The following is a 72089-nucleotide window of genomic DNA, read 5'->3' as shown; positions in this document are numbered from 1 at the left end:
ACTATTTAAAAAATATACAGTGATTTTCTTGGGACTTTGAAAGAACTGCAAATTATGGAACAAAAATTAATTTTCTTCATATTTAAAGTTTAGCACATTAGATAGAAATATCATCTTGAGCAGAAATGGATATATTTTATGAATGCCAAATCTACTACTAAGCATTATTTAACTTTCTAAGTATTTTTCCCTTTATTTATAAAATGAATATGATAATGACTTGCAGCCTAGGGTAATTTTGAGAATTTATTAAAAGTAATGTTAAGCACTTAGAACAATGGCTGTTAATGATAAATATGTATTTATTGATCTCTTTTATAATTGATCATCATATTTTTCTGCTACAATAGTTAAAAGACAATTTACTTTGAAAACCATTTCCATAAATTAGAAAATTCTGTTTGGCCATTGACTGTCTTCTGATGAACCAAAGCTAAGGATTAGGAACAACAACAACAGCAAAAAACCTGAACGTGATAGATTAAATTGATCTGAATTCTAAAATCAAGTATAATTTTTACAAGAGGTAAATTCATATTGCTTCATTTAGTTTTTATTGTTTCATCGGCTTTGGCAGAATTAAGCTACTTTGCCCTATTGTGTGTGTGTGTGTGCCAGTCATGTCTAATTTTTTGCAACCCCATGGACTGTGGCCTGCCAGGCTCCTCTGTCCATGGGAATTCTCAGGCAAGAGTAGTGAAGTGGGTTGCCATTTCCTTCTCCACGTGATCTTCCCACCCAGGGACTGAACCTTCATCTCTTGAACTTGCATCTCTTTGCCAGGTGTATTCTTTACCACTGTGCCACCCGGGAAGCCTTTTACTCTGTTGTAAATAACTAGTTATAGTAATTAACCTAACTATAGCAACATATAAATTGAAAAATCAACATATAAGTAGCTTTCAACTTTCCTCTAAATCCTTAAATTTCAAAGTGACAAAAACATCCCTCTTAGCTTGATAGAGCAATTTGGATCATTTCTGAATAAAAATCACTGCAGAATTATAAAACTGAAACAGAGAGTTGAGAACTAGGATAAAGCACATTGCAAGTCTGCATTTGATCTTAATTAGTAACTGAAATATCAAAACTGAGTTGTATATATTTTCTCTTTTATTTTTCCATTTACTTTTTCTTCTGTTCTCTTTTATTCTATTTATGTTTTCAATACAAGTTGTTTTTTTTTTTTTCCTCCAAGAGGTTATAGTCTTTCCATAGAGTATACAGTAGAAATAATTTTGGAGATATGACTGTGTTAGAATAGAGAAAACGACTTCCTTCAGAAGGAAGTCAGAGGCTATTAATAGATGCCTCTGACTTTCTTATGAAGTAATCCCTCAGCAGTAACTTAATTTGTGAGATCTGGGCTATCCAAGAAGGCAATAACCTTCTTTCAGTCACTTACTCCAAAGCTGTGCTCTGTCCCCTCTGAGGCCTGGGGAAGATAATTTTACTGTGTATACAATGTCTTGCATCTCACTTTCAATTACTTCACTCCTCCAGGGAGGTTTGCAAACTTGAACAACATGACTATTAGGTGCCTCGTTGAAATCTGTGGAGGGCTGCAGGGACTTTTACTAGTTAAAAGAAGTAGAGAAGGAAGATTGTAGAATAATGTGCCATTATAAGAAGCCCAAATTGAAAACACACCAATGTGAAGAATCAGAGGACAACATAACACCAAGCTGAATAAAAATATATATATATATTGTTGAGACTGAAGGTGATTCCTGAAAACTCTGGAGAAATTCTGTATCAGGAAAAGAGATGTCTGTATTTTAGGATTAGGAGGAAGAGAGTTTTAAAGTGAGACTTCTGATTATTTCACTGATTTCTTTTATTGCTAGTAGAAAAAGTAAGTGATAAGGGAACTGCAAATTTTGGGAAGTAAAAAGAATGAATTCACATTTACATGGCTCCCCAGTAAGGCAGTTTCAGGGAAAGTTTGTGTTACTTGCTGTTCACCTACTTTGGTTCTATAAAGTGATATGATTCTTCTTTGAAAAAGTATTTGCGAGTGTCATGTTTACAATCTCTTCCTTCATGTGCAGTCTTCTGTGGTTTTGCTCTTTGCCTGACACCATCTTTACTTTGAAAGAGAAAATACAGCAGGGGCTCCTTAGAACTGGAAGGGTAAAAATATTGACAAATGGAGAATCTCAGCAAGAATTCTTGCTTTTGGGAAAACTAGGATTTTTATAATACTGTCATGATTTATTCGAGTGAGAGCAGAGACTAAAATAGAAGTCTGACTTCAGAAAATGTAGAAAAATAAGATGTAACTTGTATCATTTACAGTCCAGATGGGAGACATGTGTCATAGTAATTTTTTTTTTTTAATGAGTGGAGTTTAATAAAGGAATTATTTATGAAGGTGTGGCTAGGATTAATGGGAAATATCAAGAGTTGACCTCAACCTTACCCAGAGCTTTGGCTACCCTTACGCTTCAAATGCAACTGGAGGGAACAGTCCCTGAAGCTGATAAAGAAGTGCTGTGACTTGAACATATGCACTGCCTTCCCTGAAAGAAGCCATGGCCTTTGGTAGAAAGACATGGCTAAATTCTGATGAACCTTCAGGGAGGGAGGATGTGGGAATACATTTTTTCCTGTTCTCCCATCTCTAGCAAATGACACCCCGCAGTTGAACCAAATTGGAAACCAGAGGGCAAAAGAGCTTTTTGGTGAAGTCCCTGGAATTAGGTCCACATGGCACAGAGTCTACTCGTCAACAGATGCAAATACATCTCAAGGGCCCACAGAAAATATCCAGGATATACAAACTAAATATCTAGAATATACAGCCAGGATATGCAATTGTCTCAGAAATATTTTTCCATATAGATATCTTTACAGACATTGAGAACACAAAGGTGAGAAAGTAGGCACAGTCTTTGCTCTTTTCAGAGCTCATATTCTAGTGTATATTTTTAATATAACGTATGGGCTTCCTTGATGGCTCAGACAGTAAAAGTCTGCCTGCCATGCAGGAGACACGGGTTTGATCTTTGGGTTGGGAAGATTCCCCGGAGAAGGGAATGGCTGCCCATTCCAGTATTCTTGCCTGGAGAATTCCATAGCCAGAGGAGCCTGGCGGGCTATGGTCCATGTGGTCGTAAAGAGTCAGACATGACTGAGTGACTAACAAAACACAACAGTACACCATGACTATTTATGTGTCTGTGCACATCTGTATCATTGATAGATACATGTGCATGAAGCTTCATAAAATCTTAGAATATGTCCTCTCTTGTTTTACTTTTCACCCCAAATATTCTTCTGGAGACAGAAAAACTCATATTTTCTAGATGCAAATTGGGAGTATTCTAGCTAGAATATAATTAGGAAATTCATGTTCAATTTGTTTTTATTTAATTTGTTTTATTCTAAACTTGCAAGCAAAACTTTTGTAATCTAAAAGGGAAGACACTGAGGGGAGAGGAATTTTCAGATTATGCCATCACAAGATTGAAAACAAAACAGGTTATGGAGGCAACTTTACTCTGGCCTCTACTGTCAAGATAAATATGCTCAGGGCTCCAAGGGGAGCCACATGGTAATTGGAGCTGATTACTAAGGAGAGGTAGAAAGAGCAGATAAAAGGACTGCTGAGCACATTTTGGCCAGAACCAAGGTTCTGCCTGTGGCCCATTCTTTGTTTCAAGTGAACATGTGATGTTCTCCTTGTGTAATAGAGAAGTCATTTTATAGTTGCTGGACGAGGATTTTGGTCACTTCACTGGGAGCATACTGCCTATGGGACTTGACTAGCAGAAAAATAATCTCATGCCCTCTGAACTTTTGCTTGACACCAATCAACTCTAACCCATGTTAACAGCCCAGAACATTTCTCAGCCTCTTCTCAATTTTCTAAAACTTCAGTTGAGGTTCTTGAAGTACTTATAGAGTAGACAGTACAAGAAAAGTTTTAGCTGGACATTGCACGCAGATATATGAGACAGGTATGTAAGAAGTTAGACAGGTTTGTTAGGGGATATAAGTGTTGGTCAAATATCTGCCGATGTTGATTACCTAGGACACCTAAACTTCTGAAATTGCAACCGTATTTATAATTCAGTTACTTGAACTTGTTTGAAATTTTCCTTTTTTAATAGTTTTCATATTACTTGAAATGGACTCATTATTCTCTTCATATGAATAATTTGATATTAACTAAAAAATAATAGTTATCTCTTTATGTACATATTTTTTAGGATTTATTGAAAACAAATCCTTAAGATTCCAGTTGCTATGTGGAAAGAGTTTTTTGGAGAAGTCAAGAGTAAATTCATACTCTGACTTTGATCACTGCTACCTTTGCAAGTTTATGTAAGTTACTTCACTTTCAGAACTTTACTTTTTTTTTTATGTTTGATCACTTTACCCATTTTATTTATTTATTTTTTAATTGATGGATAATTGCTTTACAGAATTTTTTTGTCTTCTGTCAAACCTCAATATGAATCCGTCATGGGCATACATATATCCCCTCTGTTTCAAAACTCCCTCCCAACTCCTTCCCCATCCCACCCCTCTAGATTCATACAGAGCCCCTGTTTGAGTTTCCTGAGCAATACAGGAAATTCCCATTGGCCATCTATTTTACATATGGTAATGTGTTTCTATGTTACTCTTTCAATACAACTCAACCTCTCCTCCCCTTTCCCCATGTCCATAAGTCTATTCTCTATGTTTCTCCATTGCTGCCCTGCAAGTAAATTCTTCAGTAACATTTTTTTCTAGATTATGTATATATTCATTAGTATATGATATTTATCTTTCTCTTTCTGACTTACTTCACTCTGCATAATAGGCTCTAGGTTCACCCACAGCATTAGAACTGACTCAAATGTGTCCCTTTTAATGACTGAGTGATACTCTATTGTGTATATGTACACAACTTCTTTATCCATTCATCTGTCAATGGACATCGAGGTGGGGTCCATGGTCTAGCTATTGTAAATTGTGCTGAAATGAACAATGGGACACATGTGTCTTTTTCAATTTTGGTTTCCTCAGGTATATGCCTAGGAGTGGGATTGCTGGGTCATATGGTGGTTTTATTCCTAGTTTTTTAAGGAATCTCCATATCCTCTTCCATAGTGGCTATATCAATTTACATTCCCACCAACAGTGCAAGAGCTTTCCTTTTCTTGCTTTCTTTTCTTTTTCTTTTCCCTTTTCTCCACACCCTCTCCAGCATTTATTGTTTGTAGACTTTTTGATGATGGCCATTCTGACTGGTGTGTGGTGATATCTCATTGTAGTTTTGATTTGCATTTCTCTAATAATGAATGATGTTGAACATCTTTTCATGTGTTTATTAGCCATCTGTATGTCTTTGGAGAAATGTCTGTTTAGGTCTTTTTCCTACTCTTTGATTGGGTTGTTTGTTTTCTTGGTATTGAGTTGTATGAGCAGCTTGTATATTTTGGAAATTAATCCTCTGTCAGCTGTTTCATTTACTATTGTTTTCTCCCATTCTGAGGGTTGTCTTTTCACCTTGCTTATAGTTTCCTTTGCTGTGCAAAAGCTTTTAAGTTTAATCAGGTCCCACTTGTTTACTTTTGTTTTTATTTCCATTACTCTAGGAGGTGGGTCATAAAGGATCTTGCTTTGATTTATGTCATCGAGTGTTCTGCCTATATTTTCCTCCAAGAGTTTTATAGTTTCTGGCCTTACATTTAGGTCTTTAATCCATTTTGAGCTTATCTTTGTGTATGGTGTTAGGAAGTGTTCTAATTTCATTCTTTTACATGTAGCTGTCAAGTTTTCCCAGCACTGTTTATTGAAGAGTCTGTCTTTGCCCCATTGCATATTCTTGCCTCCTTTGTGAAAAATAAGGTACCCATAGATGCATGGGTTTATTTCTGGGCTTTCTATCTTGTTCCATTGGTCTATATTTCTGTTTTTGTGCCAGTAATATATTGTCCTGATGACTGTAGCTTTGTGCTATAATCTGAAGTCAAGAAGATTGATTTCTCCAGCTTCACTCTTCTTTCTCAAGACTGCTTTGGCTACTTGGGGTCTTTTGTGTTTCCATATGAATTGTGAAGCATTCGTTCTAGTTCTGTGAAAAATGCCATTGGTAATTTGATAGGGATTGCACTGAATCTGTAGATTGCATTTGGTAGTATAGTCATTTTCACAATATTGATTCTTGCTACCCAGGAGCATGAAATATCTCTCCATCTGTTTATGCCGTCTTGATTTCTTTCATTATTGTCTTATAATTTTGTGTGTACAATTCTTTTGTCACCTTAGGTAAGTTTACCCCTAGATATTTTATTCTTTTTTTGCAATGATTAATGGAATTGATTCCTTAATTTCTCTTTCTGATTTTTTATTGTTAGTATATAGAAATTCAAGGGATTTATGTGTATTGATTTTGTATTTTTAAATTAAAGGTAATATTGACAAAAGAGTGATAATGTTTCTAAGGGATATTAGAAGCATTAACATGTACATGAAAATCTCTTAATCCTGATCAAATACTGCTCTTCTTCCTTTTTATTTACCATCACCAATTTGATAATATTGTCTTGAGCTCCGTCAGAAAAAGTGATCAATGGTATAATTTTCAGTATTTACCCAGTTTCAGACTGCCAGTAAATGTATTCTGTCATGCTTAAAGACCTCAGCGAGTTAGACATATTACAGCTTGAATGGAAACAGTGTGTCCCCCATACCGTGCTGCTCTTGCCTTGGTTCACATCTTTAAAATAGAAAATATCACCTACATTCCAATGTGACCATTTTTCTTTAAGATTCCTTTGAGACACTAAAGATGCCCAGACTCTTTCCACTCATTGTTAGATTAATGATGCTTTTTAACAGGCAGTTTTGAAGAAAGTCAAAACCTAAAATGAAATTTGTGCCTCCTCACTCATGTGAATAGGGGGATGCAAATGTAAAATATAGCAAAGAGGACTTCAAATCTAAAATGACTTAAACAGATAAATAGAAGGGAAAAACACAGAATCTTTGCTTTGTCATTAATTTTCCATCAATATGATAGATAATTTATTCCACAAAAACTGGATTGTGAAACCTAGTTGTACCATTGTCATGAGAATTGTGACATTAATGGTGCAAAAAATTACCTTATAAACACTGTCATGTAAGGATATTGGTAACTAGTGCTGGAAATGACAATGAAGCATTAAACTCTAAGTTAAATTATAAGAGAAAGCTATGTAACATGTTATTAAATAGTATTGATTTCCTGAAAACTTATGAGGCACTTACTTCAGATTCTTCAAAAGCAAACAAATCCCTAATTTGTCCTCCCAGTGCAATATTTCTGAGGGTATTTTTCGATAGCTGAGGCTATTAAATTCATTATATTATATTAAATCTAGATGAAGAATGCTTATTATTCAGTTAATTATTGACAAGCCTACCTTTAGAAGAACTAAGACAGGGGAAAAAAAGATGATTATAAATGTAATATGATTAAGATATTTAGATTAGAATGCTATTTTAAACAGTAGAGCTGATAAAGTTAATGTTTAAATTATATGAAAGAAAAAGGGATGAGAGAGCTAATTTTCAGATACTTAACATACAGTAATTTATACACATATTCATTTATGCACACTTACTGACCCAGGCACACACACTTATACCTATGTATGTAAAGGTATATCTAAGTAAAACTTAAATGGTTTAAAGAAAAGTCATTAATTCATTTAGCTCATCAAAAAGAACAGACAAATAATGTGCATCTGGTTTGAATGTACTTTAATCTTGCAAGATGTTATCATTGGGACAGGCTGCAGGAAGCCTGCACAGGATCTTCCTGTACGTTTCTTTGCAATTTACAGTTAATCTATGATTGTGTCAAAAAAAAAAAAAAGTTTTCTAAAATAGGACAATGTTGTGCTAATTTTTTTTTTTTTTTTAGTGTAAAGGGCATTTTGAGGGAAATTGTGCTATCGTTTTTAAGATATGTATGTGAAAGTCGCTCAGTCGTGTCTGACTTTTTGCAACCCCATGGACCATAGAGTCCATGGAATTCTCCAGGCCAAAATACTGCAATAGGTAGCCTTTCCCTTCTTCAGGGGATCTTCCCAACCCAGGGATCGAACCCAGGTCTCCGGCATTGTGGGAGGATTCTTTACCAGCTGAGACACAAGGGAAGCCCAAGAATACTGGAGTGGGTAGCCTATCCCTTCTCCGGGGTGTCTTCTTGACCCAGGAATTGAATCGGGTCTTCTAGAATGCAGGTGCATTCTTTACTAACTAAGCTACCAGGGAAGCCCAGTTTTTAAGGTGAGCTGTACTAAATATGAGTTTAAAATGTGTAGGTGATTACAGAAACTAAATTTTACCATAGGATTTAAAATGGGAAATAAAAGATCAATGGGAATTTAAAAATCCCTTCTTCTTCTGTAGAAATTGAAAATCATTTTTATTCATTTACCTGGAACTTATCATTATAATCATCTTGAATCTTAGGTGGGAAGCAATGTAGAAAGAAATGAGGCTGTTTTATTTCTGAAGCCACAGGTGAAACATTTTTTTAGAGAAAATTTAAAATGGGGTTATGAATCACTTGTTCAAAGTTTCCTCTTTGAAAAGAAAGTCCATTTTGATTATGTGAAAATTAAAGTTTCCTTTTGACTTCATTAAGCATTTTAATTATAGATGTGAACTTAAAATATATCAATACCCTCATCAGAAATTCAGGGCCACAATGAACTATTCCAAATGTTATTTTCATATGCTTTAGCAATATGTAATATTAGTTATAATTAGTTTATATATTAATAGAAACAGTGAAATATCCCTTCAAATGATCTGATAAAGGATATGGCACATGACAGAGATATACATTAATATTATTAAAGAATGTAATATGATATTTAAAAAAGAATGAATTGAATTTGCAAAGATTCAACATACTCATTTTCTAAATAAAATTTGACAAACTAAAATCTTTTCAATGTACAAACACAGGTGTCATTTATGGAAGTCAATGTGGTCTGTTCATATAAAGTAGAGATTGTAAGCCATGTGAATTAATAATTTTTCAATCTGTACCTGAAAGTAGCAGGGCTTCCATGATATGCTATAAGAATAACTTAAGTAGTTATTTAATAATTAGGCTTCCTTGGTAGCTCAACTGGTAAAGTGTCTGCCTGCAATGCAGGAGACCCCAGTTGAATTTCTGGGTTGGGAAGATGTGCTGGAGAAGGAATAAGCTACCCACTCCAGTATTCTTGGGATTCTCTGGTGGCTCAGCTGGTAAAGAATCCACTTACAAATTGAAACCTGGTAGAAATTGTTCAGTTCAGTTCAGTTCAGTTCGGTTTAGTCATTCAGTTGTGTCCAACACCTTGCGACCCCATGGGCTGCATCATGCCAGGTTTTCCTGTCCATCACCAACTCCCAGAGTTTGCTCAAACTCATGTCCATCGAGTTGATGATGCCATCCAAACATCTCATCCTCTGTCATCCCTTTCTCACCCTGCCTTCAATCTTTCCCAGCATCAGGGTCTTTTCCAATGAGTCAGTTCTTCGCAACAGGTGGCCAAAACGTTGGAGTTTCAGCTTCCACCATGAGTCCTTCCAATGAATATTCAGGACTGGTTTCCTTTAGAATTGACTGGTTTGATCTCCTTTTGGTCCAAGGGACTCTCAAGGGTCTCCTCCAACACTACAGTTCAAAAGCACCAATTCTTCAGTGCTCAGCTTTCTTTATGGTCCAACTAATTATTCTGGTTAAAATAGAAATTTTAGCTTTTAAATTTGATTGTTGTTGTTGTTATTCGGTTGCTAAGTCGTGTTTGACTCTCTGTGATATCATGGGCTGCAGCACACCTGGCTCCTCTGCCCTCCACTATTGCCTGGAGTTTGCTTAAATTAATGACCACTGAATCTGTGATGCCATCCAACCATCTTATCCTATGTCAACCTCTTCTCCTTCTGCCTTCAATCTTTCCAAGCATCAGGGTTTTCTCCAATGACTTGAATCTTTGCATCATGTGGCCAAAGTATTAAAGCTTCAGCTTTGGTATCAGTCCTTTCAATGTGTGTTCAGGGTTCCTTTCCCTTAAGATTGACTGGTTTGATCTCCTTTCTGTCTAAGGGACTCTCAAGAGTCTTCTCCAACACCACAATTTGAAAGCATCAATTCTTTGGTGCTCAGTCTTCTTTATGGTCCAGCTATCACATCCATATGTTACTACTGGAAAAACAATAGCTTTAACTACATGAACCTTTGCTGGCAAAATGATGTCTCTGCTTTTTTAAATATGTTATTTAAGTTTGTCATAGCTTTTCTTCAAGGAGCAAGTGTCTTTTAATTTCATGGCTGCAGTCCCCATGCACTTCATGGCTGCAGTCACCATATCCAGTGATTTTGGAGCCCAAGAAAATAAAATCTGTCACTTCTGCTTTTTCCCCTTCTGTTGTCCGTGAAATGATAGGATCGGATGCCAAGATTTTAGTTTTTTGAATGTTGAGTTCCCAGCCAGACTTTTCACTCTCCTTTTCACCCTCATCAAGAGACTTTTTAGTTCATTTTAGCTTTCTGCCATTAGAATGGTATCATCTGCATATATGAGGTTGTTAGTATCTCTCCCAGCAATCTTGATTCCAGCTTATAATTCATCCAGCCTGGTATTTCACATGATGTACTATGCATATAGATTAAATAAGCAGGGTGATAATATGCATCCTTGATGTACTCCTTTTCTTATTTTGAACTAGTCACTTGTTCCATGTCCAGTTCTAATTGTTGCTTCTTGACCCACATACAAATTTCTCAGGAGGCAAGTAAGGAGGTTGTCTGGTATTCCCATCTCTTTAAGAATTTTCCACAGTTTGTTGTGATCTGCACAGCCAAAGGCTTTAGTGTAGTCAATGAAGCAGAAGTAGATGTTATTCTAGAACTCCCTTGCTTTTTCTTTAATCCAGCAGTTATTGGCAATTTGATCTCTGGTTCCTCTGCCCTTTCTAATCCCAGCTGGAAATTTTCAGTTCATGCACTACTTAAGTCTAGCTTGAATGATTTTGAGCATAACCTTGGTAGTTTGTAAAATGAGCATAATTTTACAATAGTTTGAAAATTCTTTGTCATTGTCATTCTTTGAAATTGGAATTAAAACTGAACTTTTTCAGTACTGTGGCCACTGCTATTTTCCCATTTTGCTGACGTATTGAGTGCAGCATTTGAACAGCATCATCTTTTAGAATTTTAATAGCTCAGCTGGAATTCTGCTTCTTTCACTAGCTTTGTTCCTAAAATTTGATTGAGTCACTTACACTTTCTCTTAGTTTCTCTGTGGGATTTTCAGTCTACTCTGCCTTAAAAAGGAAGAGCATTTCTGCACATAAATGATATTTGGGCAACTTTGGGAACTTATGTAGACATTGATATGGAAGAAGAGTTGGAAAGAAAAGCAATTGAACTGCTGAGATAATTCCTGTCAGCTGCAGTGCTCAGAACTGGCTTGTGTCCCTCGGAAGCCTTCTGGTCGTGTGGTCTCACTGAAGGCAGAATTCTGTGTATTATCTTTGATCAAGTTACGCTTCAGTGATTTTGGTCAAAGACGGAACATTTTTCTACTTCAGAACTTTATTGTTACACTTGCAACATTAAATAAATAATACATGGAGTTATTTCTTTTCCCTTTAACTATGAGTTAGTTCTGACTTACAGTTATGGGTTTAAAGATCACAGTATAAATTTTTCATTTATAAGATGGTAAAAGTCTATATAGTATCTAGACATAAAAACTCAATTCAGTTCTAGTTTTGTTTTTGTTTTTAAAATACAAACATTGAAATAAATAGGCATTATAACATATTCTACTGTCTTAGTCTGCTAGGGCTGCCTTCTTAACAAAAGTATATATATATATATATTTTTATATACATAACTTTATTTTCTCACAGTTCTGAAGTCTGGCTATATGATATCAGGGTGCCAACATGGTCAGTTTCTCATGATGGCTATCTTTCTGGCTCACAGATGGCCACCTTCTCTCTGTATTCTATATAGTAGAGAAAAAAAGCAAACCATCTGGTGTGTTTTCTTATAAGGACACTAGGGCCAAAAGCTTTTTTATGAATGTATTTGAGTTCCTGGGCTTCCCTGCTGGCTCAGATGGTAATGAATCTGCCTGAAATACAGGAGACCTTGGTTCTATCCTTGGGTCAGGATGATCCCCTGAAGAAGGGAATGGCTACCTACTCCAGTATTCTTGCCTGGAGAATCCCATGGACAGAGGGCCCTGGTGGGCTACTGTCCATGGAATCACAAAGACTTGGATACAACTTAGTGACCTATACACACTAACCAATCACAAAAGCCCCATGACCCTCCAGACTTTATCTAATCTTAATTGCCTCTCAAATATCCTCTCTCCAAATACTGTTTCACTGGGGGTTAGAGCTTCAACATATGAATTTAGAGTGAACACAAATATTCAGCCCATAACATCTACCAACACAGGAGTTTTTTTTAAGACATATTTTTAACACAAAGATTGACAGTTTAAAGAGACCTATGGTAAAATGCAGAGTGTTTATTGCATTTGACATCCTTCTTAACTGCACAAAGAGAATGCACTCGTCATAGCAAATACCCTCTTCCAACAACACAAGAGAAGACTCTACATGTGGACATCACCAGATGGTCAACACCAAAATCAGACTGATTTTATTCTTTGCAGTCAAAGATGGAGAAGCTCTATATACTCAGCAAAAGCAAGACCAGGAGCTGACTGTGGCTCAGATCATGAACTCCTTATTGCCAAATTCAGACTTAAATAGAAGAAACTGGGCAAAACCACTAGACCATTCATGTATGACCTAGATTGAATCCCTCATGATTATAGTGTGGAAGTGAGAAATAGATTTAAGGGACTAGATCTGATAAAGAGAGTGCCTGATGAACACTGGATAGATGTTCCTGACATTGTACAGGAAGCAGGGATCAAGACCATCCCCAAGAAAAAGAAATGCAAAAAAGCAAAATGGCTGTCTGAGGAGGCCTTAGAAATAGCTGTGAAAAGAAGAGAGGTGAAAAGCAAAGGAGAGAAGTAAAGATATACCCATTTGAATGGAGAGTTCCAAGGAACAGCAAGGAGAGATAAGGAAGTATACCTCAGTGATCAGTGCAAAGAAATAGAGGAAAATAATAGAATGGGAAAGACTAGAGATCTCTTCAAGAAGATTAGAGATACCAAGGGAAGGTTTCGTGCAAAGATGGGCTCAATAAAGGACAGAAATGCTGTGGACTTAACAGAAGCAGAGGATATTAAGAAGAGGTTGCACGAATACACAGAAGAACTATACAAAAAAGATCTTCATGACTCAGATAACCACGATGGTGTGATCACTCACCTAGAGCAAGACATCCTGGAACATGAAGTCAGGTGGGCCTTAGGAAGCATCATTAAAAACAAAGCTAGTGGAGGTGATGGGATTCCAGCTGAGATATTTCAAATCCTGAAAGATGATGCTGTGAAAGTGCTGCACTCAATAAATGCCAGTACATTTGGAAAACTCAGCAGTGGCCACAGGACTGGAAAAGGTCAGTTTTGATTACAATCCCAAAGAAAAGCAATGCCAAAGAATGCTCAAAATACCACACAGTTGAACTCATCTCACACACTAGTAAAGTAATGCTCAAAATTCTCCAAGCCAGGCTTCAACAACACATGAACCGTGAACTTCAGGATGTTCAAACTGGTTTTAGAAAAGGCAGAGGAACCAGAGATCAAATTGCCAACATCCACTGGATCATCAAAAAAGCAAGAGAGTTCCACAAAAACATCTATTTCTGCTTTATTGACTATGCCAAAGCCTTTGACAGTGTGGATCACAATAAACTGTGGAAAATTCTGAAAGAGATGGGAATACCAGACCACCTGACCTGCCTCTTGAGAAACATGTATGCAGGTCAGGAAGCAACAGTTAGAACTGGACATGGAACAATGACTGGTTTCAAATAAGAAAAGGAGTATGTCAAGGCTGTGTATTGTCACCCTGCTTATTTAACTTATATGCAGAGTACATCATGAGAAACGCTGGGCTGGAGGAAGCACAAGCTGGAATCAAGATTGCCGGGAGAAATATCAATAACCTCAAATATGCAGATGACCCCACCCTTATGGCAGAAAGTGAAGAGGAACTAAAAAGCCTCTTGATGAAAGTGAAAGAGGAAAGTGAAAATGTTGGCTGAAAGCTCAACATTCAGAAAACTAAGATTATGGCATCTGGTCCCATGACATCTGGTCCCATGACTTCATGGCAAACAGACGGAGAAACAGTGGAAACAGTGGCTGACTTTATTTTTCTGGGCGCAAAATCACTGCAGATGGTGATTGCAGCCATGAAATTAAAAGACACTTACTCCTTGGAAGGAAAGTTATGACCAACCTAGACAGCATATTGAAAAGCAGAGACATTACTTTGTCAACAAAGGTCCGTCTAGTCAAGGCTACGGTTTTTCCAGTGGTCATGTATGGATATGAGAGTTGGACTATAAAGCAAGCTGAGCACAGAAGAATTGATGCTTTTGAACTTTGGTGTTGGAGAAGACTCTTGAGAGTTTCTTGAACTACAAGGAGATCCAATCAGTTCATCCTAAAAGAGATCAGTCCTTGGTGTCCATTGGAAGGATTGATGTTGAAGATGAAACTCCAATACTTTGGCCACCTGATGCGAAGGGTTGACTCATTGGAAAAGACCCTAATGCTGGGAGGGATTGGGAGCAGGAGGAGAAGTGGACCACAGAGGATGAGATGTTTGAATCGCATCAACGACTCAATGGGCATCAGTTTGGGTGGCCTTTGGGAGTTGGTGATGGACAGGGAGGCCTGGCGTGCTGCGGTTCATGGGGTCGCAAAGAGTCGGACACGACTAAGTGACTGACCTGAACTAAGCAGTACATCATTTTGTATTGAAAATAAATGTGGTGGAGCTTATAAAAGCATTATATAAGAAACTATGTTTGCTTCTAGGAAATACTAGGCGAGAGGTAAATTTTATATGTACCCTAAAATTGATGAAAATAAGACTCAGAGAGGTACCACAATTTGGCTACCATATTTCAAAGACAGAAACTCTAATTTTAATGCTGGCTTCTTGAAGACCCTGATATTCCTGAATGATGTTTTAGTCTTTTACATAAAAAAAAAAATGTTCAGCAATATTTATATTATTTTCTCTCAAATTTTTCTTTTATTTTGAGTAGTGGAACAACATTTTTGACTAAACATTAATACTGTAAATTTTCCTATATTTTACTTCTCCTTTATTGATTGGATAGTTTGTATAGTATTTTGGGAGTGATAATCATCTACCTAAATATTTCAGGATTACAGCTTTCTTGAAGGCTACCATGAGTAGATAGCTATTTTCTCTAACATATTATACCAGAACATCTTCTGTGGGTAGAAACAGTGGGAAAATTTTTACTAGTCTGCAAAAGTGTTTTTAAACAGGCAAACATAAAGAACCCGAGTTTTGATTTTACATATTTTCCTATTTCTTGCTTCAGTACTCTCTGAAATCCTTTCAGATTTATGTTTATCTCAATATCCAAGACCTCATACTGAACAAACACACTTCAGTAGAAATCTAGTTCAGTTCACAGTATATCTGGAATGGGCACTGACTTAGGAAGCAGATAACTATTGGTTTGATATCTGAATTCATATTTTAAATTGTGTAGAAGCAATTATTATTAAACTCAAGTTTTTATCTAAAAAGGTTAATTATTACTCTAATATTTCTTATGTAGAATTATAGCAAAGATTAAATGGTTTAAATTATACAGTATATCTCATTATAGTATTCCATACATATGGTAAGACAATTAACTGATAATCTGTCTTCATTAAAATTTTGGTACTAGTTTACTTGTTTTGTATGACATTCCTTTAAAGCCATACTGTTTTCAGTTTTGAAAAGACTTAAGATTCAGAAATTTGGAGTTACAATCTAAAAATATTATTGCAGGTAAATAAGTGATGAGTATTCAGAACATTTAAACATTCATTTAAATATATACAGTTTATGAATAAAAATAGGGATGAGAGCCAGTGCTAATGTAAACATCTACTTCAATGAAGTCTTAAGCATCTTAGAAAATTACTATTTCTAGGCTAGTGCTCATAATTATTAACACCCATATTGAATGACTCTCTGGTTGTATAACCTATACATTTAAAATTGTATGTTGTTGAAATCACAGGCTATCATCAGGAAGATTTCTGATCCGTTTATATACCAGAGAATAGACTAGTGAATAAACCTTCCCAGCACGAGTTATCAGAAATTATTGAGTAAGAATTCATCTGAAGTAAACATTTTTATATTAATATTTTATACTGACATACACAAACTGATAGGTAAGGGCACCCAAAGATAAACCTACCTGTGTTTTTCTTTTTTATGTAAGCACTTCTCATAAATAGTGGCATCAAAGGCTATATTTAATATCTGCTCTGATTGCAGCTTTCTTTAAGTCTGACAGTGGTTCTTTAAATATAAGAAGATTCTCTTTAATATGGAGCTTAGTTCCTCATTTCTCAGACATTTCAAGTTTTTATGTCTTAGCCCCAGAATTTAGGAGTATGCTGTGTGAAGTGTGAAATGTGTTTAATTTGAAATTGATCAAAGTGGACTTATGATATAGCATGATGGTAACTAATTTGGAATGAGTTGAATGGGATGAAACATTCAGATATATGAGTAACTCATAAATTTTATTCACATCCTTCCAAGCTTATTTATAAGCATTTGAATAAATTGATTAGCATTATTATTACAGTATGGTTGTCCCTACTGAATTTTGGTTTGTAGTACATCTGAAGTAAAAATAATTGATCTTCTACAAACAAAGCTAGTGGAGGTGATGGGATTCCAGCTGAGATATTTCAAATCCTGAAAGATGATGCTGTGAAAGTGCTGCACTCAATAGGCCAGCAAATTTGGAAAACTCAGCAGTGGTTACAGGACTGGAAAAGGCCAGTTTTCATTCCAATCCCAAAGCAAGGTAATGCCAAAGAATGCCCAAACTACCACACAATACACTCATTTCACACACTAGTAAAGTAATGCTCAAAATTCTCCAAGCCAGGCTTCAACAACACATGAACCGTGAACTTCCATATGTTCAAGGTGGTTTTAGAAAAGGCAGAGGAGCCAGAGATCAAATTACCAACACCCGCTGGATCATTGAAAAATCAAAAGGTTTCCAGAAAAACATCTATTTCTGCTTTATTGACTATGCCAAAGCCTTTGACAGTGTGGATCACAATAAACTATGGAAAATTCTGAAAGAGATGGGAATACCAGACCACCTGACCTGCCTCTTGAGAAACATGTATGCAGGTCAGGAAGCAACGGTTAGAACTGGACATGGAACAACAGACTGGTTTCAAATAGGAAAAGGATTATATCAAGGCTATATATTGTCACCCTGCTTATTTAACTTATATGCAGAGTACATCATGAGAAACGCTAGGCTGGAGGAAGCACAAGCTGGATTCAAGATTGCCAGGAGAAATATCAATAACCTCAGATATGCAGATGACACCACCCTTATGGCAGAAAGTGAAGAGGAACTAAAAAGCCTCTTAATGAAAGTGAAAGAGGAGAGTGAAAATGTTGGCTTAAAGCTCAACATTCAGAAAACTAAGATCATGGCATCTGGTCCCATGACTTCATGGCAAACAGATGGGGAAACAGTGGAAACAGTGTCAGACTTTAATTTTTGGGGTCTCCAAAATCGTTGTAGATGGTGATTGCAGCCATGAAATTAAAAGACGCTTACTCTTTGAAAGGAAAGTTATGACCAACCTAGATAGCATGTTAAAAAGCAAAGACATCACTTTGCCAACAAATGTTCGTCTAGTCAAGGCTGTGGTGTTTCCAGTGGTCATGTACGGATGTGAGAGTTGGACTGTAAAGAAAGCTGAGCACCGAAGAATTGATGCTTTTGGACTGTGGTGTTGGAGAAGACTCCTGAGAGTCCCTTGGACTGCAAGGAGATCCAACCAGTCCATCCTAAAGGAGATCAGTCCTGGTTGTTCATTGGACGGACTGATGCTGAAGTTGAAACTCCACTACTTTGGCAACCTCATGAGAGCAGCTGACTCATTGGAAAAGACCCTGATGCTGGGAGGGATTGGGAGCAGGAGGAGAAGGGGATGACAGAGGATGAGATGGCTGGATGGCATCACCGACTCGATGGACATGAGTTTCAGTAACTCTGGGAGTTGGCAATGGACAGGGAGACCTGGCGGACTTCGATTGATGGGGTCGCAAAGAGTCAGACACGACTGAGCGACTGAACTGAATTGAACTGAAAAACCTAGTGACTGATGTTATACATAAAATAGATTTATTTCTTCTATTACTTTCTTTGGACATATAATTCCTTTTCATTTAACATAAAATTTATTCTCAAAAAGTTTAAAGGCATTTGTCTAAACATTTTTTGTAATTACATTGGTGCGATTTGAGTGTTTTTAAAACTTAATTCCTTAGTTTATAGTATATGCTATATATCAAGCTTTGTTGCATCTGAAAGATTAGGCTTATATATAGTTCTTTAACAGGTATATTCTTGTTGAAGTGTTGGGTTTGAACATATAAAGTATGATCAGGATCAAAATTTTAAACTACAAATTATAGGAAAGAGCAAAGTTGGATGAAAGTAGGTTATTTTTGATAAATGGGTGAAGGCAGTAAAAAATACATAATATGTATTAAATTATTGCATACTGCTTACTAAACTATATTATGTAAATGTGTTTTGTTCATTATGAGTAGCAATTGAGGCCTCTGAATTTTTAATGATTCATTCATTTGGCAAATGTTTTTGACACAGTTCCTACCAGGCCAGGCACTGTTCTTAGCACATGGAATCATAGGTGAACAGTAAAGACATATAGTTTTCATGACTAGTATATGGTAACTTACAAAATTTTAGTTCAACAACAAAAAAATGTGTAAAATACAATGAATTTTCCATGGAATACCAATTATAAATCAGATTTTTTTTTAGTATATGTTGTATTTCTTCCTGATAATTACTCTATTAAATTTCTCTGTTCTCTGTCTCTTCTGTCTTTCTCCATATGCGATAGATAAGGTCATGCTATATTTATGTTTCTATAGTCTTTTATTTGAACATACTATAATATTGTGACCATATTTTTATACTCACATAATTTTAAAATGTATGTTTTTAATAATAGATGTGTGACATTTTATTAACCACTATACAATCATGTGCACTACCTTTGACTAGATCAAAGCATGGATAAAATGCCCTTAAAATTTTTATACTTCTCTTCATTTAACCCACAGAGTAAAAGATTTCCCATGTTACCATAGTCCTACTAAAGCTTGGCAGTTATTTTAAGCTTTGACAGTTTGATAATACAAAAATAGTGTAACTTTATTTTTTTTTATTATTAGAGATATTTTAATGACTTTCTTAAGTATTTAACTACTTGTGTTTCTTTTTTTGAATCGCCTTTTATTATACCTTGTCATTTTGTAATCCCATTTCTTAATCATTTATGTATTTTATAGTAGTGTAACATACATAGTATTAAGAATTTCAAAATATTATCAGTTAATTTGGACATTTTATTTTCCAGTGTGTTTGTTTAATTGTGAAGGAATTCCCCTCGGATGGAGAAGGATAAGAGACTTATAGAAGTTTCCTGATAGGATAGACTGACTGAGGGGGAAACTGGGTCTTCTTCTGATGCACAGGGCCATAATCAGTAAATCTTTAATCCAATTTTGTATTGATGAGTGGAGCTGTGTTCCCTCCCTGCTGTTTAGTTTAGTTCAGTTCAATCACTCAGTCCTGTCTGACTCTTTGCAACCCCATGAATCGCAGCACGCCAGGCCTCCCTGTCTATCACCAATTCCCTGAGTTTACTCAAACTCATGCCCATTGAGTCGGTGATGCCATCCAGCCATCTCATCCTCTGTCGTCCCCTTCTCCTCCTGCCCCCAATCCCTTCCAGCATCAGGGTCTTTTCCAATGAGTCAACTCTTTGCATGAGGTGGCCAAAGTATTGGAGTTTCAGCTTCAACATCAGTCCCTCCATGAACACTCAGGATTGATTTCCTTTAGGATGGACTGGTTGGATCTCCTTACAGTCCAAGGGACTCTCAAGAGTCTTCTGCAACACCATAGTTCAAAAGCATCAGTTTTTCAGTGCTCAGCTTTCTTCACAATCCAACTCTCACATCCATACATGACCACTGGAAAAACCATAATGTTTACCAGACAGACCTTTCTTGGCAAAGTAATGTCTCTGCTTTTTATTTTTATTTTTATTTTTGTCTCTGCTTTTTAATATGCTATCTAGGTTGGTCATAACTTTCCTTCCAAGGAGTAAGCATCTTTTAATTTCATGGCTGCAGTCACATTCTGCAGTGATTTTGGAGCCGAAAAAAATAAAGTCAGCCACTGTTTCCACTGTCTCCCCATCTATTTCCCATGAGGTGATGGGACCAGATGCCATGATCTTAGCTTTCTGAATATTAAGCTTTAAGCCAATTTTTTCACTCTCCTCTTTAACTTTCATCAAGAGGCTTTTTAGTTCCTCTTCACTTTCTGCCATAAGGTGGTGTCATCTGCATATCTGAGGTTATTGATATTTCTCCTGGCAAACTTGAATCCAGCTTGTGCTTCTTCCAGCCCAGAGTTTCTCATGATGTACTCTGCATATAAGTTAAATAAGCAGGGTGACAATATACAGCCTTTATGTACTCCTTTTCCTATTTGGAACCAGTCTGTTGTTCCATGTCCAGTTCTAACTGTTGCTTCCTGACCTGCATACAGGTTTCTCAAGAGGCAGGTAAGGTGGTCTGGTATTCCCATCTCTTTCAGAATTTTCCACAGGTTATTCTGATCCACACAGTCGAAGGCTTTGGCATAGTCAATAAAGCAGAAATAGATGTTTTTGTGGAACTCTCTTGCTTTTTCGATGATCCAGCAGATATTGGCAATTTGATCTCTGGTTCCTCTGCCTTTTCTAATCCCAGCTTGAACATCTGGAAGTTCTTGGTTCACGTATTGCTGAAGCCTGGCTTGGAGAATTTTGAGCATTACTTTACTAGCACGTGAGATGAGTGCAATTGTGCGGTAGTTTGAGCATTCTTTGGGATTGCCTTTCTTAGGGATTGGAATTTGGGGCCAAAAAGAACCAGAGCTGAATGTGGCTCAGAATACCAAATTCAGACTTAAATTGAAGAAAGTAGGGAAAACCACTAGACATTCAAGCATGACCTAAATCAAATCCCTAACAGTTATACAGTGGAAGTTAGAAATAGATTTAAAGGACTAGATCTGATAGAGTGCCTGATGAACTATGGGCAGAGGTTTGTGACACTGTACAGGAGACTGGCAAGACCATCCCCAAGAAAGAGAAATGCAAAAAAGCAAAATGGCTGTCTGAGGAGGCCTTACAATTAGCTGTGAAAAGAAGAGAAGCAAAAAACAAAGGAGAAAAGGAAAGATATTCCCATCTGAATGCAGAGTTCCAAAGAATAGCAAGGAGAGATAAGAAAGCCTTCCTCAGTGATCAGTGCAAAGAAATAGAGGAAAACAATAGAATGGGAAAGACTAGAGATATCTTCAAGAAAATTAGAGATACCAAGGGAACATTTCATGCAAAGATGGGCTCAATAAAGGACAGAAATGGTATGGACCTAACAGAAGCAGAAGATATTAAGAATTGGTGGCAAGAATATACAGAAGAACTATACAAAAAATATCTTCATGACCAAGATAATCCTGATGGTGTGTTCATTTAACTAGAGCCAGACATGCTGGAAGGTGAAGTCAAATGGCTTTTGGGAAGCATCACTATGACAAAAGCTAGTGGATGCAATGGAATTACAGTTGAGCTATTTCAAATCCAAAAAGATGATGCTCTGAAAGTGCTGCACTAAATATGTCAGCAAATTTGGAAACCTCAGCAGTGGCCACAGAACAGGAAAAGATCAGTTTTCATTCCAATCCCAATATGTGAAGTGAGTGAAGTCGCTCAGTCATGTCCAAATCTTTGTAACCCCATGGACTGTAGTCTACCAGGCTCCTCCATCCATGGGATTTTCCAGGCAAGAATACTAGAGTGGGTTGCCATTCCCTTCTCCAGGAGATCTTCCTGACCCAGGGATTGAGCCTGGGTTTCTCGCACTATAGGCAGATGCTTTACTGTCTGAGCTACCAGGGACGTACCTAAAAAAGGCAATGCCAAAGAATATTCAAACTACTGCACGATTGCACTCATCTCACACGGTAACAAAGTAATGCTCAAAGTTCTCCAAGCCAGGCTTCAGCAATACATGAAGCGTGAACTTCCAGATGTTCAGGCTGGTTTAGAAAAGGCAGAGGAACCAGAGATCAAATTGCCAACATCCGCTGGATCATCAAAAAAGCAAGAGCGTTCCGGGAAAACATCTATTTCTGCTTTATTGACTATGGCAAAGCCATTGACTGTGTGGATCACAATAAACTGTGGAAAATTCTTCAAGAACTGGGGATAACAGATCACCTGAAATCTCTCTTGAGAAATCTGTATGCAGGTCAGAAAGCAACAGTTAGAACTGGCCATGGAACAACAGACTGGTTTCATATAGGAAAAGGAATATGTCAAGGTATTGTCACCTGGCTTATTTAACTTCTATGCAGAGTACATCATGAGAAACGCTGGGCTGGAGGAAGCACAAGCTGAATTCAAGATTACTGGGAGAAATATCAATAACCTAAGATATGTAGATGATACCACCCTTATGGCAGAAATTGAAGAACTAAAGAGACTCTTGATGAAAGTGAAAGAGGAGAGTGAAAAAGTTGGCTTAAAGCTCAACATTCAGAAAACAAAAATCATGGCATCTGGTCCCATCACTTCATGGGAAATACATGGAGAAACAGTGGAAACAGTAGCAGACTTTATTTTTTTGGGTTCCAAAATCACTGCAGATGGTGACTGCAGCCATAAAATAAAAAGACAGTTACTCCTTTGGAGAAAAGTTTTGACCAACCTAGACAGCATATTAAAAAGCAGAGAAGTTACTTTGTCAACAAAGGTCCATCTAGTCAAGGCTATCATTTTTCCAGTAGTCATGTATGGATGTAAGAGTTGTACTATAAAGAAAGCTGAGTACCGAAGACTTAATACTTTTGAACTGTGGTGTCGGAGAAGACTCTCGAGAGTCCCTTCGACTGGAAAGAGATCTAGCCAGTTCATCCTAAAGGAAATCAGTCCTGAATGTTCATTGGAAGGACTGATGTTGAAGCTGAAATTCCAATACTTTGGCCACCTGATGCGAACAGCTGACTCACTTGAAAAGACCCTAATGCTGGGAAAGATTGAGGGCAGGAGGAGAAGGGGATAACAGAGGATGAGATGGTTGGATGGCATCACCAACTCACTGGTCATGACTCTGAGTAAACTCTAGGAGTGGGTGATGGACAGGGAGGCCTGGCATGCTGCAGTCCATGCGATCACAAAGACTCAGACACAACTGAGTGACTGAACTGACTGAATCTATGCTGGCGGTAATGAAGATAATGTTGACCTCTGTCAAAAGCCCCATGCATGTAGTGCTACACTCAGTGCCCCCAACCCTGAAGCAGGCCATCACTGACCCACGCCTCCACCGGGGATTCCTGGACACCCACAGGTAAGTCCAGGACAGTCTCCTGTGGTGTCACTGCTCCTTTCTCTTGGGTCCTGGTGCACAAGCTTCTGTTGTGCCCTCCAAGAGTCTAATTCCCAGTCCTGTGTAAGTTCTGGCAGCTCCCTGATGAGGTTAATGGCGTTCTTCTCCAAGAGGACCTATGCCATACCCTAGTCTGCTGCACTCAGAGCCCTGTCCCTGTGGCAGCCAACCCGTACCTCCACAGGAGACACTCAACCACAGTTCAGTCTCTGTGGGGTCCCTGGGTCCTGGGCACACAAGGTTTCTTTGAGCCCTCTGAGCATTTCTGTTGGGAATGGGTTTTGATTCTAAATGCAAATTTGCCCCTCCTGCAGTCTTGCTGGGGCTTCCCCTTTGCCCCTGGATGCCCACCTAATGCTTTCACATCAGGTGGCCAAAGTATTGGAGTTTCAGCTTCAGTATAAGTCCTTCCAATGAATATTCAGGACTGGTTTCCTTTAGGCTGGACAGGTTGGATCTCCTTGTAGTCTAAGGGACTCTCAAGAGTCTTCTCCAACACCACAATTCAAAAGTATCAATTCTTCTGTGCTCAGCTTTCTTTATAGTCCAACTCTCATATCCATAATGACCACTGGAAAAACCATAGATTTGACTAGACAGACCTTTGTTGGCAAAGTAATGTCTCTGCTTTTCAATATGCTGTCTAGATTGGTCATCACCTTTCTTCCAAGGATCAAGTATCTTTTAATTTCATGACTGCAGTCACCATCTGCAGTGATTTTGGAGCCCCAAAAATAAAGTCTGCCACTGTTTCCATTGCTTGCCCATCTATTTGCCATGAAGTGATGGAACCAGATACCATTATGTTAGTTTTCTGAATGTTGAGTTTTCTGAAAGCCAATTTTTTCACTCTCCTCTTTAACTTTCATCAAGAGGGTCTTTAATTCTTCTCCACTTTCTGCCATAAGGGTGGGGTCATCTGCATATCTGAGGTATTGATATTTCTCCCAGCAATCTTGATTCCAGCTTGTGCTTCCTCCAGTCCAGTGTTTCTCATGATGTACTCTGCATATAAGTTAAATAAGCCTGGTGACAATGTACAGCCTTGATGTACACCTTGTCCTATCTGGAACCATTCTGTTGTTCCATGTCCAGTTCTATCTGTTGCTTCCTGATGCATACAAATTTCTCAAGAGGCAGGTCATGTGGTATGGTATTCCCATCTCTTGAAAAATTTTCTGTAGTTTATTGTGATTCACACAAAGGCTTTGGCATAGTCAATAAAGCTGAAGTAGATATTTTTCTGGAACTCTGTTGCTTTTTCATTTATCGACTGGATGTTGGCAATTTGATCTCTGGTTCCTCTGCCTTTTCTAAAACCAGCTTGAACATCTAGAAGTCACAGTTCATGTACTGTTGAAGCCTGTCTCAGAGAATTTTGAGCATTGCTTCAGTGACGTGTGAGATGAGTGCAATTGTTCGGTAGTTTGAGCAGTCTTTGGCATTGACTTTCTTAGGGACTGGAATGAAAACTGACCTTTTCCAGTTCTGTGGCCATTGCTGAGTTTTCCAAATTTGGTGGCCTATTGAGTGTAGTACTTTCACAGCATCATGTTTTAGGATTTGAAATAGCTCAACTGGAATTCCATCACCTCCACTAGCTTTGTTTATAGTCATGCTTCCTAAGACCCACTTGACTTTACTTTCCAGGATGTCTGGATCTAGGTGAGTGGTCACTCCATCCTTATTATCTGTGTCATGAAGATCTGTTTTCTATAGATATTCTGTGTATTCTTGCCACCTTTTCTTAATATCTTCTGGTTCTGTTAGGTCCATACCATTTCTGTCCTTTATTGTGCCCATCTTTTCAGGCAATCAAAAAATTACTGTTAATTAAGGAAGACTAGGCATCTCAAGGTAAGGAATTTTTCACTTTTCTATATATGGGAATATGCAGTGTCTGGACTCATTGAAATCACTTCTTTGATATGCATCTCAGCTATCTGGAGCCACTATACTGTAATTCTTATCTTTAGTTTCCTCAGGGTCTATCATCAGAGTGTAACATGGGAAGAATTTTAGTAACTGGCCATAGAGACTTTCATTAGCAGGAACTACCCTTCTTTCATTCCCCATTCCTTCCTGCTAACTAAAATCTCTATGGTCAGGTATTCAGACTCCTCCCATGCTGTTGCTGCTAAGTCACTTCGGACGTGTCTGACTCTGTGCGACCCCATAGATGGCAGCCCATGGGCTCCTCTGTCCCTGGGATTCTCCAGGCAAGAACACTAGAGTGAGTTGCCATTTCCTTCTCCAATGCATGAAAGTGAAAAGTGAAAGTGAAGTCGCTCAGTCGTGCCTGACTCTTAGTGACTCCATGGACTGCAGCCTACCAGGCTCCTCCATCCATGGGATTTATAGGCAAGAGTACTGGAGTGGGTTGCCATTGCCTTCTCCAAACTCCTCCCATATTACTTTGTAAATCCAACACCAGCTCCAACAGTTGCTCTTTTCTTTTTTTCCCCTGATTATACAAGGTTAGTCATAATACTCTTATAGTTCTTGTTAATTACTGAATTGTGAATGGGCATATGGCCTATTCTGGCCAGTGATAGCAGAGGTGAAACCTTCTGTTGTACTTCAGAGGATCACATCATCAGTCATAAAACCATGAATCCAAAACACAACTTTCTGCTTCTTTACATGATATTCTTCTTGGAAACCTCTGCTATTATCTTAGCCCGAAGATGACACAGTTAACCTAGAGGACAGAGCAAGAGAATCATAGAAAATAGAATCACAGCATGGAATTGCACTAAATCTGAAGCCTATTCTCCCTATTATTTTTTTTTTCTTATGAAATAATAGGTCGTATTGACCTTGCATGCCTTACAAGAAATATTCAAACTCCTTCAGGGAGAAGGAGATGATATAGGTCAGAAACTTGTATCTAGATTTAAACAGATAAACAAACAAACAAACCTGAAGAATATTGGAGAAGAAACAAATGAGGTTAATTTTTCTTATTTAATCTAAAAGATTACTGAGATAATACTGACACCAATGCATTGGGTGATAATCACACATGGATAAGAGAAATCAATGATAGCAAAGTCATGAGAGATGGGAGATAAGACATGAGGATACTCTGTTAAAAGTGTACCAATATTACACACAAAATAATATAGTGTTTTTTGAGATGGGCTTAGTTTAGTTTAAACAAGTTTTTTGCAAATGCTGGCTTGCTCATTAACAGTTTTTCAAAGAGGTATAATTACTATACCTCTAAATAGTAAACAGAAGAATAAAAAGACTCAAATAATATTGATATTAATTAAAACCAAGGAAGTCAGGGAAATAAGAGGGAAAGTAGCAAAGAACAACTATAACAAATTGGAAACAGATACAAATGTGATAGATATTATTAATCCAACTATATCACTAATTACTCTAAATGTGAAAAGTCAAATTGAACCAATTAAAAGACAGAGATATCATCGGAGTGCATAAAAGACCTAATTATATGCTGTCTGCAAGAAACACACTTTACTCAGATAGTTTAAAAATAGGGGATGGTACGCCATGCTAACACAAATCAAAAGCTAGACAAGCTATAAAATTGAGACAAAGCCAACTTCAGAACAAAGAAATTTCTCAGGAATAGAGAGAAGCATCACATAGTGTGATAAAGGGGTTAATGTTCTAAGAAGACAGAACAGTTCCTAAGGTCTGTGCAGTGAACAGCATACTTTCAACATTTCCTGTTACTGTTTAGTCACTAAATTGTGTCCTATTCTTTTGTGACCCCCTGGACTGTAACACACCAGCCTCCTTTATCCATGGGATTTCTCAGGCAAGAATACTGGAGTGGGTTGCCATTTCCTTCTCCAGGGGATCTTCCAGACCCAGGTATTGAACCATGTGTCCTGCATCGGCAGGTGGGTTCTTTTTCACTGAGCCACTGAGGCAAAATCTGACAGAACTGTTAAAAAACAAAAGTCCATTATTATAGTTTAGGACTTCAACAGGCTTCTCTCAGTAATGGATGATCAAAGCATACAGAAAATCGCTACAGATATAGTTGACCTGAGTGGTGCTATTAATAAACTTCTAATTGAAAATAATCATGACTTTTCCCTGTCTTCCAGTAATTATATAATTTCTTTAAAAATGTACTACAATGGAAAAATTATCTAGCATGATGGTAGGAATCATTGTATACCAATTAGGATGTTCCTATATTTTACCTGATAAAAATTCTACTTCACAGAATTTTTTGATTGTTTCTGTTTAATAGTTGATTACATATCAACTCAAAGTTGAGTTCCTCAAATATACTAAGAATGGTGGATATTCCAAATTGATAATTGAAAGAAGATATATTGGTTTTTATATCTTTCCCTTTGTCCTAGTAGTTACCTAGTAAGATTAATGATTGTTGATAAAAATTATAGAGTGATTTTATTCTTATCCCAGGGGATGGTGATGAGATACATGTAATTTAGGTAACATGTTCTGCCTTAAAAAAAATTGTTGAGCTTTTAGGTTTTTGTATCATGCAGCCTGAAAAACACAAAATATTAATCATATTTGTTTCAGAAAAATAATGATTATTTAATGTAAAAATCCCTTAAAGATTCAAAATAAGAATTTTGATATAATTAATATTAGTAGTTGTGCTAATAGAGCTGAATAAAATGAGACATGACTGTGGTTAATAATTAATACTTTATAGTATCAATCAGTATTGGTATAGATGCAAATATCTTGATAGTTATATTTTTTCCTGGCCAGGGAAATTTCCGATTAATTGAGAGATTCCATGATGTAAAATACTCAAGGGATTCAATGATACTTTTTCAATCCATCTAATAGTTATTTATGTGGCATCATTGAGGACTTGTCAAACAAATTTTATTTGTCCTAATGGAGCAGATGTTAATGTTAACACATCTTAATGATTAATTGACAAAAATTTAAGGAAATTAAAGTTCTTAAGGATGATTCTTGGCCAGTACTGATGCCAATAGAGTTGTGAACAACTTACTGTTTTTTGGATGACTAGTTAATTGCATCATAATCTGAAGTATATATATTTTCTCTCTTTCCATTGTAGAGTCTAAATGATAGATGCCTATAATTAGGAGGTTAACATATACTATTCTAAATTACATCTTTTAGTCATAAGGTATGACTAAAATCTTCTTTCTTAAAGCTAAATGTACCAAGGTATCTAACTAGAATATGAATGTTATACTACTTGTCTTAGTTTCTGTTCTAAAAAAAGCATATACAGACTTTTTGTTTGAGGAAAAATTGGCTTTTGTCTAACAGTTTATATTTAGTTGATCAATCTTCCTGTTCCCCAAACCTCTTGCCTGGAATTACTGACCTTTTGCATCTTCTTTACTCCTTTGCGTCTATTCCATGCTGCCTGAATTACACAAACAAGCTCCTATTAGGTGTCCACCTAACTATCTTTCTGGTTCTTAGCTGCTTTTCTTATTCGTTGCCTAGATATATTTGTAATAATTTTGACTTACTTCTGTGATGTGCATATTCAGTATTGACGTCTTTCTTTTCAAATGCCCAGATTTTATCTCCTCTTAAACTTGGCTGCTCATCTGTGCTCCACTTACCATTACTCAGGTAAATCCTTTCTCCAGCTCCATCTTAACAGTTTTCAAATTTTTACAAATTTTTATTCTTCATGTGTATTGTTCTTCTATTTTAATTCTGGGATCATTAGATCCTGCAGCTTAGAGTTCTAAGTCTGAAAGTACTCAGGATAAAATGGCAACATTATCCTTTCAGGATTTACTTGGTGAGTTTATTAAATGTTTCCCTTCCTCATTATTCTTTCCTTGAGAACCCAAGGGCACTTCTGTTCTCTGCCTGCTCACACTGAAATAGAAATATATACCCTAAAATTTTCTGGCCTCAGCATACAATAGAAAAAATTGAAAGTGTGCTTGCCTGAAATAGATGAAATTAGGGCTGGAAGAAAGTAGAGGAAGAGGAGAGGGTTGACCTGGGTTGGTGAAGAAGCAGTGGAGAAAGAAAGTGAAAGGGAGCTTGCATCTTGAAGACAGGGAGCTGAGAAGGATACAGCATCAGTCTCTCCTGAGTACTGTCTGCCTGAACACACTCAGTCCTCTCAGGACAACATTTGAATGATATTTCAACTTGAGAGAAAATGACAGCATAAAATAAAATCTTACTTTCTGACTGAAGTAGAACTTCTCAGTTAGGAATTATCTTTTAGATCAATTCAGTGGTCAACATACCCCTTATGTTATAATAAAATTCATTTCTACATTTTGTTATAAAAAAACTGGCAGTAGAGAAAGAAATCACATGTTTTCAAAACAAAACCAGCTTCCCTTATTGGTTTGCACTTCCAAGTTTTCTCATATGAGTTGAATGAATATGTTTTCCATTAAGTATTTCTGTTTGAGGGCTATTGCTATCTATCTTTGAATTTTAATATTCACTACAGAAACATATTGCTTACTTTCCTAACTGATACAAGGAAAACAAAAACTTTTAAGATGTTTTATGTTCTTGGGCCCTGAAAATAATAAATATAATTTAAATGACTGCAGTATGAACTTTCTTATAGAATTTTAAATTTATACTTCTATAAACTAAGATTGGAAACAGCAAAAAATTATTTTATACTCAAAAACTGTTACTATTTCTTAATAATACAAAATGTTTTCAGAAAATAAAAGCAAGTGTTTGTGTTTTATTTTAGCTTAATAAAATAAAATGAATAATTTTATATCCATATATTGATACAAACATCAGTTCAGTCAGTTCAGTTCAGTTGCTCAGTCATGCCCGACTGTTTGTGACCCCATGAATCGCAGCACCCTGTCCATCACCAACTTCTGGAGTTTACTCGAACTCATGTCCATTGAGTTGGTGATGCCATCCAGCCATCTCATCCTCTGTCGTCCCCTTCTCCTCCTGCCCCCCAGTCCCTCCCAGCATCAGGGTTTTTTCCAATGAGTCAGCTCTTCTCATGAGGTGGCCAAAGGATTGGAATTTCAGCTTCAGCATCAGTCCTTCCAATGAACACCCAGGACTGATCTCCCCTAGGATGGACTGTTTGGATCTTCTTGCAGTCCAAGGGACTCTCAAGAGTCTTCTCCAACACCACAGTTCAAAAGCATCAAATTTTCGGCGCTCAGCTTTCTTCACAGTCCAACTCTCACATCCACACATGACCACTGGAAAAACCATAGCCTTGACCAGAGGAACCTTTGTTGGCAAAGTAATGTCTCTGCACTTTAATATGCTATCTAGGTTGGTCATAACTTTCCTTCCAAGGAGTAAGTGTCTTTTAATTTCATGGCTACAATCAAGATCTGCAGTGATTTGGGAGCCCCAAAAAATAAGGTCTGACACTGCTTCCACTGTTTCCCCATCTATGTGCCATGAAGTGACGGGACCAGATGCCATGATCTTAGTTTTCTGAATGTTAAGCTTTAAGCCAATTTTTTCACTCTCCTCTTATACAAACATAGTTTCATTTAAAAGTGAAATTGGCATTTTAGTAAATGAAAATTTAATGCAAGTATTAATTAAGCCTACTACCCACTATATGTTTGGGGCTTCCCTGCTGGAACTATCGGTAACGAACCCACCTGCCAATGAAAAAGACACAGGTTCAATCCCGGGTCTGGAATATCCTCCGGAGGAGGTCATGGCAACCCACTCCAGTATTCTTGCTTGGAGAATCCCATGGACAGAGGAGCCTGGTGGGCTACAGTGCATACGGTTGTAAAGAGTCAGACATGGCTGAAGTGAATTCTCACTGACACATCCACTATAATTTATTTAATGCCCTATAAAGATATATCTATTTAAGTATTGTTTAAACAAATATAAAAACTACAGCTGTTGACTTTTAAGTCAGATTTAAATTTAATATCTTAGAATACATTTTCTGAGTAGAATAATTCATAGATGTTTATAAATATATATATAAGATTGGCAAAAAATAATACATATAAAAATTTTATTTTGCCCTGAAATAGAAACATATTTCTTAAGAGTATTGCTATTCTATACTGAATTCTTAGTATTTTTTAACTGTGACTTTAATTTGAGATTTGTTTTTTATAATTGCACTATTACTAAAATAAATATTAAGTTTATTTTTGAGAGATGAGCATTCACTGAAATTATGAGATGTTTTATGTATAAATTGCACACAGTTAATCATCTGCAATCTAGTTTCTGATTAAAGAACAATTATGAAACATTTCTTAGTGCTAATTTTATCTTTTAAATACAATTACTAACCTTTATAGATGAACTAATGTAGGAAATCAGCCAACAAATGTTTTTTTTTTTTCATTTTTCTGGGTATCAATACTTTCTGCATCATTACTGTGAAAATAATAGTGATTTCAAAGGACATCCATTACCCTTATTGTATTAAAAATTCATATGACACTCACCAGTATTAAAGTATTTAAATTAAAATGATATAATTCAGTTTGAAACTAAATTTAAATGGTAAATTATTTAAGTGTCTCTAAAATATGTCTTTTAGGTTAGTTAGTGTGATAAGGAAAATGAGAGAGAGAATGAAAGAAAGGGAAAGAAAGAGTGGGAAGGGAGAGGGACAAATAGAGAAGACACTCTGTAAGCAGGGAGTGAAATATTTTAGAATTTTTTCAAGGTTTATTGACTTTTCCAGTTTAAAGTATACACTGGAATATTTGAAACACTAGATTAGAGCTTTGAAAAATAAATTGGCTTTAGTGATACATGTGAGCTCTAATAATGTTATGTGAGTGATAAAAGAAAGAATATACAGAAAGAAAATATAAAAACACCAAAAATAATCTTTAGGGAAGGACATATGTGCAACAGAAAATCAAAGAAGTAAAGCTGTTGAGTAGTCCAGTGTTACCGAGACTAAAAGAAGAGGGTGCTTCAAGAAGAAAGAATTTGTGGCTGAACTATGAAAGAGTTTAAAAACTCAGAACAAATAGTTTGGTTTCATATTTTGGAGGAAATGGAACCTAAGAGAGGTACACAAATCACTTCTGAAAGTAAAATATATATTTATAAATCCCTACATTAGGAAATGCTAAATTGCTTCAGTCGTATCTGACACTTTGTGACCCTGTGGATTGCAGCCCACCAGGGTTCCTCTTCCTTGGAGTTTTCCAGGCAAGAATACTAGAGCAGATTGCCATTTCCTCCTCTAGGGGATCTTCTTGACCCAGAGATCTAAACATCCCCTCCTGACTCCTGCACTGGCAGGCAAGTTCTTTACCACTAGCACCATCTGGGAAACCCACATTAGAAAATAATAATTTCCTCAAATCATTACCCTAAATTTTCACTTTCAAAACCTGTTTAGAAACAACAACAAAACACCTGTACTTTGCCTAACTTCCTTCCTGTTTCTTTTTGGGGCAGTATCTTCCAACTGGGGAAACTACCAGTATGTCTGTATTTTTAGGAAAACCAGTCAAGTATTTCCTACCCTCACTTGGCAGAAGTGGACATGAATATGTAACCATGAATATGTAGCCATGTATGTAACCATGTATCACATGAATATGTGATATCACTCAGATGCTTTAACTAGGAATAATAAATAGTAAAATACCTATTGTAATATAAGCTGACAAAAACCAGTGGAGGTACCTGAGTGAATGATTCTTTGTTTCCTTGTATGTACTGGCCTAGACCTCTTCTGCATGTTATCAGTCTTGAATCATACAATTCAAAGTTTCCTCTCAGAATTGACTTGTCCCATACCTTGTCAATGCGGGTAGATCCTGGTTCAATCCCTGGGTCGGGAAGATCCCCTGGAAAAAGAAATGGCAACCCACTCCAGTATTCTTGCCTGAGAAATCCCATGGATGGAGGAGACTGGCAGGCTACAGCCCATGGGGTCGCAAAGAGTAAGACATGACTAAGTGACTTCCTTTCACTTCATTTCATATTTTTCAATAAAAACTAACTGAAATAAAAATCAAATCAATGTAACTTTACACAATAGAATTGATGAGAATGTTTCCTATATTTTTTTGAGAATATGAAAGTAATATATGAAATATTTAGGAATAAGAAAGGTCCATCTAGTCGAGGCTATGGTTTTTCCAGGAGTCATGTATGGATGTGAGAGTTGGACTATAAAGAAAGCTGAGCACAGAATAATTGATACTTTTGAACTGTGGTGTTGGAAAAGACTCTTGAGAATCCCTTGGACTGCAAGGAGACCACCCAGTCCATCCTGAAGGAGATCAGTCCTGGGTGTTCATGGAAGGACTGATGTTGAAGCTGAAACTCCAATACTTTTGCCACCTGATGTGAAAAGCTGACTCATTGGAAAAGACCCTGATGCTGGGAAAGATTGAAGGTGGGAGGAGAAGGGGACAACAGAGGATGAGATGGTTGGATGGCATCACAGACTCAGTGGACATGAGTTTGGGTAAACTCCAGTAGTTGGTGATGGAAAGGGGGGCCTGGCATGCTGCAGTCCATGGGGTCGCAAAGAGTCAGACATGACTGAGTGACTGAACTGAACTGAACTTTGCAAGAAAGAGTGGGATCTGAATGAGAACATTGCAAACATTTATTTTTTTTTTTTAAATGAAAAGCTTCAGATCTATGTATTGCACTGTAAGACATACACACTTACTGAACAGAACTGCTACTCAAAATGTCAGATTTCCTCAAATTACATTAATTTTTAAATTTATTTGAAAATTTCAAACAAATGAACATGATCAAAAAGAAAACATCTAACATCTATGCTGTCAGCATTTTGAATTAATCATTTTTAGTGATTTTGCATATTAGTTTCTAGGTATATTATTTCCTCGTCTTACTTTATGAATGACAATCTTTCTGTTATTTGTTAATGTTATATGCACTGAAAAAAACTTAAATGCAGAAAATTATATGAATATAAAATTGATTTTTAAAAAAAACCTAATATTTAAGTATCCACTGATTTTCTTCAATTAGGTGAGCCCATTCCAGGAATATTTCCATGAATATAACCAGAGATAAAAATGAATGAATAAGTTGATTATAATGTAAAATAATAGCATTTTTATAAAAATGGCAATATACCATTGATGGTTTTGAGAGGGTAACAGGCAGGAAGGCCAGGGGTCTCCAAATGGAGGAAATATGTTGCAAGTGTCAGGCATTTTTATCTCTCTTAAGTGGCAGGAAGAAATAAACTAGCAATATTTTTTTCCTTCTCTATACAAATTTAAAAGGAGGTTTCTCTTAAAATACTGTGTTGCCATAATGACATCTGGTTTCACCTGAAGCTAACTATTCTCAAACCTTGAGTTAACCAGTGCATTTTTCTTATGGAAATGTTTGTCTTAAGTTATGTTAATGTACTATGCATTTACCCCAGACTCTGACTTCAAGTTGGTTCTGCCTAATGGCTCAGAACCTACTTGACAAACCAGTATGTTATACTCAGACATTGTTCCCCTAATCTATGTAAACAAAACTGTATGGTAATCTGCCCTTCTACAAGATTCAACTCAATTATTTCATGGCCCTGGATGAATCATCTGGTGCCAAGATTATCCCAAAATACATTTTATGGATGAAAGACCTGGTGCTATTCTGAGTTTTAAGACAGTCCTTTCTTTCATTAACATACTGCTAGGGACTATATAACATCCAGGAAGACTAGCTGTAGTTCAGCTAGTCTGAGGGGTACTCTTTCTGACTTCTTCTGATGCCTATGTCAGAAGCTTTCTCTATCTCCTTTATACTTTAATAAAACTTCATTACACAAAAGCTCTGAGAGATCAAGCCTCGTCTCTGGCCCCAAATAGAATTCTTCTCCTCTGGAGGCCAAGAATCCCAGTGTCTTTTCATGGGTTAACAACAACCTTTCAGTATCATAATTGAAATATTTTATTTACCTTTTCATGTACTTTTGTGTTTTTTTTTTCTTGTTTTTGTCTTATGCTTGGAGAAAAGATACCAAAGTGAAACTTATTGTTCCATTTCAAAAACTATTTCTTAACAGAAGGGATAATATATTTTTTTGAAAAATCACTCCAAGCCTGGAAAATGCTTATAGAAAGTATTGGGAGGTTTGAATGGCAATGCTATTTGCAGTCCCTTGCTTTATTTTAAAGAAAATTATTGACTTCCTTATTTGAAAGATGAGAACACAACAACAAAGGGATCATACTTATCAATAATTACCTTAAATGTAAATGGGTTGAATGCCCCAACCAAAAGAAAAAGGCTGGCTGAATGGAGACAAAAACAAGACCTCTATATATGCTGTCTATAACAGACCCACCTCAAACCAAGGGACATGTACAGACTGAAAGTGAAGGGCTGGAAAAATAAGCAGACCAAAAGAAAGCAGGAGTCGCAATACTCATATCAGATAAAATAGACTGAAATAAAGGCTGTGAGAAGAGACAAAGGACACTACATAATGATCAAAGGATCAATCCAAGAAGATATAACAATTATAAATATATATGTACCCAACATAGGAGCACCACAATATGTAATACAAATGTGTACAAGTATGAAAGGGGAAATTAACAGTAAACAATAATAGTGGGAGACTTTAATACCCCACTCACACTTATGGATAGGTTTACCAAACAGAAACTTAACAAGGAAACACAAACTTTAAATGATACAATGGACCAGTTAGACCTAATTGATATCTATAGGACATTTCACCCCCCAAAAATGAATTTAACCTTTTTCTCAAGTGCACATGGAACCTTCTCCAGGATAGATCACATCCTGGACCATAAATCTAGCTTTGATAAATTCAAAAAAATTGAAACCATCTCAAGCATCTTTTCTGATCATATGTGGTAAGATTAGACGTCAACTACAGGAAAAAAAATATTAAAAATACAAACATATGGAGGCTAAACAACACACTTCTGAATAACAAAAAATCACATAAAAAATAAAAAAAGAAATCAAAATATGCATAGAAAAGAATGAAAATGAAAACACTACAAGCCAAAACCTATGGGATTCAGTAAAAGCAGTGCTAAGGGGAAGGCTCATAGCAATACAAGCTTACCTCAAGAAACAAGAGAAAAATCAAATAAATAGCCTAACTCTACGCTTAAAGCAACTAGAAAAGAAGAAATGAAGAACCCCAGGATGAGTAGAAGGAAAGAAATCATAAACATTAGGGCAGAAATAAATGCAAAAGAAACAAAGGAGACAATAGCCAAAATCAACAAAGCTAAAAGCTGGTTTTGAGAAGATAAATAAAATAGACAAGCCCTTAGCCAGACTCATCAAGAAACGAAGGGAGAAGAATCAAATAAAAAAAAATTAGAAATGAAAATGGATAAATCACAACAGACAACACAAAAACACAAAGGATTATAAAAGACTACTATCGGCAACTATATACCAATAAAATGGACAACTTGGAAGAAATGGAAAAATTCTTAGAAAAGTATAACTTTCCAAAACTGAACCAGGAAGAAATAGAAAATCTTGACAGACCCATCACAAGCATGGAAATTGAAACTGTAATCAGAAATATTCCAACTAACAAAAGTGCAGGACCAGACAGCTTTACAACTGAATTCTACCAAAAATTTAGAGAAGAGCTAACACCTATCCTATTCAAACTCTTCTAGAAAATTGCATAGGAAGGTACACTTCCAAATTCATTCTATGAAGCCACCACCACCAAAACCTGACAAAGCTGCCACAACAAAAAGAAAACTACAGGCCAGTATGACTGATGACTATAGATGCAAACATCCTTAACAAAATTCTAGCAAACATAATCCAACAACATATTAAAAAGATCATACATCATGACCAAGAGGGCTTTATCCCAGGGATGCAAGGATTCTTCAACATTTGCAAATCAATCACTGTGATATACCACATTAACAAACTGAAAGATAAAAACCATATGATTATCTCAATAGATGCAGAGAAAGACTTTGACAAAATTCAACACCCATTTATGATAAAAAAAAAAAAAAAAACTCTCCAGAAAGCAGACATAGAAGGAACATACCTCAACATAATGAAAGCCATAGATGACAAACCCATAGCGAACATTATCCTCAAGGGTGACAAATTGAAAGCATTTCCCCTAAAGTCAGGAACACGACAAGGGTGCCCACTCTCACCATTACTATTCAACATAGTTTTGGAAGTTTTAGCCACAGCAATGAGAGAAGAAAAAGACATAAAAAGAATCCAGAATGGAAAAGAAGAAGTAAAACTCTCACTGCTTGCAGATGACATGATCCTCTACATAGAAAACCTTAAAGACTCTACCAGAAAATTACTAGAGTTAATCAATGAATATAGTAAAGTTGCAGGATATAAAATTAACACACAGAAATCCCTTGCATTCTATACATTAACAATGAGAACAGAAAGAGAAATCAAGGAAACAATTACATTCACCATTGCAACGAAAAGAACAAAATAATTAAGGAATAAATCTATCGAAACAAAAGACTTATATATAGAAAACTATAAAAACTGATGGAAGAAATCAAAGATGACACAAATAGATGGAGAAATATACCATGTTCAAGGATTGGAATAACTGATATAGTGAAAATGAGTATACTACCCAAAGCAATTTATAGATTCAATGCCATCCCTATCAAGCTACCAATGGTATTTTTCAGAGAACTAGAACAAATAATTTCACAATTTGTATGGAAATTCAAAAAACCTCAAATAGCCAAAGCAATCTTGAGAAAGAAGAATGGGACTGGAGGAATCAACCTGCCTGACTTCAGGCTCTACTACAAATCTTCAATCATCAAGACAGTATGGTACTGGCACAATGACAGAAATATAGATCAATGGAACAGAATAGAAAGCCCAGAGATAAATCCATGCACCTATGGGCACCTTATCTTTGACAAAGGAAGCAAGAATATACAATGGAGAAAAGACAATCTCTTTAACAAGTGGTGCTGGGAAAACTGGTCAGCCACTTGCAAAAGAATGAAACTAGAACACTTTCTAACACCATACACAAAAATAAACTCAAAATGGATTAAAGACCTAAATGTAGGACCAGAAACTATAAAACTCCTAGAGGAAAATATAGGCAAAACACTCTCTGACATAAATCACAGCAGAATCCTCTATGACCCACCTCCCAGAGCAATGTAAATAAAAGCAAAAGTAAACAAATAGGACCTAATTAAATGTAAAAGCTTTTGCACAACCAAAGAAACTATAAGCAAGGTGAAAAGGCAGCCTTCAGAATGGGAGAAAATAATAGTAAACAAAGCAACTGACAAAGAATTAATCTCAAAAATATACAAGCAGCTCCTGTAGCTCAACTCCAGAAAAATAAATGACCTAATCAAAAAATGGGCCAAAGAACTAAACAGACATTTCTCCAAAGAAGACATATCAATGGCTAACAAACACACAAAAAGATGCTCAACAACACCCATTATCAGAGAAATGCAAAGCAAAACCACAGTGAGGTACCATTTCACCAGTCTGAATGGCTGCTATCCAAAAGGCTATAAATAAATGCTGGAGAGGGTGCAGAGAAAAGGGAACCCTCTTACACTGTTGGTGGGAATGCAAACTAGTACAACCACTATGGAGAACAGTGTAGAGATTCCTTTAAAAACTGGAAATAGAACTGCCATATGACCCAGGAATCCCACTGCTGGGCATACACACTGCGGAAACCAGAATTGAAAAAGACACATGTACCCCAATGTTCATTGCAGCACTGTGTACAATAGCCAGGACACGAGAGCAACCTAGATGTCCATTGGCAGGTGAATGGATAAGACAGTTGTGGTGCATATACACAATGGAATATTACTCAGCTTTTAAAAAGAATGCATTTGAGCAGTTCTAATGAGGTGGATGAAACTGGAGCCTATTATACAGAGTGAAGTAAGTCAGAAGGAAAAACACCAATACAGTATATTAAGGCATATATATGGAATTTAGAAAGACGGTAACAATGACCCTATATGCGAGATAGAAAAAGTGACACAGATCTAAAAAACAGATATTTGGACTCTGTGGGAGAAGGTGAAGGTGGGATGATTTGAGAGACTATCTTTGAAACATGTATATTATCTTATGTGAAATAGATCGCCAGTCCAGGTTCGATACATGAGACAGGTTGCTCAGGGTTGGTGCACTGGGATGACCCTGAGGGACGGAATGGGGAGAGAGGAGAGAGGGGTCTCAGGACGGGGAACACATGTACACCCATGGCTGATTCATGTCAATGTATGGCAAAAAACACTACAATATTTTAAAGTAATTAGCCTCCAATTAAAATAAGAAAAATTTTTAAAAAGAGATGAGAAATTAACACTTTTAGTCTTCTTTCTAAATTTGCTCATCACTGATCTTTGTTAACCATGTTATAATATTTATACTATGCAAATTTGTTATATTAAATTTAGCTTGCTAACTTTAATCCCTAGTACTATATTTAAGTAAACTCAAGGCTCACATGATTTCTAAAAACTTTGTTCATTCTCCTTTTAGCTGTTTGGATACTAAATATTAACTGTTGTTTTTCTTTTTTTCCCAAGAAAGGCCAGTAGGTATTATCTTTTATGAATTCTTAAATATTTGAAGATATTTGCCTATTTGATTCACACTTAAGTGACACATTTTCTGCTTATGTAATAAAGTTTCTTGAAATATAAAGAAGCAAGAGAAAAATTCAAATATTATAACATATAGCTTTATGAATTTTTACACAAAAAATGAGTAATAAATATCTAAATGACATATTTTCTAGCAATCCAGAAGTTCCCCATTAACCTTTTAGTCCATACCTGCACCTATTGAAGATAAACACAATCTTCACATAACTGTGCATGGTTAACTGTTTTGCTTATTTTTGAACTTTTAAAAGTTAATTATATAACATACACCCTTTTGTATCTGCCTTTTTGTTCTCAATATTCTGTTTGTGAGATTATTCCATACTTCTACATGGAGTACATACATTCTCATTGTTGCACAATATTCCCTTCCATAAATATTACATAATTTTCTTAAGAATTCAGCTGTTTTTGATTATGTGCATTGTTAATAGTTTGGGGCTTTTATGAATCATGTAGCCAGAAGTATTTCAGCACATATCTTTTAGTGATACTATGTTAACCATAAGAGTAAGATAACTCTTTGGTCATAGAGAATATATCTAACTTAGTTGGTTAAAAATTTTTTCTAGATTAGATGAACTAGTTTATTCTTTGTGAATTCAAAGTTGTAGGTCTTTTTTTTTTTTTTTCAGTTTAGCTATTCTCTTGTTAAGGGTAGTGTTGTTAATCCATAATAATTTGCATTTACAAACCCCAAACTCCTCTCCCTTGACAACCATTTCTGTTCTTTATGTCTGTTAGTCTGTTTATATTTTTTAGATAAGTTCATTTATGTCATATTTAGATTCCACATGTAAGTGATATCATATGGTATATGTCCTTCTCTTTTTAACTTATTTCACTTAGTATGATAATGTCTAGGTCTATCCATGTTACTTAAAATGACATTACCTTATTCTTTACTAATGTATATATGTATATATACATGTATATATGTACATATATATTAATGTATATATGTATATACCAATGTATATATGTATCACTTCCTTATCTGTTCATCAATTGATAATTATTTAGGTTGATTCCATGTCTTGGCTATTGTAAATAGTGCTGGTATGAACACAGGGATGCATGTATCTTTTCAAATTATAGTTTCCTCCAGATATACACCCATGAGTAAGATTGCTAGATTATATGACAACTCTTTTTTTTGTAGCTTTAGAGGAACCTCCACACTGTTTTCCTTGGTAGCTACACCAACTTACATCCCGACAAACAGTGGAGGGGAGTTTCCCTTCCTCCACATCCTCTTCAGCACTTGTTATTTGTATACTTTTTACTGGTAGCTACTCTGACTGCTCTGAAATGGAATCTCATTGTAGTTTTGATTTCCATGTCTCTAAATAATTGGTAATAATGAGTGTCTTTTCAAATGCCTATTGGCCATTTCTGTGTCTTTGGAAAAATGTCTATAAAGGTATTCTGCCATTTTTTAAATTATTTTTTTGTTGTTGTTGTTGTTGCTATTGAGTTCTATAAACTGTTTAAATAATTTTGAAAGTGAGCCCCTGTCAAATAATTTGTTTTTTATTATTACTTTAATAAACAGTATAAAAACAAAAACATGCATACATACATTCCTATTATAACTTATTAGAGCCTAATACAATGCCTCTCACCATTTCCCAAACAAAGCAAGAATCTAGAATACTGTATCTTTGTTGTTTTTGTTGTGTTCAATTGCTCAGTCATATCTGACTTTTTGCAATCGCATGGTCTGCAGCACACCAGGCTTTCTTGTCCTTCACAACCTCCCAGAGCTTGTGCAAACTCATGTCCATTGAGTCAGGGATGCCATCCAACCATCTTATCCTTATCCTTGTAAAGTTCTCCCCCTGCCTTCAATCTTTCCTAGCCCCAGGGTCTTTCCTAATGAGTTGGCTCTTCACATCAGGTGGCCAAAGTGTTGTAGCTTTAGCATCAGTCCTTCCAATGAATATTCAAGATAGATTTCATTTAGGATTGACTGCTTTGATCTCCATGCTGTCCAAGTGACTCTCAAGAGTCTTCTCCAACACCACAGTTCAAAAGCATCAATTCTTTGGCACTCAGCTTTCTTTATGGTCCAACTCTCACATCCAGTGATTTTGGAGCCCAAGAAAATAAAATGTGTCACTGTTACCATCGTTTGTCCTTCTGTTTGCCTTGAAGTGATGGGACCAGATGTTATGATCTTATTTTTTTACATGTTAGTTTCAAGCCAGCTTTTTCACTCTCCTCTTTCACCTTCATCAAGAGGCTCTTTAGTTCCTCTTCACTTTCTGCCATAAGGGTGGTGTCATGTGCCTGTCTGAGGTTATTGATATTTCTCCTGGCAATCTTGATTCCAGCTTGTGCTTCATTCAGCCTGGCATTTCGCATGATGTACTCTGCATAGAAGTTAAATAAGCAGGGTGACAATATAAATCCTTGACATACTCCTTCCCCCTTTTGGGATAAAAGTCCCCAGTGGACTTTTATCAGTCCATTGTTCCATATCCGGTTCTAACTCTTGATTCTTGACCTGTATACAGGTTTCACAGGGTGACAATATAAATCCTTGACATACTCCTTCCCCTTTTTGGGATAAAAGTCCCTAATGGACTTTTATCAGTCTATTGTTCCATATCCGGTTCTAACTCTTGATTCTTGACCTGTATACAGGTTTCATTGGAGGCAGGTAAGGGAGTCTGGTATTCCCACCTCTTTAAGAATTTTCCACAGTTTGTTGTGATCCACACAGTCAAAGGCTTTAGCATAGTCAATAAAGCAGAGGTAGATATTTTTCTGGAACTCTCTTGCTTTTTTTATGATCCAACGGATGTTGGCAATTTAGTCTCTGGTTCCTTGGCTTTTTCTAAATCTAACTTGAACATCTGGAATTTCCTGGTTCACTTGAACTTGTTGAAGCCCCTCTTGAAGAATTTTGAGCATTGTGCATTTATTATGTATTTTAATATAACATATACTTTAAATCTCATAATAATATTACATGTGTATATATATGTGTGCGTGCCTGTATGTCTGTGTGTTCTACTTAATTTACTTCTGAATGTATGTTTTTCCATCTGCTATCGTTTTCCTTATGACTAAATAACTTCCTACAAAATTTTTCTTATTATTTTGTTTATTGGAGTTCTCCAAGTTCTATATCCCAATTTTATTCTTCTAAATTTTTATATTTTGTTTCTTATATTTTCCTTTATTTAATGATGGGATTTTAGGTTTGTGCTGATTTATTTTTTTGCAGTATATTAGAAAAATCTCCTGTGTTTAACTTTCTTTTGTAATATTGTGTTTCATTTTTACTCATTTGAAAGTATTGTGTCCTGCCTTACACTTTGCTCCTTTAAATATTTCTTTTAGAGCTTGTTACAAATGTAATCCTTGTTCTTTGGTGGTGTGCTAGTCATATCTAATTAAATGAGGCTTATGCTTAGGTGACACTCTAATTGTGGCTTTGGCTGCAAAATTGACTTATCTAATGATAGAAGACAAAGACAGGGCAGACTCTTAATGAAAATATGCACACAATTGTATATTTATGTAAAAAAGTTCAGTAAAATATTTGTTTATATGATTTGAATATTCTTTTATTCAATAAGAGTCAGGAACCATTCAAAAAATATTTCCATCAGTTTATACAATATAGTATACCACAGTGATTTTCCAGCTTTTGATGTTAGTACAACTTTTACAATCTTAAATATTTAAAAACTATTATTTAAAATTCAAAATTTATTTTGCAGATTAGTGTATGGCATAATGTTTTATAGCCACATATGTCACTTTTGTACCTTATTAAAGTGGAAAAAATGAAAATAGTCCCAAATACAGCCCAGGAATTTGGCTATTCTATAACATATAAAAATAAGAACTGATATCCTAAAACACAATGTAATTTATTATATGTATGTTTGTGGTTTTTATAAAGATATATATTTTATGTATAAATAAATGAGCATCATACATATTACATAAAATGTAAGTACATACTATACAAATATAAGTACATGTAACTGTAATGTTAAGTATATAGCTATATTCTATAAATATAAATATATGTATAAAATTATGCTGAGTAATTAAAGCATTAGTGTTCTAGCTTACTTGGAAGTGGAAGTGGAAGTAAAGTCACTTAGTCATGTTCTACTCTTTGCAACCCCATGGACTGTAACCTATCAGGCTCCTCCAACCATGGGATTTTTCAGGAAGAATGCTGGAGTGGGTTGCCATTCTTTCGTCAGAGTATCTTCCCGATCCAGGGATCAATCCTGGGTCTACTGCATTGCAGGCAGATGCTTTACAATCTAGCCACCAGGGAAGCCCCTTAGCTTACTTAAGTATTATCAAAAGATTATTATATTCAATAAGTGGTACTATATTAAAAAATGAACAATTCCAAGTAAAAGAATGAAATTAGAAAATTACCTAACACCACATACAAAAACATTCAGAAAACTAAGATCATGGCATCAGGTCCCATCACTTCATGGCAAATAGATGGGGAAACAGTGGCTGACTTTATTATTTTGGGCTCAAAAATCACATCAGATGGTGATTGTGGCCATAAAATTAAAAGACGCTTACTCCTTGGAAGGAGTGTTATGACCAACCTAGATAGCATACTAAAAAGCAGAGACATTACTTTGCTAACAAAGGTCCATCTAGTCAAGGCTATGGTTTTTCCAGTAGTCATGTATGGATGTGAGAGTTGGAATATAAAGAAAGCTGAGTGCCAAAAAATTGATGCTTTTGAACTGTGGTGTTGGAGAAGACTCTTGAGAGTCCCTTGGACTGCACAGAGATCCAACCAGTCCATCCTGAAGGAGATCAGTCCTGGGTGTTCATTGGAAGGACTGATGTTGAAGCTGAAACTCCAACACTTTGGCCTCCTGATGCAAAGAGCTGACTCATTTGAAAATACCCTGATGCTGAGAGGGATTGGGGGCAGGAGGAGAAGGGGACAACAGAGGATGAGATGGTTGGATGGCATCACCAACTCAATGGACATGGGTTTGGGTGAACTCCGGGAGTCGGTGATAGATAAGGAGGCCTGGCGTGCTGCAGTTCATGGGGTCTCAAAGAGTTGGACACGACTGAGTGACTGAACTGAACTGAACATACAAAAATAAACTAAAAATGAATTAAAGACCTAGATGTAAAACTAGAAACCATAAAAACTCCAAGAGAGAACATAGGGAGAACATACTTTGACATAAGTTTTGAAAATAAAATTTTTAATTAGTCTCCTAAAGTAAATTAAATAAAAATAAAAATAAATAAGGATACCTAATTAAAGTTAAAAAGTTTTTACATAACAGAAGAAACAGTTTTAAAAAAAAAGACAGCCAACCGAATAGGATAAAATGTTTACAAATTATATGACTAATTATGGTTTAATATTCAGAATATATAAATAGCTCATATAACTCAACAGCAAAAGAAAACTCAATTCAAAAGTGGGCAGAAGATCTGAAGATTTTTCCAAAGAAGAAATGCAGATAGTCAACAGTTATATGAAATGCTCAACATTGCTAATCATCAGGAAATTTCAAATCAAAACCAGAGTGAGATGTCACCTTACTGTCAGAATGGCTATAATCCAAATGAACACAAATAGAAAATATTGATATTAAAGTAGAGAAAAGGAATTCCTCAGACACTGTTAATGGAAATGGAAATTGGTTCAACCACTGTGGAAAACAGCATGGAGGTTTCTCAAAAAAACAAAAATAGAATTACCATATGACACAACAATTTCACTTCTGGTATATATCTAGAAAAAAACTCACTAATTTAAAATGATACCATCACCCCAGTAGTCAATGTTGCTTAGTAGCTTCAGTAGTGTCTGATTCTGTGAGACGCTATGGACTGTAAGTGCACGAGGCTCCTCTGTTCATGGAATTTTCCAGGCAAGAGTAATGGAGTGGTTTGCCATGCCCTCTTCCAATGTATCTTCCAAATCTGGTAGTCACAGCAACATGATTTAAGAGTTGCCAAGGTGTGGAAGCATTCTAAATGTCATCAACAGATGAATTGATAAAGAAGATGTGGTATATACTACAATAGAATACTACTGAGCCATAAAGAATGAAATCTTGCCATTTCCAGCAACATGAATGGATTTTGAGGGCATTGTGCAAAGTGAAATAAGTCATACAGAGAAAGATAAATATTGTATAATATAACTTCCAACCTAGATAGCATATTAAAAAGCAGAGACATTACTTTGCCAACAAAGGTCCGTCTAGTCAAGGCTATGGTTTTTCCAGTGGTCGTGTATGGATGTGAGAGTTGGACGGTGAAGAAAGCTGAGCATTGAAAAACTGATGCTGTTGAACTGTAGTGTTGGAGAAGTCTCTTGCGAGTCCCTTGGACTGCAAGGAGATCCAACCAGTCCATCCTAAAGGAGATCAGTCCTGGGTGTTCATTGGAAGGACTGATGCTGAATCTGAAACTCCAATACTTTGGCCACCTCATACGAAGAGTTGACTCACTGGAAAAGACCCTGATACTGGGAAGGATTGGGGGGCAGGAGGAGAAGGGGACAACAGGGGATGAGATGGCTAGATCACATCACCAACTTGATGGACATGAGTTTAAGTAAACTCCGGGAGTTGGTGATGGACAGGGAGGCCTCGCGTGCTGCGATTCATGGGGCTGCAAAGAGTTGGACACGACTGAGCGACTGAACTGAACTGATATGTGAAATCTAAAAAAAAATACAGCAAAATAACGATTATAAAAAATAAGAAGCAGACTCACAGATATAGAGAACAAATTAGGGGTTACTAGTGCTAGAGGGATGGAGGGAGGGACAGAACAGGGGTAAGGAATTAAGAGGTACAAATTATTATGTCTAAAATAAGTTCAAGGGTATACTGTAAAGCAAAGGGAATAGAGTCAATATGTTATAATAACTATCAATTCAGTTCAGTCACTCAGTGGTGTACGACTCTTTGTGACCCCAAGGACCATACCATGCCAGGTTTCTCTGTCCATCACCAAATCTTGGAGTTTCCTAAAACTCATGTCCATTAAGTCGGTGATGCCATCCAACAATCTCAATCTCTGTTGTCCCCCTCTCCTCCCACTTTCAGTCTTTCCCAGCTTCAGGGTCTTTCTTTCTTTTTTTTTTTTTTTCTTTTTAATTAATTAATTTATTTATTTTACTTTACAACATTGTATTGGTTTTGCCATACATTGACTTGAATTTGCCATGGGCATACATGTGTTCCCCATCCTGAATCCCCCTCCCACCTCCCTCCCCATCCCACCTCTCTGGGTCATCCCAGTGCACCAGCCCTGAGCATCCTGTATCATGCATCGAACCTGGACTGGCGATTCGTTTCACATATGATAATTTACATGTTTCAATGCCATTCTCCAAAATCATCCCACCCTCACCCTCTCCCACAGAGTCCAAAAGACTGTTCAATACATCTGCGTCTCTCTTGCTCTCTTGCATACAGGGTTATCGTTACCATATTTCTAAATTCTATATTTATGCATTAGTGTACTGTATTGGTGTTTTTCTTTCTGGCTTACTTCACTCTGTATAGTAGGCTCCAATTTCATCCACCTCGTTAGAACCAATTCAAATGTATTCTTTTTAATGGCTGAGTCATATTCCATTGTGTATATGTACCACAGCTTTCTTATCCATTCGTCTACTGATGGGCATCTAGGTTGCTTCCATGTCCTGGCTATTATAAACAGTGCTGAGAAGAACATTGGGGTACATGGATCTCTTTCAATTCTGGTTTCCTCAGTGTGTATGCCCAGCAGCGGGATTGCTGGTTCAGATGGCAGTTCTATTTCCAGTTTTTTAAGGAATCTCCACAGAGTTTCTAATGAGTTAGTTCTTTGCACCAGGTGGCCAAAGTATTGGGAGTGTCAGCTTCAACATCAGTCCTTCCAATGAATATTCAGGACTGATTTCCTTTAGGATGGACTGGTTAGATCTCCTTGCTATCCAAGGGACTCTCAAGAGTCTTCTCTAACACCACAGTTCAAAAGCATCAATTCTTCGGTGCTCAGCTTTCTCTATAGTCCAACTCTCACGTCTACACATGACTACTGGAAAATCCATAGCCTTGACTAAATGGACCTTCGTGGTAAAGTAATATTTCTGCTTTTTAATATGCTGTTTAGGTTGGTCATAACTTTCCTCCCAAGGAGCAAGCATCTTTTAATTTCAAGACTGCGGTCACCATCTGCAGTGATTTTGCTCCCCCCCCCCCAAAAAAAATAAAGTCTTTCACTGTTTCCACTGTTACCCCATCTATTTACCATGAAGTGATGGGACCGGATGCCATGATCCTGGTTTTCTGAATGTTAAGTTTTAAGCCAACTTTTTCACTCTCCTCTTTCACTTTCATCAAAAGGATCTTTAGTTCCTCACTGTCTGCCATTAGGGTGGTGTCATCTGCATACCTGAGGTTATTGATGTTTCTCTTGGCAATCTTGGTTCCAGCTTGTGCTTCATGCAGTCCAGCATTTCTCATGATGTACTCTGCATATAAGTTAAATAAGCATGGTGACAATATACAGCCTTGATATAGTCCTTTCCTGATTTGGAACCAGCCTGTTGTTCTATGTCCAATTCTAACTCTTGCTTCTTGACCTGCATAGAGATTTCTCAGGAGGCAGGTCAGGTTGTCTAGTATTCCCATCTCTTTCAGAATTTTCCACAGTTTGTTGTGATCCACACTGTCCAAGGCTTTGGTATATTCAATAAAGCAGAAATAGATGTTTTTCTGGAACTCTCTTGCTTTTTTGATGTTGCAACAGATGTTGGCAATTTGAACTCTGATTCCTCTGCCTTTTCTAAATCCATCTGAACATCTTGAACATCCAGCTTGAACATCTGGAATGTCACGGTTCACGTACTCTTGACGCCTGACTTCAATAATTTTGAGAATTACTTTGCTAGTTTGTGAGATGCGTTCAATTATGTGGTAGTTTGAACATTCTTTGGCATTGCCTTTCTTTGGGATTGTAATGAAAACTGACCTTTTCCAGTCCTGTGGCCACTGCTGAGTTTTCCAAATTTGCTGGCATATTGAGTGCAGCACTTTCACAGCATCAACTATAAATGCAGTATAACTTTTAAAAATTATGGATCACTATATTGTGCCCCTGTTTCTTATATAACATTGTACAGTTCTAACTCAATAAAAAAGAAAAAAAAGATTACCTATTAATTTTTGTCCAAATTTTTAAATTAACTAAGGAGTGATCCTAGAAATTTTCTAGGAAACATACTATGAACTATAATTACTATTAAAAAGACATTTTGCAGAATAATGACTCAATATTATTGAACATGTACTTCTACATTTTCACCATCATACATACTATAAACTTTATTTACATATTCCACACTGATAAACATAAGGAAAAAAATGTTTTCTAAAATCAAAATTATTAATATGTCCTGGGCTTTCAGGAGATTTTCTTGAACTTGCATTTGCATATAAACAAGTTATTGAGGTTAAAAATTTCTAAGAAAGTAATTTTTATACATCTTATACTGTAAAAGTGTTAAATATTAAAATTTAATATTTTTAAATTAAAATATCTCCAAATCAGTTTATTTTCAACTTTTTTGTATTATTAGACCTATACCACCTCTATTGTTTACAAACCAATTAATACAAAACCACTTGAATTTGAGCCTTTATAATCTAATTTAGTAATAATTACTCAGATTAGGATAATGTTTCAAGTCACAAGATAAAATGATAAAGGCTCATATCAATTCAGACATAGGGACACAGGACTTAAGACATTACATTTTAAAACCTCCATAGCAGATCGGAAGAATTACAGAAATATAACTCCTTGATCCAATTTTCAAAGACATATTTTCCCTTCCAGGAGGCATGGGATTTTTTCCCAATTGTTCTCCCAAATAGAAAAGCAATTTTAAAAGAGCATTAAGCAGGATTCTCTAGTAGCTCTCACACAAGAGATAACATACATCCATCATTCATTCAATGCAGACCAGACCACTAAGTAATCAGCTCATAAAAGCAGAATCCTAATTTGTGCTGCCACCAGATAGGAATAATTTTTCAATCCTAAACAATCATAACTATAATGAAACTTGGACTAGAACTGGAAACAAAATGTAAAACAACACAAAATGAGGAAAAATAACAGAAACAGAGAGTCAAGGACTTGAGTCCTACTGCCCCTTGGGAATTACTCTGGGAGCCAGGATGAGATAAGCCATCAAGTACTGTTCTCAGGTAACTCAGTGTAATCACTTCTGGCAGACAAGTCTACTCCACAGAATTTACTAAACTGTTGAACTGTAATAGTCTAGAGTTAAAAGCAAGACTACTTATATAAGTATAAAATAGCATGTTTAAACAATTTTATTAACCTCATTCATCAATAAGCGAACCAATAAAATGGTAATACTGATTCAAATGTTAATTCAAGGAAGAGAGATTTATATCATCAAAGGATTCTTGAAAAGTATTTGATAATAGAAATAAAATTTTCAAATGTCCTATAAGCCTTAAAAGTGAAACCCTGAGTCCTTTAGGCTTATCTTTTCCACCTGACAGAAACCTGTAAGTTAACATTTAATTTCACAGTTTCAGGGATCTAGTAGAATAGTAAATAGCAAAATAAAACACAGGTGCACTCTCCTAGATAATTAAATAATTCTAGAGTGAACCTATTAAACAATGACATTGAGAGGACATGCTGTCATCTGCTTGCTTTACTCCCAAGTTGTGGATATTTATTCACTTAACAAAAGTAATAGTAAAAAGAATCTTGTCGCACATAAAAGGCTTAAGCAAGGTCATTCAAACACAGAAGGCAATTCATTTTAACTTTCACAATTGGCATGTTACTTTGCATAAGTGAAAATAGTGTACCTAGTAACAGCCTGTATCTTTTCATTAAAAATGTAAATTACTAGTTATGTCAAAATGTAAGCAACAACTAATTTTACACAATTACATATACTCCTTGTCCATTTCCTTGACTCAGTAAAATGGCGCACACATGCACAAAAAAGGTTGGGTTTTATGCCTACCTTACTGATTATAGTCTATTTTGAGCCAAAGTATAAGAAAGATAACTGCTTACTGTGTTGTATTTTAAGGACCTAGATTAAGTACACAACTGTAAAAATAAACAGTTTATATATTATCAAAATATGTGACCATGTCCATTTATGAATCTCTATGCTAAAGAATTATGTAATCAGTTGAATTTCAGAAGAAATACCACCTTTAGATCATATTTAAACAGAACCTAATTTCCTAAATTGAGAAAAAAATCCTGAACAGATTAAAAATAACTTTTTATACCCAACACATCTCTTTCCACACACATAAATGGCATTTTAAACACCTGCTGTTGTGAATGATCTTATTATCATTAACAGCCTAACCTAGGAATGGCAGAGCTTCCTGTTCAAATAGTCCACCTGTTTTTAATTAGTTGAACTATCAATGTCTACCTATAGCAAACTGTTTGGAGTTATAATGGCAGCTGCTGTAAGGGCAGAAATTTCATTTAACCCAATCACATGTTTCACTTTCCAGTCCTATCTATTACATATATAGTCTGTTACCCACTATGCAATAGCAAAATAGGTGTTTCCAGTGAGATTCCATATGGTTGTAGGATAATTTATATTTTATGCAATATTTTTAAAGATTCTTTAAAATATAGAAAGAATAGGAACTATTCACTTATGAGATAATTTTTATGTTTATTTCATTGATTTCTATTGTATGGCATTTCTAGACCTAAATAGATGCCAAGGCAAAAGAATTTTGGAAAGAAAATTATTTTATCTCAAAAAAAATTTTAAGTGAATACATGTTTTGAATATACAGAATTAACGAATAAAAAAAAAAACAGTGATCAAAAGGAAGCAACATTTTAAAAGCAAATAAAAATCTCCACAAGAGGATCCATCTTATGGATATACAGGCTATTTTGGATATGCTGTATTGGCAGGCAGATTCTTTACCACTGAGCAGGAGATACCAGAGACACGGGTTTGATTTCTGGGTCTGGAAGATACCTTGGAGTAGGAAATGGCAACCCACTCCAGTATTCTTGCCTGGAAAATTCCATGGACAGAGGAGCCTGTGGGCTAAAGTCCATAGAGGTCAGAGTCTGACATGCCTGAGCATGCATGCACCTCACTACTTGGTTATCCTGCTGTGCAAGACCATGAAAGAAAGATAATTAGCTCTAGAAAGACATGTGAAGCCAATCAAAATTTTATGTAGCTTGCTGCAGAAAGGGAGGGCATACTTCTGGGGACTCTTGAGAGGCTCTGGAAAGAGAGTTGGCTGTGTGGTGGGTGGTGCTAAATGGGGATTAGGAAAGTGAGGAGCAGTTCTAGATTGGATATGATTGAGTAATGACTGTGTGTCTGCTGCTAGCAATAATGTTCAGAGGTGCTGACACAGAAATAATATTTAAAGTTGTAGAAGAGGATGAGATAATTTCCATGGAGAATGACTGATGATAAGGAAGAGAATTCTGAAGACTAACCTCTGGAGCATTTCACAGTGAGAAAAAGACATCTAGTAAGGTAACAGAAAAACCAATACACTGATGTCCTGAAGACAGAGGGAAGACGTTTTTGTAAAAAAAATTATAATTTCATTGTTGTCTGTGAATATTGATGGAGTCTGACTCTGGAGCTTTATCCAAGTAGGTAAGAGTAAGAACAGCGTAGATAGGAATTTGGCTACAGGAAATATAATGTCTTGCCTACATTTTCTGTTGTTGTTGCTGTTTTCTAAAGAATAATAAACACTTTCATATCATGCTTAAGGCTTTTAATTTTTTCCTCATTCAGTTGTTATAACAGTTAGAACCATGAGGTTTCTGCTGTTATTCAATCCATATGCTATTTTTCAGTGTATTGTCCCAAGTTATATGATTACTAATTGAATTGCAGAGCTCAGACTACTGTTTCTGTTTTTAGTTGTGACTTTTATAACTATATTTAACTGAAATTGCAAACCAGCAGTATATCATCTCTGGCAGCATATTAGAACTATGTGTGGAAATTTTTAATTGGGGCACTGGCCTCACAATCAGGAGTTCTGTATTAATTCTATCAATTCATTGATTTAATCGGATGAACTTGAGTACATCCAGAGTCCAAAACACAGATCTAGATGTTTCTACAAAACACCTACAAAAATGGTAGTTGGACTATCTGATTTTCTAGGGTTCAGTTCAAGAAGACAACCTTAGAGTTTCTGAACCAGAATTTCAGAATAGAGTTAATTAATCTTGAATTTTAAATAGCTTCTTGCATTAATTTTAATCAAAGATTGAAAACCAACAATGTAGCAGACTGATTCTCAAACATTGCCACTGTTGAACATTAGAAGAGAAGATTTTTAAAATTTTGATGCCCAGGTCACACTGCATATCAATTAAATTGAATGTTTAGGGATGGAAATCAAGCATTAGTAGGTTACAAAGCTTCCCAGGTGATTCCAATGTGCAGCAAAATTTGGAGACCACTGACTTAATGATGCAAGCTCAGCAGAAAAGTGATACAGATTATATAAACTGGTAAAGATAAAATTATCACATTTGAAACATGAAACTACTGTTTGACATTTTTGACCTATGTAATGACAGTTTCATACCGTTCAATTAAAATACAATAGCTTCCATGAATATTCTGCAGAACCAATGTTTTAACTTTTCACTGAATATTTTAGACTATAAACAGTAAGATTTGCAGATAGAAGAATAACTTACATAGAATCAGTTTTTTTTTAACCTGATTTTTTGGGAAGTCTTGAAGTTCTGTAGAGCAAATGATGTTACTATACCACCTTTTTCATATGCAGGTGAAAACAATGTCTGTTATCTTTCTTTGTCTTTTATCTTTCTCTTTTCCAGAGCTTGAATTTGCTTGTTGAAGTTTAAGTAACTGCTCTGGTTAGTTGGGACATTCTGAACAGTTTGTCCTGATTTAAAAACATACATTCCAAAGTTGAATTCATGGCACATAAACTAATTGAGCCCAGGAAAATTGAAAATGATGAGAATTGGTTTAGCCAAATGTTACATAAATTTGTCCCTTTTGGTAACAAATCCAAAGTTGATACTCCTGCTACAAACTAGCCCTGAATTAGTTAGCATAATGAAGATAATTTTATCTTAAAAAAAAAAAGTCTCTTCACCAGAAGCACCTTAGCTCTCCGATAGGCTGGCCCAGGTTCATTTTTTCCTGGCTATGAAGCAAACGGAGGTTGCATTTGTTGTATGGAAGGTACTGGTGGGACAGGGATGAAATAAATCTAAATTGGAAATATCATAGGCCCATTAAGCATAAATTAGGTTTATGTATATTTTTATTTTTAAGTGATTTCAACAATTAACTGTAATACTGAATTAATAATGCAAATATATTAACAGAAGAAATGTAAGACTTAATTTGACTGTAACCCTCAAAAACTGTTTATGAAAAAATGTAATACCTGCATATTTTATGTAAAGGCTTATTTTCTTTATTGGCATTTAATGGTTCACTATAAATTCTCATCAATACATGTACATTTTTAGATACCCTACCTGAGCATGAATTATGTCTTTAATTTTTTTCCATATGAATTGTGAGATGCAAAAATATAAGTAAATGGGAAAAAAAGGATGGGGACTCCAACAGTTTAATGATTTAGAGTACATGTTATATAGCCCTTGTCCCTCCTCAACGGTCCTGAGGTTTTTTATGAGACTCAGGCTCCTATTTTTGTTCATTACTTTGTTTCAATAACTTTAACTATTTTTTTAATAGGATTCCTTCTATTCAGTCAAAATTCAATTTTTATTACATCCTTTTTACACATGGATATGGTATTTTCTGTTCATACAGACAAAACATTTAAACAGTCATTCCAAATGTGAGGTATGCATAGAAGCACTGCTTAATTTAGTTCAATGTATTTTTCTTTAAAAAGATTTGAAAAAAAAAAAAAGAAAATAAAAAAGAGAATAAAAAGATTTGACATTTGTTTAATGTCACAATATATGTAATGTACTGTTTTTAAATAATACTAGGAGGCACTTTATAAAACATTTTTTACATATTATATCATTTAATCATTTAAAAGTTGTATAATAAGATGGTTATTAGCTCTAGTAAGTCTCCAGTTAAGACTGGAAGTCAAATCTACATACTTAGTCCAAGTGTATCAGGTTAGTTCCAAAACCCAGTTTTGCACATATGTTTACATGACTTGAATGGTTATGCTTTCCCACCATGAGAGAAAATAGAACATTTATGAGATGAGTATAGGGAGATTCCAGACATAAATTGATGATAGAAGATGCATAACTTGAGGTTAAAAAAAAAAAGATAAGTAAATTTTGATTTTTAAAAAGTCTGAAAAAGATCAAAATGTTAAATCTAAATATTTTAGTGACAGTAACTCCTGTGTACATGTGTAGCAATTCAGCATAAACTGTTTTATTTAATATGTCTGTTTATCTGTACTGTGACTGATGTGCTATAGTTAATCAGAAAAGAGCCTTAAGTCATGTACTATTTAAGTGAATTGGGTCAATGAAATAGTTTTCAATTTGGAGCTCATTTTTGATAAACTGATATGGACATTAAAGGCAGAGAGAACGCCAACTTTATCTGGATCATAGACCTAGTTTACCCTTGTTTTGCCAAAACTTTAAACGTGTAGCATCTGGACAAAATAAAACGTACTGTGAGGCTTCATCTGGCTATAAGGAGAAGCATCTGGAGGAGTTGGCAAATGCTGTCCTATTCCTTCATTAGCAACACCTGCCTTTTCTGTATCATTGAACTTGTGGATGTCAAATAATCTTGAAATCTTCTTCATTCCTGGGATCAGATGTTATAGTAACATACACTTGCAGAGGCCAAGCAAAGAACTTTGCTTAGAAGGCATCTTTCTCAGATGATACAAGTTGCCTTAAAAAAAAAAAAGAAAGAAACACCACTCCATCAGCGCTTGTAAGATGGTCTGTATCTTTGTTATGAAGGTATAGCTCTGACTTTCTACTAAAGTCATTTTTGCTCTAAGCAACATAATATTATGAATTTTTGGAGGAAAAGGTCTTTCACAGACTGTGAGCAGATTTGAAAGAAGGTAATTTATGAGATTTAAAATAAGATCAGTCCATGCAAATAGAGTAGCTCTATTTGTGTTCTTTTTTTCCCCATTGCATTAATACATAACTTCTCCATATGATAAAGACTTAAATAGAGGTCACTTCCTCCAGTGATATGTGGAAACATGACTTTTATGTTCGTTTATTAATTCATATATTTATTTGTTCATTCATTCAGTATTTACATAGTGCCTGCAATAGACTAGTACTATGCTAGTGGCTCGGAGAAGGTAATGGCACCTGACTCCAGTACTCTTGCCTGGAGAATCCCATGGACGGAGGAGCCTGGTGGGCTGTAGTCCATGGGGTCGCTGGGAGTTGGACACGACTGAGCGACTTCACTTTCATTTTTCACTTTCATGCACTGGAGAAGGAAATGGCAACCCACTCCAGTGTTCTTGCCTGGAGAATCCCAGGGACGGGGGAGCCTGGGACGGGCTGCCGTCTATGGGGTCACACAGAGTTGGACACGACTGAAGTGACTTAGAAGCAGCAGCAGCATGCTAGTGGCTAAAAATATATATATATATATTTGAAGAAGACCTTTATTACCCATGACATATTCAATCTGCATTCAAGAAAGGGAAAACTGACTGTGTGTACATAAAAATAAAACAATTCCTGATTACTAACTACTATTAAGTTAATAAAGATTAGTTTGTGAAAGATGATTATTAAAGGCCCTTCTGAAATATGACATATGAGTTGAAGTCTACGTGAGATTAAAGTAACCTTATGCAGGAATTGAAGTATAAGGTTAGAATTCCTGAGGAGAAAAAGGATTTCTTTTTTGTGAGAAATTGAGAGGAAGTTAGAGAAGGTATAATATGATGGAAAGGGAGATAAGGGCTATATTATCAAATGAAATTGGACAGGAAGTTAGAGACCATCATGATGGGTGGTATAAACCTGGTCAAGGCATTTGTGTTTCATTGTGAAAACAAGGAGTCATTGAAGTTTTCTTTTTTGTTGTTGTTGATTATTTATTTATTTATTTTTTTAAAGAAGTGAAATTAGTTGGTTTATATTATGAACATGCTACCATGGTCGCTGTGTGGGGAATTAACTCTTTGGCTCATGAATGGGCTAGGGAAACATGTTAGGAAGCTATTTCAATAGTTTAGATGAGACATGTTGGTGATGGTAGTGGAGATAGAAGAGAATGGATGTGACATGTACATTTGGGGGGAAAATTGAAAGAATAAGAAAAGCATTTACTAAGGGGGTAATAAGCCTTTAGCAAAAGAGAATTCTTAAAATTTGAATGTCAAAATTTGAGTATTAAAAAGGGATATCTTAAAATTTGACTTCCAGAACTAGAAAATGATTTTTGTAGTATTCAGCACTTTCCACAGTAGGGAAAGGCTAGATAAATAAGGACGGGAAGCAGAGGAAAAGTTCCAGTGATGCTGTAGTTTTGAGGTTATCCCAAGGTGTTCAGAAATGAGTCAGTTTGAGGGCTCAGAACTGAGCTTAAGGGCGGCAAAGAATACAGAGGATGATGTGATTAGTACTGGAAAGTAGTTACCAGAAGGATAGAAAGAGAAGCAGCGAAGTAAATTGCCAGAAAATTCGAGAGAGAATGTTTCCTTGTAGATGGAGTGGTCAGTTGTCTCAAAAACTCAGACAGTAAAGAATCCACCCACAGTGCATGAGATCCAGGTTCGTTCTCTGGGTCTGGAAGATCCCCTGGAGAAGGGAATGGCAACCCACTACAGTTTTCTTGCCTGGAGAATTCCAAGGCAGGAGCCTGGCAGACTACAGTTCACAGGGTTTCAAAGAGTCAGACGTGACTTAGCAACTAATACTAAAGATGAAAGCCTGTGTTTAATAAATACAATTTGTTAGTGTAATTAAAACAAAAAACTTATTTCACTGTTATACTTAATTGAAAAATATCTCATTAGATATTATAGTAAAGTGTCTTGCTTAGAAATTCTGCAGAAAAAGAAACATAAAGGCTTGATCAGATATTAATCTAAGAAGCTTCCCTTAAGTATAATAGTGCAGTTACATGATAACCATGTTGAGGCAAATTAATTTTCTAACCAAATTTCAGAGATTAAAAGAGAAAACAAATTGTTATAGAATAGTATATCTTTGTCAAATAATTTCATTAAAAAAAAAACATATCATAGGGAAGGAAAACTGTAGCTTATTCCCTTGTTCCCTTGCTATGCAGGACAAAAGAGAAATGGAAATGATATGATATTTTCAGGCTCTGTTCCTATGTGAGATAAAAGAGAAATGAGGATGGCATATGGGTATTAAAAGACAAACTTGCCACTACTGAAGATTTAGCTTAAAGAAAGGGAACTTATCTATAATTTCAGATCAAGAATAGACTTTTAATTATATTTTATGTATTCTATGAATTTTAAATGCACTAATAGAATTCTTGATAATCTACTGAAAAATCTGGCATTTTTCGAAGATATCCTTTGAAATTCTCCCTTGATTTGTATAATGTAACCACAAGACTGTGAATCGAACTATAAATCTACAGCATGTTTAATTTTTTTTTAGCATGTTTAATTTAAAACAAAATTTGTACTTGGTAAAGAATAGAAAGTGCAACTTTCATTTCTATATAGTGCTGTGCATAATTTATAACAACCTTAAGGCAGTTACAACACCTGAAATTAAATAGGAAATAAAATTACTCCCTGAGGTTGAAGTTAGACTTGCATTTAAAAATGAGTACACAAATAGTTTATACTATTATTGTGTACATTACTCAGGAGCTGTGACCTCATTACAAATCTTTTATTATATTTCTCAGGCTATTACTTTAACCTCTTTGAGCATAATGTTTCTACTATATCTTTATGTTACTCTTAGATATTTTACATGGAAAATATGACAAGTTGCTATTATAGCACACATCTTGGTTCCCTTTAATGTGGCTGAAGTAGTAGATCTATTGGGAATGTTAAATCGTTACTACAAAGTTTAGTCAGCGAAGAACATGTGGTGAAGATGTTTTTGTTGTTTTTAGGTAATGTTGGTGGGTTCCATAATTTAACAAATATCAAAAATGTCTAATATACGCCAGGTACCCATCTAGGTTCAAGGCATCTATTAATATTAGTAAGCAAAAGATAGCCTCACCTTTATTGAAATTATTGACCTATATATGTTAGTTTAAGAAAAAATATTTGAATAAAAACTAAAATAAAGAAAATAAGTGGAATAAACCTTTCAGTGTCTTTTCCTGTCTGTGTACACAATCCAATATAGACACTCCATGGATGAATACTATACATATTAAGGTCTACTTTAATTTAAGCGCCAACAGGAAAACAAATCTAGATCTCACAGCTTTTTGTATAGGTTTACTATGTGCCAAAACCTGTGCTGAGAGAAACGTTGATGAACATGACCACTTGTGCATGTATTTTACAGGCTGAAAAGGGTAAAACTGACATTTCTTTTGCACACATACACGTTAGTTTGATGGAGCAAAGATAAGTGGTAACTGAAAGATATAAGGAGTTTGGGAACTCTGTATGTGTTTAGTCACTCAATTGTGTCCAACTTTCCGTGACCCTTTGGACTATAGCCTGCCAAGTTCCTCTGTCCATGGGATTATCCAGACAGGAACACTGGAGTGGGTTGCTATGCCCTCCTCCAGGGAATCTTCCTGACCCAGGGATCCAACCCGCATCTCCTGTATCTCCTGAATTGCAGGCGGATTCTTTACCTGCTGAGCCACAGGGGAAGCACTAATAACTTAAACATCTTGAGTACCACTCTTCCATGCGTCCCAACTTTACCTCTGTTCTGATTCAAATGTAAGCATTTTTGAACCCTCCTCTCCATATTCTGCTCTCTATATATTGCTTTGTGCTTTATTTTGTCTCAGGCAAGTTCCCATTGCTTTCATCCTTCTAAAAAAGTCTCTGTTGTTCCCTCTGGAACTGGGCTGAATAGTGGAACAAAAACAGCTACATCCTCAACCCCTTCAAATATGTTTCCTCTGATTCCTAGCCTTCTTAAAGAAATATTCTTATTGTCCTAAACTCCACCAATGGGAAGTATGGCAGATGGGATCCCGAATCATGCTATTAGATCATTCAGAGTCTAAGACCTATTTATCTGGGTTGCCTGGCTATACCACCAGCTTTTCAGTTCCTTCTCTAATTCACTGGAGACAAGAAGAAATTAGTTGCATTACTCTGCAGCTTTTGACATTTCTGAGAAATGTCTATGACCCGCCGAAAGCTTAAAAATCTTAATTCTTTGACTTCTTCATTCTTAATAACCTTCAGCCATTTACAATGAGTGGGAACTGTGGTCCTCAGTCTGCAGCTTCCTCTTGCCTCTCTTTGTGAGTTTCCTATAGCATCATTCACCCTGCTTTCTAAGCAGATACCTGGTGCCTCTTTGATATTTCTCTTTCATCTTCTCACATTCAATAATCCACTTCCTAAATATATTTCAAATCTAAGCATTTATTTCCATTTATTCACTGTTCCTACCCTAGACCATGCCACTGTCATCACTAGTTTTGGTAAGGCTACTATTAAAAATACTAACGAAAGGAAATTGAGTAGTTAGTAATATTAGTTACAAATCCTTCTATTGTATTGAAAATATTGGGTTTTATGTGATTTTTTTTTTTTTTTCAAAAATTAGTCTTTGGGGGTATTATCATGGTTTCCTGTCTTCCAGGAAAGCACTATATTTAACTTGATAGCAATTACTTTCACCTGCAGAGGTTACCAAAATATTTTCAAAGTGTTTTTCCATGTTGCTTAATCAGCGATGAGCAATTATGAAACCTTTAGCGTTTGTATTCTCCAACATAATAAAATATAATTATAATTTTTTTTTTGCTCAAGAAGCATATTGTTTACTGTCTTTCACAAAGCTATTCATATTTAACTAAACAATAACTTGAAGTATATGCCAGACAATCCCAAGATTCAATATTATGCTATCAGGAATGCAAAAATGTTGGTATCTGTACCAAATCATTCTAGATATTAAGATCAAAGTCAACCTGAAAAATTATGGGCAACAAATTATGTTAAGCCTTTTACCTAGATAAGTCTGTGACTATATAGCATTCACGATTTTGGAATGTGTGGGTTACGATTGAGGAGGCGGCCACTCCAATTTCAAAATATGATGGAGATCTCAGCCTTAATTGCTCCACGTGTGGCTGTTTTGCTGTTGGCACCGAGTACAATGCACCTTTTTGCAGGCTCTATTACTGCCTCAAGAAGAGTGATAGTAATTGCTTTTCTATCTCTGTTATATTACAAAGCACCAAAAATGTCATCATATATAGGTATTTTGCCAATAATTCATTCTTTCTCTCCAAGCACAGAATTTGTCATTAAATTGCTGTTGGTTTTGCAAACTTCTTGGCATAACAAGACCTTTTTATCCCTAAGAGTAGTGATTTCCTGTGGTTTTGAGCTCTTCCTCTTTAAAAAAAAACAACAACAACAAAAAAATTCATTAATTTGTGTTGTTAAGCATCATTGTATCCTTGTGCTTCTGGGGGAAAAAGCTCAACTGATACGTCAGAGATTACTGTATTTTGTTAAAAATGAAGAAAAACCTTTCGTTTGTTGGTTTCACATTACAGTTTGACTAAGTTTTATTAAAAAAAAATTAACTGTCTCCTGGAGCCAAACAGATAGTCCCAAGTTTTTAAAAAGCCAATTTGCAGATATTTGTCATCATATGTAGTCAAACTTCATTTTTCACTACATGTGCAAAACATTTACTTGAAGTTAAGTGAAGTCACTCAGTCGTGTTCGACTCTTTGTGACCCCATGGACTGTAGCCCACCAGGCTCCTCAGTCCATGGAATTTTCCAGGGGAGAGGACTGGAGTGGGTTGCCATTCCTTCTCCAGGGGATCTTCCCAACCCAGGGATCGAACCTGGGTCTCCCATACTGCAGGCTTTACCATCTGAGCTACCAGGAAAGCCCACTGTACTTTATTATTAACTTCTTATTAACTCCAAAATATGTCTCAGGAGTCAAAATTATTGCTCAAGATCACAGAGCCAGAATATGACAGAGGATGGAATGAAACCCAGGTCCCTGAACAGTGTCATTGTTTTTCCCCCGCAATTCTGCTGTCCATCATCCTAAAGGATTAGAGTTTTCTTAAAGCTCATCATAAATATTACATGGATAATAAATTCAAAAACTTGATAGAAGATTTTAGATATAATCTATAATATTTATACTCAGTAGGATCAAAGCTATTGAAAATTTAGCTTGTTTGCAGTGATAGATATATTAAAATATCTTTTTTAACACTAAGAAAATCTTTTAAGGAGATATATTACAGAAAAACATGCTGTAATTTAGATTTTCCATTTTTACTCAGGACATAATCTTGACTCTCAGCTGTTATGTAACAGCCTCTAAATTATTCTTTAAAAAATTTAAAAGACAGTATTCTTTGACTCAAATGATATTATGAAATTATTGTTAACATGTTACCATTTAATAATTTGTTCTCTCCATATAAGTATAAATTGTAAAATCTTTGATAGGAAAACTGGACTACTTTCACACACTTTCATGTTATCTTCCTCTCCTGAGTCAGAAGTTTATTACAGATACAATTCACTTTGCAACCTTTTAGGAAGTTGGTGATCTCTTGAAAAAGGTAGTTCTTTAGAACAAACAAATCAGTATTACTCTATTTTACAGTTTGAATAATATTTTGTATCATTTTTCTTTGATTATTCAATGAATTTTCAATAAATAGTAAAGAATATAAACAGTTTATCTTAGACAATACATATCAAAGAAATTAAGTTTCTGGAATACACTTAAACGTGGTAAAATATTTTAAGGTTTATTTGAATATTCTTTGGTATTTCCCCTTGTGAAATAAAGTTTTTTTGAAAAATACAGAGAGATATAAACCCTCATATCACTCTCTCTACCTCTTTTGTGAAACAAAATTTTCAATAAATGCTCAATATATATGTTCTACAGAATGAATACATATACCACACCGTGTATATTTATGTATATCTCTCTTCTACCTGGCTAGTTAATGAAATCCTTAACTTTTCTCTAGCACCCAAATGATCATAGAATTCTTCATACATATTAGACATTTGGAAACTTAAGAATGACTGTATGTGAATAGAAATGTTGTAAGATATATTCCCATTACCCATCTCTTCCCATTCATACTTTATTATTTAATAGCCAATTTGATATTCAGGGAGATTGAAGATATGTTTCATACTAGACTTCTTATTTAAATTAGATTGCAATTCAGACAATTTAAACACTTTACGGGGAAAAAATATGTATACAGTCTCATTAGTAAGAGGAAAAATCATTCATTACTGGATGAATATGATTATTCTTCCCTCACCTTTTTTTCTTTGTATGTACTAATTTGTTACTGTTTCTAAAACTGGTACTCAATTAGCTGTAGAATGAGGTTAATAAAATTTATTAACGAAAATATTCTAAATATTCTCTAACCCAACAATCAAGTTTAAAGAGAAAATTAGCCCAGTTAATGAACAAAGCATAATAGTCATGGCACCAACCACCTAATTGTACACATTTTTGAGACATTGTTCTAGTATAGTATTGGCCTGACAAGTTCATAACATTATATTTTATCTATTGACTATGATTTTTCATGTAAAATTATATTTTGTGGTTATACTTTCTTTCATTCCTACATAAAATTCTACGTTTCTATTGCTTCCTTAGCTTTTCTTTCACTCATATATAGTTTAACTTATATGTAAATTTTTTTCTCTAGTAAGTATCACAATGCCTATTTTATTTATATAACTTTGTATGATACTTTCAGACTAATAAAGACTTAATAGGAAAATGCACTTGAAATTGCCAGAACAGATAACATTTTTAACACCTCTATTGAAATCTTTGACATATAAAAATAGTGCATATTTAAGGTGTACAACACCTTGATATATTCACATCTTGATATATTAATATCACACATCTTAATACATCTTGATATATTCACACATTGTGAAAAGATCACCATAGTTGAGCTAAATAACTCATCCATTACCTCTGCATAGTTATCTTTGCATGTGTGTGTGTTAAGCAGATTTATTTTAAAATGTATCCTTTTAGCAAATTTCATATATACAATATGGATTTAAACAACACATACAAAATACCCAGTTTTTTATAACTACTTAGCATTATGTCTTACTGTGTCTAAATTTTATATATTTTGCTTTTTGTGTGTGATTTCTTTATTTTTAATTTATATTTTGCTGTATGAATTATGCTTTCTGTAATGTAGCCTTAGATATTTTGATCATTAGGTAAATTATTTTAATTGTTGCTAGTTTTACTTAAGGTTTACAAAATTCCTATATCTATTGCTGTGAAATGACCTAAACCAGTTTAATCATGTGCAATTCTTAGGTTCTTTTCAATAGATAAAATCATCTACCATAAAGTTTGAGCATGGGTAGTCTTACCAGAAGAAATGTGTCCTCATACACAAGCATTTATTATGTATTTGCTTGCCTGTGACAGAAAGCAAAGAAGAACTAAAGGGCCTCTAAATGAAAGTGAAAGAGGAGAGTGAAAAACTTGGCTTAAAGCTCAACATTCAGAAAACTAAGATCATGGCATCTGGTCCCATCACCTCATCAAAATAGATGGTGAAACAGTGGCTGAGTTTATGTTTCTGGGCTCCCAGATCACTGCAGATGGTGATTGCAGCCATGAAATTAAAAGATGCTTACTCCTTGGAAGGAAAGTTATGACCAACCTAGTTCAGTTCAATTCAGTCCCTCACTTGTGTCCGACTCTTTGTAACTCCATGAACCGTAGCACGCCAGGCCTCCCTGTCCATCACCAACTCCTGAAATTTACTCAAACTCATGTGCATTGAGTCGGTGATGCCATCCAGCCATCTCATCCTCTGTCATCCCCTTCTCCTCCTGCCCTCAATCTTTCCCAGCATCAGGGTCTTTTCAAATAAGTCAACTCTTTGCTTCAGGTGGCCAAAGTTTTGGAGTTTCAGCTTCAGCATCAGTCCTTCCAGTGAACACCCAGGACTGAGCTCCTTTAGGATGGACTGGTTGGATCTCCTTGCAGTCCAAGGGACTCTCAAGAGTCTTCTCCAACACCACAGTTCAAAAGCATCACTTCTTCAGCACTCAGCTTTCTTCACAGCCGAACTCTCACATCCACACATGACCACTGGAAAAACCATAGCCTTGACTAGATGGACCTTTGTTGGCAAAGTAATGTCTCTGCTTTTTAATATGCTGTCTTCTAGTCATAGCTTTCCTTCCAAGGAGTAAGTGTCTTTTAATTTTATGGCTGCGATCACCATCTGAAGTGATTTTGGAGCCCAGAAAAATAAAGTCAGCCACTGTTTCCACTGTTTCCCCATCTATTTGCAATGAGGTGATGGGACCGGATGCCATAATCTTAACTTTCTGAATGTTGAGCTTTAAGCCAACTTTTCCACTCTCCTCCTTCACTTTCATCAAGAGGCTCTTTAGTTCTTTCTCACTTTCTGCCATGAGGGTGGTGTCATCTGCATATCTGAGTTTATTGATATTTCTCCCGGCAAGCTTGATTCCAGCTTGTGCTTCCTCCAGCCCAGCATTTCTCATGATGTACTCTGCATATAAGTTAAATAAACAGGATGACAATATACAGCCTTGATGTACTCCTTTTCCTACTTGGATCCAGTCTGTTGTTCCGTGTCCAGTTCTAACTGTTGCTTCCTGACCTGCATACAGGTTTCTCAAGAGGCAGGTCAGGTGGTCTGGTATTCCCATCTCTTTGAAATTTCCACAGTTTATTGTGATCCACACAGTCAAAGGCTTTGGGATAGTCAATAAAGCAGAAATAGATGTTTTTCTGGAACTCTCTTGCTTTTTCGATGATCCAGTGGATTTTGGCAATTTGATCTCTGGTTCCTCTGCCTTTCCTAAAACCAGCTTGAACATCTGGAAGTTCATAGTTCATGTATTGCTGAAGCCTGGCTTGGAGAATTTTGAGCATTACTTTATTAGCATGTGAGATGAGTGCAATTGTTTGGTAGTTTGAGCATTCTTTGGCATTGCCTTTCTTTGTGATTGGAATGAAAACTGATTTTTTCCAATCCTGTGGCCTCTGCTGAGTTTTCCAAATTTGCTGGCATATTGAGTGCAGCACTTTCACAGTATCATCTTTCAGTATTTGAAATAGCTCAACTGGGATTCCAATACCACCACTAGCTTTGTTCGTAGTGATGCTTCCTAAGGCCCACTTGACCTCACATTCCAGGATGTCTGGCTCTAGGTGAGTGATCACACCATCGTGATTATCTGGGTTGTGAAGCTCTTTTTTGTACAGTTCTTCTGTGTGTTCTTGTCATCTCCTCTTAATATCTTCTGCTTCTGTTAGGTCCCTACCATTTCTGTCCTTTATTGACCAACCTAGACAGCATATTAAAAAGCAGAGACATCATGTCAACAAAGGTCCATCTAGTCAAGGCTTTGGTTTTTCCAGTAGTCATGTATGGATGTGAGAGTTGGACTATAAATAAAGCGGAGCGCTGAAGAATTGATGCTTTTGAACTGTGGTGTTGGAGAAGACTCTTTTTTTCTCTTAGTTCATTGATGCCATAACTTCTATTACTTGTCTTATCATCATCATTACCTCTAATATTTTCTTCTTTTTACATTTTTCAATTGATTTCTTATTTTCTTATAGCTTACTTTGTTCAGTTTCTTTTCATTGATTTATTCAAATGTCTAATCCTTGTCTATTTGCTCATATTTAAGAAAGAGAACAAAAAGCCTGTTGAAAGTTCTGGTAGAAATCTTACCATCTGCTGTCTTCACTTAACTAGTGTGTTTCATAGAATTGTTGATCTAAGTATGTTTGGGTATTTTACATAGGAGTTATTTTTGAAAATAATCTTGCAAGTTTTCTCTAAATAGTATATAACTTGATTAACTGATCATTATTTGGTTAATGCTAGAGGAGAAAGTCTGGTTGTCTCACCATGCTTTACTTGATAGTAAGCTTTGAAAAGCATTATAAATTATATTTGTTTAAATTTATGCAGTATCTTTCAGTGGAATAGTTCAGACTGTCTACCTCACTATATCAGGAGTATAATATATTGTCTGTTAAAATAATTAAAAGTGATATAATTTGATTATTTGATAATATACCAATTTCAGCAAGATTTAATAATTCAATAAAATCATTTATTACACAGTAATAAATGAGAACTTTGATGTCCAGATACCGCAATTTTGGCACCAGGAATGTAGAACTATCTTCACATGAAACTGTTACTCTTAGTGAGGAGGTCCTTAAAAAATTCTGCGTGTTGTAGGTCTCAAAAAAAAAAAAGTCTGATTGAAATAATTCATGTTTATTATTCACAACACTTTTTTACAGTTTAGATACAAAATCAGTATTTTTTTATATAATATTTCCAAGAATATTTAGTTAATTATGTCAATTATTTATCTAGAAAGGAATACAAATTCAAATGATGTAATTGATTTAATATTTCCATTTTATTCATTAACTGAATCCATAAGTATATATTTATTTTATGCCTAATATATGCAAGACATTTTGCTTCTTGCTAGGCTTTCAAAAAATGCAGTATTATCTAAATACTTGAGTTGTAATAATTAAATACCAATTGCATGATCACAGATAAAACCCTCATCAAAGAATATATGTAGAAAAAAAAAAAAACAGCTTTTTTATTCTTTTCTATTCTTTAAAACCACAGTTGACATCTCAAAGCCCCACCCTCACTAAAGTATCATATCTTTCTCTATCATAGGTGTTTTTTTGATTAAGTACATAACACAGTAAGCTGAACTGAAATTATAAAGCCACAATATTAACCTTCATCAAGGGAATAATTTATGATGAGATTACTTGCTAAATTTCTCTGTATTTAAAATTTCCTGGTAATTTCAGGAACAGAAGAACAAAAATCACAGAGGAGCTAAGTCAACAAATATGTTTGATCCACATTATTATATGTTCAAATAGCTCATATTAGTGAGGTTTTCCTGAGACAAAAGTAAAGGTGACTGTATTTCAAGTTCATTTTGTCCATAAAATAAAAATAAATGCTATGAGAGGAAAGATATTAATGTATTTGACAATTCAGTTAGAATTGTTCACAAAGCACAAGGGGATTATGTAACCTTGAAGCTCCAAGAATTTGCCAAGTCTTGATGTAGATACTGAATTTCCCACCTAACACTTGCTGAAGGAGTCAATCCAATGATATATTAATATCAACAAACTTTTAACATGACTCCAGTAGACAGCTGAATTATAGCGATCTGAGATATGTAAGGAAAAAACATCAATTTTCTAGGAAATTTTGAGAAACATCTTAATTAATTAATTGAAAATAGTATTCTTCTGCAGTCTTGAACCATCATTTGAAGCATGACAATCAGAAAAGTGAGAGTATTTATTAAAAGAACAAAGAAAAGTGTGTATAAAAATCTATGGCTGATTCATATCAATGTATGACAAAACCCACTGAAATGTTGTGAAGTAATTAGCCTCCAAATAATAAAAAAAAAATAAAAAGAAAAAAGACAATGTTTCATTGTTTCAAACGTGTGTTGAATATTCCCTTTGAGCAAATGCTCAAAGTTTTGTGGCTGAAACTTCAGGTCTGCAAGGAGGAGCAGTTCTAAGCACAGTTAAAGAGGTGGGTATATTCTGAAGACTTTAAAATATAAAGCTAAAGAGATCTGTATTCAATAGGCACTCTGCAGCTGTGTGGACTACAACATGATCTGTGTGTATTTTGCAGAAAATAAATCATTTTACATAAAATTCTGTTAAAGATGATGAACTAGAATAGACAGATGAGCTGCAAGGAATCCAGACCCTAAACCAGGATTAAGAAAAAGAAAATGAAACCCTGATAGAGGAGGTAACATTGGGAATTGGAAAGGAAATGGCAATTTTGAAAGTATTTCCAAGGTATAAGGTGGTGATTGAACACTAAGATGCCTTAGGTACCAATTAGGTGTGAGTCCTACTTTATTTTTTCAAAGTTTGCTGGGACTATCTCTTGGGAAAAGTCATAGATAAATAAATAATGCAATACAATTATTTCTTTATTCTCTTCTGATACTTGTTTATCATTGGCTTATTTTCTCTCTATTACATTGGTTGAGGTCTTTTTCAGACTTCTTGGGTTAGGGAAAGCCATTAGAAAGTCATTAAATTCTCTAGACTAGAGATGCCACTTTATAAAATATGAACATCAGCAAACAGGGAAATTATTAAAAATATATTTGCAAATATTTTATTGAAGTAACTTCCATATTTTATCATCCTTCAGAATCAATTTCCTTCCCAATTGAAATTCTTATAAGGAAATTTAGAGGGTTACTTCTAAAGAGACCTTGGGGAAAATAGAAAGTGAAAAAGTATCAGAGTGATTATTTTTAGCAAAATAATAAAAAGGAATCACACTGAACATGACTTTGTAAAGAACGTCTCAACTATCTCTGTAAATTATGTTGATGCTTTGTAGCTGGTCTGTTTCTATTTGTCTCTTTTGTATGAGCAAAGAGCAAAAATAATGACTCATTCTATTGAAATCATATATGCAAGTGAAAAGTTTACAAGAATCTAAACTTTTCAGCTAAAGTCATATTCTTCTGATATTTAAAGCTTGGTGGTTTAGTCATTAAGTCGTGCCCGACTCTTGTGACCCCATGGACTATAGCCTACCAGGCTCCTCTGTCCATGGGATTTTCCAGGCAAGAATACTGGAGTGGGTTGCCATTAAGCTTAAATATACAAATTAAAGAGTGCTTTTGTTACTTTAAAATTGAAGTGAAAGTGAGAGTCAATCAGTCGTGTCCGACTCTTTGCGATCCCATGGACTATACAGTCCATGGAATTCTTAAGGCCAGAATACCAGAGTGGGTAGCCTTTCCCTTCTCCAGGGTAACTTCTTTCTAAAATTGAAAGAGAAAATCATTAATGACAGTTCATTTAACTTCTGGTTGATACTGTGATTGAAATATAATAAAATATATTTGTCTCAATCTTGAATCTGTGCTGTAAAATACAATAAATATTTTACACACTCAGTACTGTATTTTACTGTTTTTTAAATTAGCCCTTTTGAGACACTATGTTTTAGAATCTGAGAGTTACTACAATGTGTTAATTGATAATGCATACAAAGTCCCAAATTACTCAACTTTTCTGGCTAACTACTTGGAATATAACTGTTAGGTACTATGTAAAGATTTCCTTATAAGATCTGGAGTTACCTTATAGGGTGATCTGTGATTAAAAGGCTCAGTATATTTTGACTCTTGGAAAATGGATATTATCAGCAAGGTATTATCATTCTATTTAATTCTTATAAGGATAACTACTGATTGTCTTATCTAAAGGATGAAATGTGTGGTTTCATCTGTCTGGGGAGAGAGTAGAAATGAAAATAGAGAGGGTGAAGCCTGCAAGCTGTATGAGACTAACTCATTGTCTTTTTACCTGGATGGCATTAATGTGTATATACAGATTGAGGTTCTCAGTAGCCAGAAGTTGATTCATAGCTTATGAAAGCAGTTCCACTAACAGGGACCAAAGAAGCAAGATGTTTTCAGGTTGAAAGCATCAGACTTTTGTGACAATACTTGAGCCTTCTTGGGTTAATCTGAATAGGACAGGTTACATGGAGCTTAAGAGTAGAAATTTCAAGGTTTCAAACAGGACAGATATTATTCATCACAGTGATGCTAATACTTCTACACTACTTTGATTTTAGTATTTTCTTTTTTTATATATTCAAGCCAGCTTAGCTTCATATGTAAATAGTTAGGGTAATTGATGCTGTCTTCTGTAATAACTCTAAAATCTCATTATATTAATACAGTAAAAGCTTTTTCATCTACAAATTTCAATGCAGTTATTCCTGGTTAAGATGACCCTCTTCCAGGGAGTGACCATGCAGTCTAAAATCTTGCTATTTGGGGCTACTGCCCCTCAATATGTGACCTTCAGGTCCCCATGAAAGGGAAGTGAAAGATCACGCTTAAGAGATTTCTTTTTTTCATACACTATCAGATACAGAGAAGGCATACATAATTATATGTTGTATTCCTCCTGTAATATACTAGTTGCAATTATTTCTGTGTCCCATCTAAATGCAAGGAGGCAGGGTAATATTGTCTTCTATGTTTAGCAGGAAAATGAGATGGTCTTTTAAACAAATAATATTGTCCCACTGGCACCAAGGGACTTGTGTCCAGGTTGCAGATGGTAAGAGGTGAAATTAACACTTGAGAGTTAGCACGCCAGTCGCAAATATGTAGTAAAGTGGACAAAGTCTAAAGAGAATGTAAAGAAACAAAACCAGAGATTTTTTAGTTTTTCTGCTCTAAACTTTAAGCATTCACTTAAAGACAGTTTTACATAAAAGTCTAACCTTTTGTTTGTTTATTTCTAGCTTTTTTTGTGAGGCTTTGTTCTTGAATTGCTTTATCCTCCAAGGGAATAAGAATTTCTTAATATAATTAAAGGGCATGCTTACCAAGTGAGTTTTTCCATGAAGTGTTACGGCACATGAAAATGTTTTACAATGAAAACATTTATATTT

General features: G+C 35.6%; 1 long non-coding RNA gene across 1 annotated transcript; it reads right to left on the bottom strand.

Annotated features, from left to right (window-relative positions):
* Positions 1-25005: 25005 nt before the first annotated feature.
* LOC122445214 lies at positions 25006-49333 on the bottom strand. Its single transcript, XR_006270477.1, has 3 exons — positions 49162-49333; positions 30179-30186; positions 25006-25026 (listed from the first exon to the last, which is right to left on the bottom strand). It is a non-coding gene; the product is annotated as an uncharacterized LOC122445214 (long non-coding RNA).
* Between the last annotated feature and the right edge of the window lie 22756 nt (positions 49334-72089).

Source organism: Cervus canadensis, chromosome 7 (genome assembly GCF_019320065.1).
Source record: "Cervus canadensis isolate Bull #8, Minnesota chromosome 7, ASM1932006v1, whole genome shotgun sequence".
In the NCBI taxonomy this organism is placed as follows: Eukaryota; Metazoa; Chordata; class Mammalia; order Artiodactyla; family Cervidae; genus Cervus; species Cervus canadensis.
Note: the sequence above shows the minus strand (reverse complement) of the source record. Positions and strands in the feature narration are given on the sequence as shown.